The sequence below is a fragment of the Chrysoperla carnea genome, chromosome 5 (genome assembly GCF_905475395.1).
Source record: "Chrysoperla carnea chromosome 5, inChrCarn1.1, whole genome shotgun sequence".
Classification (NCBI taxonomy): Eukaryota; Metazoa; Arthropoda; class Insecta; order Neuroptera; family Chrysopidae; genus Chrysoperla; species Chrysoperla carnea.
Window position 1 is genome coordinate 33,732,093 of NC_058341.1, and position 72,089 is coordinate 33,804,181.

Below are 72,089 nucleotides of genomic sequence, written 5' to 3' on the forward strand. Positions count from 1 at the left end.
TTTGAACCCATTACCACTCAGTTCCAACCAAGCGCAAAGATGCTGATCGTACGTAAAGCTCCCTCTGTCGTGGCTGGTCGCTTTTTATCTTTACAATTTTTTACTTACATACCATTTTAATTGCAATCTTTCTATTTATAAGCGTAATTACAAGTATTCTATTCTTAGTAGACCTATAAAGTAAAACTTCGATTCCAAAGAAACCTAAACACCTCTTAATATCTACATTCTAACTCGACTGAATCAAAAGAAATAAAAATATGTAAATGTAATAATAACTGTTTCATCTTGTTGAAACGATTTATGATTTTAAATACATTCAATTATATTCAATCAATTTTAATTACCTTTTCCTGTACTTTTCATAATCTCTGTATTAAATGCGTGCGTGTATACTAAAAATATTGACACGGTTCACGGTCATATTTTATACTAAAGCATGTTCTTACCAATCAAGTTTCTTTCATCAAATAAAGATCAGTAAAAGTGGTATAAGAAGAAATAAATATTTGGTATGTCGATTTATTATTTTGCGATCTAATGTCTTATTATACCATGTATATGAAATATACCAAGGTATAGTAAGTTTAGTCCGAAGTTTGTAACGCTTAAAAATATTGATGTTATGAACCAAATTTAGGTATAGGTGTTCATAAAATCAAATAATTAGTCCATTTCCGGTTGCCTGTTTGTCTGCCTGTCTGTCTGTCGTCTGTCCGCCTGTCATTACGATAACTCAAAAACGAAAAGAGATATCAATTGGGTCTGTAGGACCCACTTTGTAAACCGTTAGAGATAGAACAAAAGTTTAAATGTAAAAAATGTTCCTTATAAAAAAATAAACAACTTTTGTTAGAAACATTTTTTTTGTAAACATCACGGCTTACACACGAGGGCGCAAATTAGGTGCAAATTTTATTGTATGTATTATATGAGAATATCAGTTATGAATGTGTGGCTATCTAAGAGTGGATATCTTTCTGTATTGACGTGACGTTAAAAAACTAACAATTGTGTCATCAGCACTGTCTATACATGGTATTTCAACAATTAACTCAGTCATTTTTTTTTTCACATGTTAAAGGTTTAGGTTATATACAACACCTTCTTTATTTGCCGATTGTTTGTTAAAACGGAAAATTTATAACGGGAAACGTAAGAATAAAGATTTATTATTATCTTTCGTTATATAGTTTCAACTAAAATACAAAATAAACATAAAAATACGTTGCTTTTTTCTGTTTTTAAACTCCACTGACAAAGCGAAGAGTGTCGGTGCTATTATCGTAGCTTCCCAATATATTGAAAGTCTTTTTTTTCACTAAAAGCTTTAGGCTTAATCGGAGTGATTGTTAAGTTGAATGGAAATCTGTTCATTCTTTTTTTATGGTTATGGCTAAGGATTTCATAATGGTGGGAGCGCAAATCAGTGTATTTAATATATCTATTTGTAACGGAAGTTTATTGTAAGCAGCGCTTCCACCATAATATTATAAGAAATTAAGCATTGAGAATTTTTGTTTATAAAAATTAAAATATTTTTATGAATTTATTCATTGTCTAGTTCGTACGTTATTAGCTGAATTTGAATAATTTCTATTTGATTTGTAACAAATAAATTAAGCTACAATATCAGTATTTTTGATTACCGTTTTTGAACTTTAGCTCATTTATAGGTGACAAATAGATACGTGTATATACTAGCCAATTAAAAAATATATTTAATATATACATAATATATATCTAAACAATTTTAATCGTTATTTTATGAAACATTTTGAAAATATGTGTTTTGAATATAGAGGGTGTTTTCTTAAAAAAGTTTGAATATTTACGTTGTTTTCTTGAATGTTATTATACGAGAAGTAAGAAAAGTATTTAAATGAGAGAAAATTTCAAATTCATCCCTATGCCAAGATTAATTTTGTGCATTGTTAATACGTATTTCGTTTACAATGTAGAAATCATCACTATGAATCAGCTAATCACAGCTATTTTCCTGAGAGATATTATTCTAATTTTGCTGATACAGTTGACTGTTGAAATACCAAATCAATGGCGAGTGGCTTTCTCTTTCAGGAGAATAATTATGACTAGTTAATTGATGATGACTATATTGTTTTTAAAACTCGCATTTGTAATACAAAAAATTTATCTGGGAATTTGAAATTTTATTTTAAATAAATATAGTTTTCATAAGAATTTTTACATAATAAAATAGGTCTATGTTTTTACAGAAAATTACATAATAATAATAACAATAATTATAATAATTAAAAAGTGATTATTAAAAATATATTTTTAAACATGTTTTACTGTAAAAATTAATAATAATATGTTTATCGAAAATAAAAATAATATAGATAACATAAAAACAGAATTATATCAAAGCAAAAATGAAGAATTATTTTTATCGAAAACAAAGTTCATTTCATTAAGAAATATTAATTTATTTTATTTTAATATTAATTAAGATTTCCAATGAAGAAAAAGTATCAAAATTTATTTGAATATAAAAAAGACAATACCTATAATAATTAATTTAATTTAAAAAAAAAAATGTTTTTAAAACAAATACTTAGTTTACTAATAACATTTGGACCACTAACATATGGTTTTGTGTTATTATCATCTTCGGTGGCAGCGGGTACTGGTAATCCAACAGCACGTGATAATGTTTTTCATTTAGGAAAATCATGGACGTATTCATTAGAAACAACTGTTTTATTAAATAATGTTAATCAAAGTGAAAAGAATGTGGGTTTTCAAATTGAAAGTGATATTATTGTTAGTAGTATATGGGAATCATCAGAAAATGTACATAAAAAATTACTTAAAATTGAGGTATGTAAATTTTACTAATTTGGTTTGTATGTTTGGATGTTTGTTACTCAATCACGCAAAAACTACTAAATGGATTTTGATGAAATTTAACTAGTTTACACATAGGATACTTTTTATCTCGGGAAAACGTAAGGTTCCCGTGCGTTTAGAAAAAATCCAACTATAGATGTCTTATGGAAAATTATTCCGGGATAATAAGGAATAATTTAGGATATTTATTTTAGAAACTGATTGAAGGTTTCGCACCAAAAAATTAAAATCTATGAAATTGTGAACAAAAGGAGGAACAAAGTTTACTCCGATCTCGGTCGCTATTTATATCTATACAAAACGTAAAAAATCTTATCTAAGAAAGACTTTTGTCTAATAGGCTGTCGCGCCCCAAAATATATGAAGATCATATTCGAATCAAAAAAACTTATCTAAAATATCTAAATCGTTATTTTTCGAAGTAAATATGAATGAAAATTATCGGAGTAGACTAGAAATGTGTTTTAATAGAATCCCAACAATTGATGTGAGTTGCATCAGGATTGGAATTTCGACCGATTTTTCCTAATGAATAGTTTAAGTTTTTCAACTCTAGCGCCAAAAAACCATCAATGTATTTAATAAACATGAGAAAATTGGAAACAATATTTAACTATAGATACGTTTAATTTCTGGGTATGAAAATAAATTTTGCCCCATTGAATGCGAACTCGGTTCTAATATTGAAACTCTTAGATAAGTACCTATTATGATTTGGTTCTGGTTCTATACTATCAAAGAAAATAAGTTTACAAGGCTTACTCAACTTATTGGAAATTTTTCTACTTCAAAATAGAAAATTAATTTTCGAAAATTAATACATGCGGTTAAAATTTCGTGCGGTAAATATGCAAATTGATGAAACATAATATGAATTCTCACCTAGCAAATCATAGGTCATTCATTTTTAAATAATTATTGATTGTAAAATACATTATATTATTAATTGCATTGATGAGTCAATATTTTTGATTGAATATAATTATCACGTGCTCAGCATTAAATTTACTCTTCAAATATAATAGCACGGATAATTAATTCTCTAATGGATTGTTTTAAATAAGCATGTTTGGCATTTAAGAAAAAGCGTTATAATCTAATACCTAATTTTTTTCAAGAAAATTACTTTTTTCACGAATTTATTTGACGATAAGAGAGATAAATTATAGCTGGTTTGAGAATTTATTTAAAATTGTCAGTTTAAAAATAGGACTGTATCAATGATTCGTATTTAAAAAGAATCGTCATGGTCATTCACATCATAAATGGTATAATTCGATTTAAAAGTAATAAAACAAAATTGACTTTCCTAATTATTTTAAAAAAAATTACTATTTTCAATTTATTTACCGATAAGAATGGTAAATTTTCTTTTATCTACAACTTTTCACTATCTCACCTTATTGAGAAATCCAAGGTAAAATTGCTAGGTTATTCAAAAAACTCCCTAGCTCTAATTAGACCAAATTCTCTGTCGCATTTTTTCAAACCGATAGCTTAAATTTAACGTTATCGTGCTCATATGAAAAGGTAGCACTTTCGAAAAAAGTCGTAGAGAGAAATTTTGGTAGGCTCTGGTTTCAAGTATGTATATTAATCATTTAACAATGCATCCTTTCTGTCCCACGGTCTAAGTATTTTTGGAAACAATAAATGAAAAGAAAATTTTGGTAAATTTTACTTTTTCTAACTTACAAGGAAACATTCATAACTACTTTAATTTAGGTAAACCATTCTTAACAAGGGTTTGCTTGGAAGTAATTTTTGAATTGGTTTGACTGCCGCATTTTTTCTACAGAATAATAATTCTTCAAATCTTTGATCATTTCTCAGTCATTTCCAGCATCCAAAAAGTTAAGGAATTTTTTCCATTACGAGGAATATTCTATTCTAGATTGAATAATTATGGTTCCCCAAAGCTACCTCTTCACAAGTACTTCGCATTCATTTTAATTTTGAAGTAAATATAGATCTCAAATCATAGCTCTAGGAATCACAATGTAGCTCTAGGAATCATTTTTCTTCATTGAATGAATAAAAATGAATAGAAGAGAAATATTTTTGGCACATGCCGCCATGCAATTATTACCTACGTTACAATATTTGAACTGTAAATTTTTGTATTATCATTTATACTTTATCTTAAAAAGGTTATCGTAAGTTCATTTGTCGTCATAAATTTATCGAATATATCCAAAAACAAAAATCCATTTCATTAAATGTGATAAACAGTAAGGCATTATTACAAAATTTGTTGTGGCTAATCAAATTATCTTAATAAAACGATATTTAAATAGAGTAAAACCTCGATAACTCAAATCTCGAAAACCTTGCCTGATGTGAATATTTTATGTTTGCCTTTTCCACAAGTCACGAAATCTTGTTTACTTAAAAATATGGAAACTCAACAACTTGAGTAGTTTGAGCATTGTACTTGGCCCCATAATTCAGCCGATGTAAAGAACTTCCCTTAAACTTTGTCCATTTAATTTATCACATTTTTAAACCTTAAAGGAAAATTTTAAAATAAGTTAAGGAAAATAAATTTCATGAGCGATAAAAGATGCCAAACTGTCAAGAAAAAATATTAAAGAATAAAGGACATCAAATATTTATGTACAACAAAGAGGCGGGTAAAAGCTAATATTTCATAATAAAGCCCGGTGTATGAAGCCACGGGTTGCTTCAGTTAATACTTGATAATAATAAACACTTAACTAATAATTTCTTTTTTACAATTACTCCACAAATGCATTGTTGTAGTTGTTATATTAAATAAAGTAAGTCTTTGAAAGTAGAACGGATGCATTTATCTAAAATGACAATTCAAAATAAATTATAAAAAATAATATAATTATTAATAATAATTCTTCTTTGATAATAAAGGTAAATTGAATTAATATACGAGTACATTTAGCTATTATACTTTTTAAGGCATTATTTATTTATGTATAATCAACTAGCTCGAGACTTATGGAAAAACAACAAGATAAAATTATATCCAAAGTACTTTCGTTACTAGATATCAACTGAACTTTGTACTAGTTACTAGATATTCATGAAAAATGTACCTGGTAGATTGTTTTCTTTAAATAGCCACTCAATTTTTTAGGAACAAGCAATTTTGAAAATATTTTATTTTTATTTTATCTCCTTTTACGTGAATTATTATTCAACAAATTTTTGATTATATGCATAATTACAACAAAGTTATTTAATATTTATTAGTTATTTAATATTTATTAGTTAAAAACCATCAAATACAACAATTTTCTTAAATATCCATTTGGGCTTGATAAAAAATTTCTTTCATGAGATATTTTTTTTCACAAAATTTTACCATCTCTAAGAAAAAGCAGTTCTTATACTGTAGTCTTTTTTTTAAATAATTATTGTAAAAATCGGTAAAAAGCTTTAGTTAAATCTTTTAATTTTGAATAACTCCCAATGTGACTTAACTTGTTTTAGGTTTAAATGCACAGAATTTAAATGCAAGTTCATTTAGGTTTCACCCAAATTTTAGGTTTGTCTCTGTTTGTTTTTCCATATTTTAATTTCGAGTTTTTAAGTGTCGAATTTGTTTTTATTTGGGCACCAAATAAGATATTTGGTTATAAGTACTTATAATAAGAAATATAATTTTTTCGATTTGTTTAATATGAAGACCTTGATACGAAAACTATTAGGTCTTAAACATTTAAGTATTTTTAAATCTAATGAAATTTATTCTTTTGCGGCGCCTATAAAATCGTACTAACCGAATTAATTATCGAGGAAATTTAAAATGAACAAAAATAATTTCTTGTAAATACATATTAGACTGATAAAGCACGTTTGATCGCTTTGTTAATTAATGATTATGAAAATTTATAAAATATACTCACTAATTAAAAGTCACACGTACTTGGTAATCAATGTCTACAATATTGTATAGAATACATTACTTGAAACAACTGCTGCTATCTGGGTACCCATATAGGAAATTACAAGAGGACCAATATTGGTTGAAGCCTCTCTGGAAATTGTTAAACATTAATTTTCTAGCTTGAAAACTAATACTGAAACAATCTCGTATCAGAATGGAAAGATATCATCATTTCAATGTAGGGTGTCAGGTATAAGCCCAAGACTCGTTTCTGACTTCCTTGAAGGCTTGGCAAACCAATGCTGTCCTTGGGTAACGACTGGCAAACCAAGCCTTCATTTATTAGTCTTGGACAATAATTGAACCAGGGCTTGCAAAAGGAACATGATAAGCCAATACTGACGCAGCCTCGATTCCATTGTCAACATTGCCTTATAATATAATATGGGTATTGCTCAAAAACAACATTAAATCAATTTTATGATTCTCAAGGAAAAATGTCGTATCCATAAAGGTAATACCAATTTTCTACGCTTGCCCAAATCATTCGCGCACATATAAATATTTAAAATAAAGAACTCATAAAAATTCATTAAGTTGATTTCAAATTGAATCCGTTCAATCGCAAAGAATGTAATATTATATTAGCTCAATATTCATAACAAAAAATTATGCTATTTAAATTTGTTTCAGGTAGTTACACCAAAATTGTATATAAAATCAAGAAAAGCACCTGCACCAGAAGGTTTTATTTATCACTCATCCAAATTAGATTCGTTACCAAATTTTCCATTTTATATATCATGGAGCGAAGGAATTGTAAATAAAATATACTACGATAAACGAGAACAATTATCGTTGATTAATTTAAAAAAAGGAATTTCCAGTTTGTTTCAGGTATAGTAAATTTTTTGAATTATATATACAAATAAAGTATTACATAGTGAACATTTCTAATCTAATAAATTTACGTAATTATGTGTTTTTCCATAGTTTTGTGCGTACCTACCTTTACTCTTTTCACCCTTTTTTATTAAAACCTTTGAAAATGAAAAAGTTTCAAGTCATTTGCACTAATATTAACGAAGTTATAATGAAAAGTAATAAGAAAAGAAATCGAAACTATAAGAAAGAAGTTAGAGGTTTAAGCCTCGTTTACTGGAGTATAATTACAACAACAAAATTTTATTCCCGATTAATAATAGGACATTTTTATATGTTTCTAGTTTCAACTATTAGATGGAAGTTCAGAAGAAACAGATGCATCTGGTCCATGTTCTGTAATATATTCATCTATAGGTCCACATTCCTTTTCCAAAACAAAAGTTCGGTGTACAAAACCAAATGATTTACCATATTTAAAACATTCCAATCATTTATTATCCAGTACGTTAGAATCCAAGCGTCAAGCAAATTACGAGCTAAATGTTGATAACAATGTAATTGAACGGATTACAACACAAGAATTTCATGATTTTAATGTGGTTATACGTAACGATGCTGGTAGTAATATTCATACGATCCAACAATTACGAAAGAAATCTGATGGAACTGCATCGATAATTCAAGCAAATAATATACAAAGTGTTTTACAAAAGTTGGAATCATCGATTGGTTCAAAATTGATTGATGATGTATTGTTAACTAAACGTGAAGTACAACCGTCAACCATAAGTTTAGCGAAATTAATTAAAGAGAATAAGGAATGGTTGAAAGATGATAAATTGGGAACGATTAAATCAGCAAATGCATTTGTCAAATTATTGAGTGGTGTTCGTGAGGCAAATCGTCAAGATATTGTTAAAGTTTTAAAACATAGTCGAAATAAAGATATTTTGTAAGTAATTTTATTTTTAGTAAAATAAGTGAAATTAGTGTTTCGTCGAGGAAAATGCTTCAAACGAAAAATGTTAGTTTCAAAAGCACACATCTTATATCGACATCGAATTCGATCTAAGTATTGAAGTTCAATTAAAACCTAACTCTTATTCATAATTGACAAAGATTAGATAAACGCTTTAAATTAGAAAGTTGTTCTTTATAAATACGCAAACATTTTTTTGTAAATCGAATAGTTTAAACAGTAATTTATAACAAAAATCTGGCTTTTTGTGGGTTTCTTCATTCGATTTGAACAAAAATGGTCTTTATAGAAAAACAAACCAATTTTATTGGATTTATTGGAAAATTTCTTTCGAAGAATGTCTGCATTTCGCAAAAATTTTGATAAGAAAAAACAGTTTTGGATAAAACTTTTCATTCCTTTTTTGCCTAAACTGTACGGTTTGCGGAAAAATATTTCGAACAAAAAAAATTACTTTTTTAATCAATAACAACTTTCTAATTTGAAGTGTTCATTTATCAATTACCAGTTATGGAGTAGAGTGAGCTTTTCATTGAGCTTGAAAACCTTGATCAAGTTTAATGTTTGCGTACGATGTGTGCCTACACACCCAACATTTTTCGCTTGAATCATTTTTGCCGATGAAAGTTATTTTTCGAGTTTCAAGTATATGTCAACTTGTAAGCCATTCTGTATATACTTTCGAGGATTTCCAGATAGCAAAAATTTGTTTTTCATAGTGTTTATAAATTTAAATGTCTGAATCCCGTGAAACATTTGGGGAGGAAAGTTACTTGATATAATTTTCTTTAATTTAAAAAGATCTGTCTGAAAACCTGTTTCTCAAAGACAAAGTATTTCTTTAGCATTTAACTTTTCTCATGTTTTACCTATTAGCAAATATTTTTTACTTACAAAAATTTTTCAATTCTCAATTACAATTTTAGGCTTCAATTATATGATATTGTTGGATTTGCACAAACTGAAGATGCACATGAAGCAGCAAAAAGTGTTCTAAATTTTGATGATGAAAATGATTTTGATGCAGTTGAACGTTATTTGGGTGCTTTATCAATGAGCTCACATTTATCATCCAATATATTAGAAGATATACTAAAAATATCAAAAAAAGAATTTCAAAATCCTAAGTTGGTTGAAACAATACTTTTAACTTTGGGAGCTATGGCCCATCAATATGAGAAAAATAATGACAACAAAGGGAAATTAAATGTAAGTATTCATTCAATTCAAAGTCCTCCAAATGTTTAAAAAGACTGTATTGATTCATTCAAATGATTCATTCCTTGATTCGGTAAATTACATTTTGCTATGGGTTTGGCAAGCTCTGGTGAAAGACGCATTTGAGACGACCTCTCTCGTGCAAACGATTCCGCTGCTTCATTCCCTTTAACGCCAGAGTGGCTTGGCACGTACCCATATCAGACTGTGTTATTCAGAGCTAGGCGGTTCATACCCACAACCGCGAAATTTATTTAAAAAATTTATATTGAAACTAATTTTTTTTAGATTGTACATAAAATTGAAGAATCGTTACTAAATGGATTAGATTTTTGTAAAGAACAGGAAGATTGTCTTTTAAATCATTTAAGAGCACTGCAAAATTTAAAACACTCAACCACAATTCCACATTTAATAAAATATGCAAGAAACGGAACACGAAAAGTAAATGTTGCAGCAATGAAAGCATTACGAAAGCTTCCAAAATCAGCATGGAATGCTGAAGTACTAAAAACATGTCATAAAATATTTTACATGTACGGAAAACCTTATGATTCGAGCGCACGTACTTTAGCTTTAGATATTATTTTGGAATCAAAACCAGACCAAACGGTTTTAAAAGACTTAATACATTTTTTGTTATCGAACGATCGAGCTTTTGAAGTCAAACAATATTTGGTTCAACAATTGCGTCTCATGTCTGAATCAGACAATGAATTTAGAGAAGTGATATTGGGTATAATTCGTAGCAATCCTAAAATCAATAATTATGCTATATTAGCACAAAAAGGTTTAAGCACTGCTTTTTCAAGATCATTTGTCAATAACCCATCAGTAAATGGTAGTTTAGTTACTGTACAAGAAATCCATGGTGGCATCTTGAAACGTGGCATTGTTGACGTAGTTTTGGAAAACAACGGTGTCTCACAAGAAATGTTTCGGGTAAGTTTAAATAATGATAGTTTCCAAAAAGTTTGTAAAAAGTTAGTTTTGTTTTTTTCGACTCGAGTTTCAGTTTTGTTTTTTGCCCGCGTTTATTGGAAAACCGGCATAACACTTGTCATGGCTTGTTTTATTTTTAATTTAATACTTTTGATTAGTTAGGATTATTTGCCGGTGGTTTAGGAAGTTTTGTTTCTTCTGATACTAATAATGACGTCGACCCAGCTAGTGATCCCGATGAATCAGCAAATGCTGGAATGGAATTATCTGTAATGGGTATTCAGCTAAGACCTTTTGTATTCTTTTCTGGTCAAGGTGAACTTATGGGCCATGTATGGTCGGGAACTGCTTCAGAAAAAACTCCAGCTTATCAGGTAATTTAAAATTGCAATAAAGGTTACTAAGACTAATTGAGAAAAAATAATAAAAAGGTATAAACTTTATAATTTTTAGGCCTTAATTCTATTACAAGATCATTTAGAATACTTGAGATTAGGTGTTGGAATGATTGCGGAATTACAAAATATTGGTGGAACTTCATTTGACTTATCAGGTCATATTCAAATATCGTTGTGGAATAGAAATGCTCAATCATGGGTGGAAAAAACGTAATATTTAAAAAAAAATTATATTATGAATAATTTGTATAGATTAAGGATATAAGATAAGATAATTATTGAATATATAAAAGTCTCTTTAGATGACGTTATGCATCAGCATAATTATCTTCGTTACTTAAAATTTTCTAAAATATAAGAGCATCTATAACGATGCTCTAATTCAAGCGTCCTCATGATGATTGGACGTGCTCATAAAAGACAATACCTTGTGAAATATTGACTTTGTTTTACATCAAATGGGTCTAGATTCCCCACATATAAATATATCCTCTTAGAAACTTGGATCAATGTGATAGTGGCAGATTTTAAAGCCGATAAAATTTTAGATTTAGAAGTGGCAAAGGGCACCACTATTAAATCACTCATATACACAATATGGGAGGCCTCTGTGCTTACCGGAATACCTTACTCAAGTCAATATAGCAAAAAATTATTTTCTTTTTTCCTCCATCATCTTTTCGAATTTATTTAAATTTTATATAGAATTTGGTTATTTAGCGTTTGAATGGTGATTTTCTGGGGTATCAATTCAAAGAAACGAATCTCAGAAGTGTCGACCAGTTGCTGAAGCCCCGCTCGTGTATGATTGATGTCACACAAGTCCCGTTTTTGTATGATTGATGACAATGAATTAATACTTTTATACAAAAATATGTGAGAAAAACGATCGATACCTTTTTAATTTTTCAGGAGTATTTTATTCATTGATTATTCATATCTTAACTTGAGGCTATTTTCCATAATAATTTTCCATTTAACATATTATTAATTGTGATTACCTTTAATTCTAGGGCTGGTATATTGTTAACTGGAATTGTTCGAATTGATACATTATTTGTAAATTCTAAAATAGAATATAGTTTGAGTATTGAGCCAAAATTGAATCTTGTATCCGATATTGAATTTTATTCTGGTGTATCTTTATGCATGCAATTGAAACAACCAGATACAGTAGTAAGGTAAGTTATCACTGAGGATCTACCACGAAATAGACAATGATTAAGAATCTGAGCAGGAACCTGCTCCATAATCCCCCTTTGTGACACATAGAATCGAATTCTTGTTGAAATAAGTAACAAAATATAATACATGTGATGCCATCTATTATTACTTATTGGTTCTATTATCAATAGTATGGTAATACATATGACGTAATTTTGTAAGATAGAATGTTCTTATATAGATATGTATGTACCAACAGAATAAAACATAGTTCGTTACAAAACATAGTTGTGTTCACTTCTAAGAGGTTATGGGCCCAGAAATCAGAATGTCTTTAAAAATTTTTCAATTCAATGGACCATTAGCCATATAACTTTCGTAAATTTTAATTAATAACTGCATAACACATCTGACTTTATGTGTGGTAACTTTTCCGTTTTCACCTAAATTTCTTGCAGTATTCTTGTGATAGATAAAAGAACCTCCGTTTGTGTATCACCTGTAGATTTTTGAAGCTATGCTTCTTTAAGCTCGTTATAAAAAATTGCGCTTATATAATAAGTACACACATACTTTTTAAAAGGAAAAACTCTTGAAAGAATTTTAAAAGGACTTGGAATTACAAATATTTGTGTAATTAAAATTAATAATAACTGAAATCATTAATAGTACAGTGAATCGAAAAATTATAAAAAAAATTTCTCTGTATAATCGTATTTTTTATCTATTAATTTTTTAAAATAAAATTCTATTTTATTTTTAGGCATAATATATATAAAATTGAACGGATACCAGGAAGTAAACATAAACTTCGAAAGTCAACATACAAAGTCAGTAAAGTACCCGGAAAAACGTATGCATTAAATCAAAAAAATAATGAAATGTGCAATGTTATATTTAAGGATAAATAAATAAATTTTTAATTTTTTGTTATGTTTCAATTATTTCAATTGAATGAATCTTACAAGACAACCCCTGAGCTGAAGATTCAAATATTAAAACATTATTTGTTGAAAATAAATACTAATTCGCATCCTTTTTTTTTATTCTATGCAAATTTTAAATAGATTAAAAAAAATTTCGTAGAATGGTAGAAAATTATAACAAAAAAAAGCCCCCTATATTTTAGTATTGCCACCCCAGATGTGTAAATATATAAAGAAAACTATCGAAGAGAAAAGTAATAACATTTATTATTTAACAGAAAATTCTTAAGGAACAAATCTGTTCAAAGCAAACCATGATTATAAATTGACAACTATAAAATAGTATATTACACATCTAGGGAGCAAATTTTTTATGGGTCTAATAACAGAGAGTCTATTTTAATGGAAGAATTCCTTTAGCTTCATAATTAACAAGAATAAAGTATCTACATAATTTTAAAACTTGTTTCACATGCAAATTTATGTTAAATATAAAATTAGCATGAGGTATACAAAAAAGAAATATATTTAGCAACAATAACATTAAAATAAAAAAAACATAATTCAAATAATTAAACTGGTATAAGACAAGCTTGTATTTTGCAAAATGTATGCCATCAAACACAGATACGTTTTCTACGGTTAACGACGACCTTTACCATTTTTTTACCTTCTGAATTTTTTAACTTGGACAATATCTTTTGAATGTAAATTATTTATAAATGAAAGTGGATTTCCTAGGAAAAAAGAGTAACATCAAAAATCTACTCAAATTAGTGCATCATGTATGGAGGAAGTAATATCAATGATGTTTGTTATACTGGATATATCATCTTATGTTTTTTTTTTCAAACTTCATGTTAGTACAGTTAAAGATGTTACAACCTGCTAAAACCTCATTAGTGTTTCTTGGGTGTCAAATATCATTAATAAGGCATAGAGTTAGTGGCCCAAATGTTTCTATTTGTTAATAAACAATAAATTGTTAATTAAATGAAACGGTCAATGCAAAAGTTTATTTAAAAAAATTAATAAATAGGCAACTTGTATTGCGTGTAAGTTATACATATATACATTTGTATAATACATTTCGATATATATGTAATACAAGTTGCCTATTTATTAATTTTTAAGTCAACTTTTTTATTGATATTTTCATTTAATTAACAATAAATTGTTTATTTACAAATATAAACATTTGCTCCATAACTCATGCATTTCTATTGATATTGTAACATTTTTACTGCAATATATAGATTGAAGACTATCTTCCCAACAATTAAAATTTTATACAACAAACAGTATTGAAACTAATGATTTTTTGAGATCGACAGTGTTATCAGTTATGGTATTGATTGAGTTTTTATGGTGAAAACACCCAATATCAGACTTTGTTGGCCCAATTCGACATTAGACAGTAAATGTTGTAATATATGGCGGGGCTCTTATCTTATTAGCTGATCATTCGATATTAGATAAGCAATGCTCCATTATTTTTAGGTATTTTTCGAGCTCTCACCGCTGTCGGAATATTGAGCATGTAGAACGGCGTGCCTTATAACTAGAGGTAAAAATCACCGAAGCACAGCTTGGTATTATCGCTGTTGTTTTCAAAATCGATTCCTGTTTGAATATAGGGCAGTATAATCTATTATCATTTGTGTGAGTGCCGCTGAAGAAGTTATGAGAAATGTCTAGGCTGACCGATCGGACTAAAATGAACGTCGCTCAAGTCACTTTACTTTATACTCACTTATATTTTGCTTAAACATATTATACATTCTTCTTAAAAGATTTATATTTTGATTATCGTTTTTCCGCTTTATACAATATCGAATTAATGGTTGTGGTGAGCAATGCCTACCACAACTTCCTTTTGTACATTTAACACATGTTTTTCTCATTGATGTATTATATTTTTCTTCACATGCTTTTTTTGATTTACAAGTATAATAAACTTGGCATTTTTTATTCTTGAGTATTGGCCTGTTGAATATGATAAACAAACAAAATATAAGCTTAACACCTTTAATTAAATATAAGCTTAACACCTTAATTTTAAATGAAAGCCTCGTGAGAATACTTCTGAAGCGAAAATGCAATTGTTTTACACGATAAGATATTCTTTTAATTAAAATACAAGAATGAACGTACCTTAACCTGGAGCTTGAGCGAGGATTTCTGAAAAAGAAAACATTGATATCAGTCGATTTATATTATGTATAGATACATCTGAATATTTTAATTTTTCGGGAAATTAGTGCCGAATATTCGTTTCGTTGAAGTTGTTTATTATGTAAATCGTCATTTTTAAAACAAATTGTTTTTTGAAATTTTCTTCATTTAAGTCTTGCTTTTAAGCGAAAAAAAAGTCATAAATTTGGTTCAAACCATGAGCTTTAATTTTTTTAGCCAGGAAGTTCATGATTTTTTTACCAAGTGAAGCAATTTGATAGGTGTGCTAGGTTTATGACGGTCCAAGCCTATTTTAGAAATAACGTTGTCAAAATTGATAAATGAACTAATTTATACTTATCCCGAAAAACAAAACAGTCTAGCAAAAAAACCTAAAATTAAAATTTTCTCTTGGGTCTAAATTTTTCGAATATTAAATGTTTACGTTATGTCATTTTCGAAAAGAACGTCACACGGATAGACAGAAGCAACAAATTACCTCGAAGTTGATTAAATCGGCATATGTGTATAATATTTGAACTTACTCAGTATTAATCCCTTTTTCAAGAATTTTACATATCGGTTTGCAAACCGGAGGGTTGAGTTCGGGTTCAGGCTTGGGTTTTGATTTATTTGGTTGGCATGGGCAGTGTGGTGGGCATTTTGGTATCGGTGGACACTGCGGGCAAGGTGGTATATCCTCATCTGGATCTATTAAAAATGATATCAAGGAATCTGTATCCGAAGTTTTTGTCTGGTTTTTATTTTCTGGTTGGGCTAATGTTTTTTGTTCCTGTGTTTGTTCTTTCTCTAGCTTATTAAACGAATTTTGATCTACAGGACGATCTGATGATGAATTATTCGGCAAATGTTTTGATGTCTCCGGTGATGACCTGATTGTTGGCTGATTTGGTGGTTTCTTTCCTAGTTATTTCAAATTTTATAGAAAGTAAATTCTGTAGAAAAATTTTCCTGAAAATTTCTTGGAATCATTCTAGAAGTTATAAGAATCGTAAAAGCCATCATCGTATAGAAAGGCATCGTTTACCAACTGGCCAAATGTTACCTTCGGCGTTTTGCTGTTAAATTTTATACGAAACAGTAGAAGTAAGTACTTGAATACAATGCATGAATTTTGGCAGCGCTAACTGAAACGATATTTTCGTTTTTCCAAAGCTAAATGTAAACGTATAAATAAATGTAAACTGCAGAGTCTTTCAAAGTAAGATGATGACTTTGGTGCTATCTTATGAATAACCTGATGATTTTTGTGACGGCGTTGGTGACGGTGACTTAAACATTGGTTGGGTTGGTTTATTATAGTTTGGTTCATTTTCTTTTTTTTCTTTTACTTCCTCCGGTGGTGGAACAGTAACTTTCTCGCATTGCTGTAGGGCTTCATCATATTTTCGTTCCAACCCAAGTACAGCTTTTCCACATATCTTTAGATATTGCATTTGAATTTGTGTATACTTGATTACCTCTTTCTTAATAGAAGTGCTAGAATGATTAAAATTTGTTTCTTGAAGCTCTAGATACAGGACGATATTGTCATCTTGGATTGTCATCCTGATCAATGGTCCAAATGAGTGGAGCCTTCTAAAACCATTTGTATCAGATTGAACAATTTTGTAATTTAACCGATTTTTAGTTCAATTTTGTACTTGCTCACCAGCCAAATATTTTTGGTGCGCTGTTAAAAATATTGTGATAAAATATGATTTTAAAATCGTAATAATTTTTTGAGCAATTAAGATTGTGGATTTGATTTTGGTTAGGTTAAAAGACGATAAAAAACCGTTTGTCGACATGCAGCAAATAAGAGCAAAGGAAATTTTTGAGACTTGGTATATATACTCAGTGTAATTAAAATTTTTTTTTAGGCTTGGCCCGTAGCATAATATTATTGAAATATTATTTATTTTATTTTATTTTATTTTCTTTTAATAATTTGTTGTGGTCTATTTTGTAATTGAATTTGGGAAAATTACCTTTTCTGTTGTAAATTTTATATCACGTACTGCTCTATTTTTTGGAAAATTAAGTCGCATTATAACTATGCAATCACATTAAATTTTTATATTTCTTAATTCATACACATTTAATTTTGATTAAGATAGATAAAAATGCTGAACTTTAAATTTTTATTAACACAATTAAAAATATCATTAAAAAATCTGTCAAACAAAATTAAAATATCATGGGCTACTGTCATAGGCATTGAAACACTTTTTACTTTCTTAATCAATTTTAAGGAATTATTATTTATTCGCTTATTATTAGCAATTCTTGGGTTATAAATATTTCATTAATTAATTATTTATTTTTTTCATTAATTCAATTGCAGACGCTTTTCCTCTTTAATTTTAAGTGCGGGTTTATTGATATCATTATGTAGATTTATATTTGAAAATTAATATTTTGTTTTGATTAGTAAACTTAATACTCTTCTGGGATAATTACAATATGATTTTTCATGAAAACTTTCTTTTTCTTGTTATAATTAAATAAAAATCGTTATATATTTTAAATTTTGTTTTATACTTTAAATTTTATATCCTATTTTTTCTTTCAGAACAAAATTATCAATTAATTAATTATTTAGCAATAGTATTAAGTTAATTATATTATTTTTAAGTAGCAGGATGGCTGTGTGGATATAGCAATTGCCTATGAAAGCAAGGTATGCTGGTTCGTATCCTGGTAGGGTCATAATTTTTACTTTTAAATTAAATTTTTTTTCTGATATTAAAAATTTTCCACTCTTTTTGTTGTTTAAATTATCTATATAACCCGCCCTCTTGCTATAAATAACTCCAGTTATATATATGTCATAAATCATTATTCTGTCAGGGGGTGGAATTTAAAATAATCATAAATATATCTCACTCTTTAAAATCATGTTTTCCTGTTACAAAATATTAAAAATATGTACAAAAATGGCTTGGTTATGCTATAATTTGAAACTTTTTAATAGGAGAACATGTCATATAGTTTATCTCACTCATATTCTCCTATTACAAAATATTAAAATTAGTATTTGTAATTAAAAAATCGCTCGTTAAGACTAAAATTTTAAATTTTGTAACAGAAGAACATGTTATATATTTTATCCCCTTTTTTAATAACATATTCGCCTATTACAAAATATTAAAAAATATTTTGCTAGCTTTTTTGTCGTACATGTGAAAATTTATTTATTCTTGTTTTAGCTCCGCGATCTTAGCACCTCATGTGCGGAATTTCGATTGACCAATTATACCATATGAAAGGTCAGAAATTGGTCATAAAAGGTCAGTTGGTCTCATTAATTGATCAGCATCAGAAAATTTTTTATTAAAGATTAAAGCTTTTCAAGGTCAATTAATAAGTTTAGCACCTCATTCGCAGAAAAAATAAAAAACTCCACCTATGCGCGATCGGGAAGCATTCGCTGATAATTGGTCAGCTAATATAAATAATTGGTCAGTTTAATTTAATATTAAAAAAAATTAAAAAAGTTGTCTCTGTCGTAACGCGCATGCTTTGAGCCGAATGGTTTTATCAGGGCAGTGAGTACTTACGCACAGCTCTTCACTATAAACCAGACAGAGTAGGGGAAATATTTTTTTTATAATTTATTACTTTTAAAAAAATGAATTTTTCCTTTTATTTAAATTTTTCACTCTTTTTATACCATGTATATATGAAATATACATAGTATATTAAGTTTAGTCCCAAGTTTGTAACGCTTAAAAATAATGATGTTAATATAAAAATTTTGTCATAGGTGTTCGTAAAATCACCTAATTAGTCCATTTCCGGTTGTCCGTCCGTCCATCCGTCCGTCTTTGGACACGATAACTCAAAAACGAAAAAAGATATCGAGCTGAAATTTTTACAGCGTACTCAGGACGTAAAAAGTGAGGTCAAGTTCGTAAATGAGCATCATAGGTGAATTGGGTCTTGGGTCCGTAGGACGCATCTTGTAAACCGTTAGAGATAGAACAAAAGTTTAAATGTAAATTTTTTTTTCATAAACATCACTGTTTACTCGTGAGGGCGCCAATTAGGCGGAAATTTTATAATAGGTACTATACTTGATTATCAGTTATGTATGTGTCACATGTTTGTATGTGTAATGTGATAAATAAATCAACACTGACTATGCATGGTATTTCAACAATTAACTCAGTCAATTGTTTGTTTTCACTTGTATTATATATATTTGTACATATGTCACCTATAAAAAATTTGAATGAATAATAATAATGGTTATTTTATATAGTAAAAAATCAATTTTCGGGATAACGTTTTCAAATTAATATAAATAAATAAATATCGTTATATATTTTAAATTTTGTTTTATTTTATTCTATCCCATTTTTCCTTTCAGAACAAAATTATTAATTAACTAATTAATTTTTTTTTTAGTAAAGGTACAAACAAATTCTTATAAAATATAGGTGAGATAAAGAAGTTGGATTGTAAATACGTAATATTCTTTTTGGATTTTCATTTTATTTTTGTGTGGTATTTGGTTTGTAAAAAAAAAGTTGATGCAAAAAAATTTTTTTAAGATGAAATTAATTATATGGAATTATGTGCAAGTAATTCGTAAATAGTTTTTATGTATTTTGATTTCATTTAAATAAAGTTGAAAACTCAAACCCTGTTTTTATTTTATTTTTCCCCATCTCTCTGTAGCTATACAATATTATTTCAGTTAAAAATAGGTAAGTATTTCGAACTTCACGATAGGTAAGTATTTCAAACTTCGTTTGCCATTTTTTTTTTTTGTAATAATACTACTCAAAATTTTCCGAAAATGAGTTTTACTTTTTGTTATAATTTAAGAAAGTCGAAAATATGAATATAATTATTTATTAATATGAATAACAGAGCCCTAATGGTATAATGGTTAGCGTATCTGACTTCGAATAAATAGTCCCTTGGTTCGAAACTAGGTGAGGACATATATTAAAAAAATTTTTATTTTAATTTTTTTCAAATTTCCACCACAGCATGTTTGCCTAGTAAATGATGAAAAAATTAGTTTTTTTTCGTTCAAAAACTTCAATTTTTTTCACATTTCTACTAGGAGAACATCAAGGACGGACGGAATAAGTAGTACCTGATAGCAAGGTAATTGTTGTCACCTTTTAAGTCAGAAAGTTAGTGGTCTGCACACCCGTGTTTGGTGAGTGTGACCTCTAGTGGGCAGACCAATAACTTTCTGCCAAAATAAAATTTTAGACTTTCGGGGTGAAAACACTTACTCACCTTTCTCCTTATCAGGAACTACTAATTCCCACTTATGTTCTCCTAGTACAAATGTTGAAAAAATTGAAAATTTTTTCGAAATTATATTATTTTTTGAATATAAAATTGAAGTTGGCTTACAAAATTAATAAATAAATAGGTATCTTGAATTTCGTATACTTATATATTATGTATAATAGTTTTCGATTATTAGACAAACACTTAGCATTTACGCCATACAAGTTGCCTATTGATAAATTTTTAAAATGAATAAAAAGTTTAGATTAAAATAAAATTAAATAGGCATCTTGAATTTCGATGTATAATAGTTTTCGATTATTAGACAAACACTTAGCATTTACGTCATACAAGTTGCCTATTTACAAATTTTTTAAATGAATCAAGTTTAGATTAAAATAAAATTAAATAGGCATCTTGAATTTCGTATACTTTTACATGTATAATAGTTTTCGAATATTAGACAAACACTTAGCATTTACGCCATACAAGTTGCCTATTTACAAATTTATTAAATGAATAAAAAGTTTAGATTAAAAAAAAATTAAATAGGCATCTTGAATTTCGTATACTTATACATGTATAATAGTTTTCGATTATTAAACAAACACTTAGCATTTGCGTCATACAAGTTGCCTATTTACAAATTTTTTAAATGAATAAAAAGTTTAGTTTAAAATAAAATTAAATAGGCATCTTGAATTTCGTATACTTATACATGTATAATAGTTTTCGATTATTAGACAAACACTTAGCATTTGCGTCATACAAGTTGCCTATTTACAAATTTTTTTAATTGAATAAAAAGTTTAAATTAAAAAAATTTTTTGCGAATTTTAACATGCATCGTTTTATTGAATTGAAATTTATTGTTTATTTTTTATTTAATAATGATATTTGCACCTAAGAACCACATTCCATAAGGTTTTAGCAAAATGCCAGCGGTTTCTTTCATTTTCCTTTATTAGCCGATTTTTGTAACATTTTTGCTGCTCTAATTAATTAATATAATATTTGCCTGATTTCAAAAAATTCACTAAAACTACGTAGTCCCCCACCTCGCGTGGCAAATTCTGTATACATTATATATATTAACATTTTACTTCATTTACAGAATATGCAAAAAATGCCAGATTATGCAAAAATGTTTCGTGGCCGTCCTTTAAGATTTGTTTTACCTTTGGGCACACACTGTAAAAATATAAAAGTCAATCCGTGCGATTCAAATGAAAACGATTTAAAAACAAACTTAATTAATGCGAATGGAAATATTTTTGTGGTTTCAGAATTATTATGTAATTTAGGCTGTGAAACACCACGAATTAATTATGAAAAATATTTAGGTAATATAAAATGATAAATCCATAAATAAAGCGGAAATGACATGAATTTATTATATAGTCAGCGAAAAATACAAAAATCGAATTCATTTAATGATTGGGGTGAAACAATTTTTGAAACATCACCTCAAATCTTGTTCGAAAAAGTTTTATTTCAGAGCGTTTATAGAGATATTACGAAAAATGTTAATCTAATCTTTTAAAATTAAGTAAACAAATGTTTGAAAATCGATTAAAACATGCTGGAACAAACTAGACCAGTAAACAAGGAAACTAAAAAGTTTTAGAAAAGTAATTACTTTCTAAAAAAATCTTATAATTTCCCATTCAACAAAACCGCATTTTCAGTCAATAACAATCTGTAAATATTTCAGGGCGAGAATATCAATATTTTTATGCCATCAGATCAGATGTAGATTGTGATAATCCAGGAACGGTAAGTTAATAATAATTGCAAATTAAACTTATTAGCAAAGACATTGCAAATTTTTCTGAATTTTATTATTTTATTCATATAAATTTATCCATAAATAAAGAATTGATCAAAATTCTCGAGAACGATTAATTTTAGGGCAATAAAAAAAATTTGACGCAGCATCGAATGCCCCTCTTGTTTACAAACGACATTTTTTTCCAACTACCACATGCACTTTTTGGGGGAAAACTAGAGTAAAACAAAAAAAAATCTCAACTCTGCAAAGATTGATGTATCGTTGTTACTTACCTATTTGGGGAGGGGGGGGTCTCATTACACAAATTTTCAAGGAAATTTCACAAGATTTTGGAATAGGAAATCCTGTTCGATTACCTCAAAAGATATTCATATTCCTGATAAATACATTAATGGCAAAATTATTTTTAGATAATAAAAGTAGATGTAAATAATAAAATAAAATATACTTGGTGCGAAGAAAATTGTTATCCAAGTGAACCAATATTCGTACCAAATCCAAATTCTCAATTTGAAGATGATGGAATTATATTGGCAGCAATGATTTGGGGACATAACAAAACCAATCATGTTGGATTACTAATATTGGATGCACATACATGGCAAGAAATTGGAAGATCAGAGTTTGAAACACCTGGTCCTACTCCAAAATGTTTACATGGTTGGTTTAGTGATAAACATGGAAGTTTTCGAGATAAAATTGGAAATGGCTCCAGCAAGTTTTAAGGGTGGTGCGAAATTATGACCCACAATATAAAATGATTTATTCATAAGATCGGCACCTTAATGAAACAATTCCAAAAAAAGATGTGAAACACGCATAATATTTTAAAACTGCAAAATTCGTTGGGTTTTCAGTGACTGTTTATGATAGTATCTGATGGATGCGCATCATTTGTACCACGCTAGGGCCGCCAGTGGATAAACAGAGTAGTTAATTTATTTATATCGTGATTATATATTTAATTTATTATACGAAAATAAATACTTTAAAAAATTTAAAGAGAGTATATTTTTTTAGTGCTATAGCTATTGTGTTTTTTGAATTTGTTCGCTGCGAGATAAAATGTATTTGCAAAGCCCTTGGGTAATCAAAATTTAATAAGTTTGCTATTAGAATTGCACTTAAATCTTTGAAATTTGTTAGTCTTTTGAGCAGTGTTGGCAGCCTGGCAAGATATGACCGTAAACTTAGAGTAAATTTTACAAAATTATCGTACAAAATTAAAATCTTGAATTTTTCGGTTGAAAAAGATATTAACTTCCATATATTTTTTATATTATTATTAATAACCCGGTGGTTCTGTGGATGTAGCACTTGCTGATAATGTCAAGGTACGCTGGTTCGTATCCTGGTGTGTTTAACATTTTTACTTTTAAATTAAATGAATTTTTTCTGGTATTAAAAATTTTACTCTTCTTTTGTAGTTTAATTTATCTATTTAAACCGCCCTCTTGCTATAAATAACTCCAGTTATACGTGCCATAAAGGTAAGTATAATAATTGATTAATAATAATTAAACCAGAAAAATTGATAAAAATGATATTTTGTTTTAAATATTTGTACATTTTTATTTATATTTGTACCTAAAATAAATATGAATTAATAATGGTTTTAATACAGTATAAAATCATTTTTCGAGGTAACGTTTTCATTTTTTCTAAATTTTCAACCATTTTAACATTGAATTTTTTTTATCAGTTCTTTGTTAAGTTTTATTTTGGATAAAAGTGAAATTAATTATATGGAATTATGTGCAAGTAATTCGTAAATAGTTTTTATGTATTTTGATTTCATTTAAATAAAGTTGAAAACTCAAACCCTGTTTTTATTTTATTTTTCCCCATCTCTCTGTAGCTATACAATATTATTTCAGTTAAAAATAGGTAAGTATTTCGAACTTCACGATAGGTAAGTATTTCAAACTTCGTTTCCCATTTTTTTTTGTAATAATACTACCGAAAATGAGTTTTACTTTTTGTTATAATTTAAGAAAGTCGAAAATATTAATATAATTATTTATTAATACGAATAACAGAGCCCTAATGGTATAGTGGTTAGCGTATCTGACTTCGAATAAATAATCCCTTGGTTCGAAACTAGGTAAGGACATATATTAAAAAAATTTTTATTTTCATTTTTTTTCAAATTTCCACCACAGCATGTTTGCCTAGTAAATGATGAAAAAATTAGTTTTTTTTCGTTCAAAAACTTCAATTTTTTTCACATTTCTACTAGGAGAACATCAAGGACGGACGGAATAAGTAGTACCTGATAGCAAGGTAATTGTTGTCACCTCGTAAGTCAGAAAGTTAGTGGTCTGCTCACCCGTGTTTGGTGAGTGTGACCTCTAGTGGGCAGACCAATAACTTTCTGCCAAAATAAAATTTTAGACTTTCGGGGTGAAAACACTTACTCACTTTTCTCCTTATCAGGAACTACTAATTCCCACTTATGTTCTCCTAGTACAAATGTTGAAAAAATTGAAAATTTTTTCGAAATTATATTATTTTTTGATTATAAAATTAAACTGACCAAATTATTTTATTAGCTGACCAATTATCAGCGAATGCTTCCCGATCGCGCATAGGTGGAGTTTTTTCAATCTTTAATAAAAAATTTTCTGATGCTGACCAATTAATGAGACCAACTGACTTTTTATGACCAATTTCTGACCTTTCAGATGGTATAATTGGTCAATCGAAATTCCGCACATGAGGTGCTAAGATCGCGGAGCTTCTTGTTTTAATGAAATTTTATAAGATTTTGTAAAAGGAGAACATGTTACTTCACAAAAAAAAAAACTAATTATGTTAGTTCCACTTTCCTACTTATGTCATAAATCACTCTTCTGTCAGAGAGGGAGAGAGAGAGGGTGGGAATTAAAATAAAATAAAATATACCCCCTCTCTTACTTATTTGTCTCTTTTGTTTCTAAAAATAATTATCTAAAAAAAACGACTTTATCTTGGCATAATAATGTTATTATCATTAATCGGTGCAATGCTTGTATACGAACCGAGGTACTCTGTAATCGGAGGCGGCTGGACTAGCCACTACTCCACCTTTGACATATTATATTTATCAATAATGTACATACCTTTAACTCACCTTTTTTTCAATAAACTTGTTTTCTTAAACTTAGCATTTATTTTAGTATTTATTATTTCGTTTTTTGCCCCAATTTCCTAGATCAGTCTTTTGTATTTTATAAATACGTATTTCGACTTCCAAGTAGTCATCATCAGTATGAATTAGCTAATTGTAATTACTCTTATTATGTTTGTTACTCGTTGCTAATTTGGTAGCAAACTGCACCAAAGTCAGCCAGAGATGGCTATAGATATCGAAAATCTATTAAAAAAAATGCTTAAAATTTTTCGCATTTTTAATTTTTAATTTTGTATTTGTATTCCTGATATGTTGAACTATGAGATTAAAAATTAGATTTTTGATTTAGAGCTTTATTTATAATATTCATAGTACAAATTTTTAAATTTATAAAAACACAAGATTTAAGATTTTTGATTCATTTCAACAAAAAATTTAAGATTTTTTATTTATTTCAACAAACAATTAGTAATGTTAAATGTGCTATTTGGTTAAAAAAGAAAATATTTTTTCGAAAATTCCTTGGTACCCAACTTCTTCTTCGTCATAATCACTTTCGATAGAATTGGCAAGATTCTCTCCAACATTTTCATGCCCACAACTCATGACATTGTTATTTCCATTTCCACTCGATATTTCGACACTGCTACTACTTCTGTGTAAGCTTGGTGTGGCGCTACGAAGTTCTGGAGTTGAAGCAGAACTTCCAATTTGTATGTGTGAACTATCTCTGCGATTTGTAAACTTTTTACATTTACATTCTACATCAGGCTCTTGAACTGTTCTATTACGTTTTAGACTTGTTGACGGCCGTGATTGGTTTTGAAATAGAAGAGAATTAGCTCTGTCTGAAATACTAACCAAGTCCGGTGTCTTGAAATGCCCTGTAGAAGTTTTTTTATCTGAATAGTAGCTGCATTTTGATTTATCCCTTTTATCCAAATATTTATTAAAATTGTCATTTGTTACTGACTTAACACTAGTTAAGTCAACACTTTCATTAACAGCCACGTTTGCAGATTGTCTTGGAACTTCAATACTTTTACGATGATGATCGCACTTTCGTTTACGTCTACAGTCTTTGCGAAGTCTTTTCACAGTTTTCTTTAGTTTTTCTTTTGATTTTTGTGAAAACCTAGGATTCTTTATTTCTTCTTCGACAATATTTTCATTGGGATACTCATTATTAACATTTTCTGAATTGAGGATATCTAAGTCAGATCTAAAGCTAATTTGATTTGATGAGCTTGTTCTAGGAATACTATCGTGGACAAGTGTACGATTATCTTGATTTTTTCGAAATCTTTTCACTAAATTATTCCGATTTTGACAAGTCACTGGCCTAGGTCGTTTAGTACATGAATGAATTGGTCTTACTATATTGTTATATGTCTTGCCAACACCATCATGCATAAGTCGTGCCATTTCTTTTTGACATTGTTTTTCTACGACAGTACCTCTTTGTTTCGATAGTGCACATAAAGTTGAATGCTCTTGATCATTTTCTGGAGGTTGACATGTGCTACATGGAGTTTTTTTTTTACAATTTTTTTGGTTTTCGTTACAATATGAATAAATTTAACATGTTTTGTAGTGATAACAGTTTCTTCCTCCATTTCTTACTCTTGATTTTGTTGATATTAATAATTTTAAAGTAATTTATATTTCAAGAATTCCAACATTTTAGATTTCATTTATAATTAAAATAATTTGTATTGACAAAAAACCCTTAGTAATTAAAAAACAAATAATTTTTTATTCCCCGTTCATGGTAATGTATCTATGAACAAAGCCATCTAATTTTGTAAATGCAAGTGTGTCGTCAATTTTTCGGTATTCCAATTTGGTCGAAAGTTTTCAGTCGCTTTCAATATGTGTTATTTGATTCGAATCTTAGATACTTCTAGGTTATTGGCGGCATTGTTCTTCTAGACTCACGACAAGAAGATTACATTGCCGTCGAGACTTTGTATATATGTGGTTTTATGTCCTCCTGGACACCTTCTTAAAAAGAAAATTCTCGGTAGTTGGGTGAATTATTTCATAGAGTCCGGAAAATGATTATACCTGCAAACTTGATCGGTATCCGTGTTGTTTTTCCGGCATTAAATAAAACGGGCTGTCCATTAACCGACAATCAGAAAATTGAAATTTTTTGTCCGCGGTCAAAGTATATCCCATTCGGTAAAAGGATTTATAATTCGATGATATTCCTGTTAGAATATTAAACAGGTAGTGGACCGCTTTTTCAGTAGTTCCAAAACCAGGGTAAGTGCCATGTTATAGTGAGCCATCAGGAATGATTGTATTTATGTTTGTAAAAAATATGTGCCATGGTTCCGTATGACCGCAAGAGAAGGTCAAGAAATTTTGTATTGCAAAATTCACAACACTTACTTGGTCCATATGTTATAGTGATCAAACATATGCAAAATTGTAGAGTTCAAGTTTTATTCAAAGGAAAAAATGATTGTCTGAATAAAAAATGATCCAATTTGAGGCAATCTCAAAGTAGAAGAATAAATAATAAAAAAAAAAACCCGACTGTGTGATGGGCCCCGACTGTTAAAGTAGCTATATAAACTATTGGACTTGTTTCTTTCTTTTCAGATTTTAACACAGTCGTATTTTTTATTTTTTTAAATTATTTTATTTTTTATTTTTTATTTTCAAATTTTTTATGTAAATTCGATAGCTATTTATTAACTCTGTTATGTAATTGTTCTGTTGAGATTATAAAACAATATATTTCATATTTTTAAATAAAATTTTCACATTTTTTCGTTTACGACAATTTACGTACACAAAATATAATAAATTTCAACATAAAAACCAATCAAAACAAAAAACTAAGAGAAAAACTACAATATATTCAAATGCTGATAATTCTGGTCATTTTTCTCATCAATTAATTTGCCGTCATCACAACAACAATAAAAATCATCATTTTCACTATCTTGGTCTTGACTATTTTCATCACAAGCGCAATACTCAATACCATCATCATTGGGATCATCGTAATTACTTCCGTCATCGGCGTTATCGCAATTACAGTAGTGCGTAGATGGTGCTTTTTCACATTCTTTATATTGACCTTTTTCATCCGTGCTATACGATGCTATTGTGTTAAAATTACATGCTTGGCGGACCGCTTTTTCATATTCTAACAAATCTTTTAATCGGCGGCGGTAAAAGAATGCTTTTTGATTGCTTGTTAAACTTACATTAGACATGTTAGATAATTGAAGGATGGCACAGTCTGTAGGAGGAGATATTTTAAACTGTTGTTGTTTATTCGTACGTTTTCTATGCTTTCGACGATCATTACTTCCTGATTTTTTAGCTTTATTACGATCTGAATTTACTCCTAATTTTGAGAATCTTGGAGGCATCTTTGATCTCCCACCCACTTCATTTAGAATTATTACAAAATAAATTTTATATTTCCCAAAAATAAGGTTAAATAAGCCCCCATTAATTGTCAATAATTTCTGTTTGAAATTTTGTTACTGTAGTTACATTAAAAACAATTTTAAAAAATCGGTTTAAAAATGAAGTATTGTTTGATTTTACATTCTACCATCCTGAATTATTGATCCTGAAAAATTAGAAATTATAATAAAGTTACGTTGTAAAGTGAAAAACCGTTAATGTGCAAATATTATGCATATCTTTAGTACATTTCCTGATATATTTTTTTGCGAAATCTTTTCGAGGCTATTCTTGGCAACCTCATTTTGTAGAACTTTTGTTGGAAACATTACATACGTTAAAGTATTGGACTAGATTGGAAAGTCTATCGAACTTATCGAAGATCTTTTATTTCATAAACAAGCAAATGTAAGTTTTTGCACATTAACGGTAACATAATTTATTTCTCTTACTCAGATTCGGGAGTTTGCCAAGTATTTGATATTGTATCAATAGGTGCTTCACACAGAGTCCTAAAAAATTTTCACAGAATAATAAATATTTGAGAGGAAATATTGTGACTATGTCAAGGCTGTCGCCAGTAAGAGGGGCAGGAGAGGGCAGAAAAGTGTATTGAGTGTATACGCAAAAGCAAAAAGTAGCAATTGATCTTTCGGGCGGTCATTATTAATCGGACCTTCAAAATCTGGCATTTGGTGTATATCTTCGAGTATTTAGTGTAAACTTGAGTCCCTTTGAGGGGCAGTTTCTGAGATATCGATAAAAATCCAATAGAAGGATAAGATTTCACAGTAATTTAGTTTATACCTCAGTAACTTGTCATTCATTCTATCGCAAAATTCAATCAGGTATACTTTATTTTTTTTTTCAAGCAAGCAAAAGGTTTAGTGTCAGCAGACAAAAAAACAAACTATAAAGTAAGGGGATGAGAATATAAAATTATTAATAACTCAAAAGTGCTCATAGAAGATTCTAAATTCACTTACATATGAGAATCGGTATGTTCCAAACTTTTCACAATTCTTTTGTAGCATTTACTTAGTTTGATTGATAATGGCGAAATGATCATTATAATTATTAGGCACCATAAAGAAAAAAACCAGTATCCATTCTAAAATGAAAATAAAAATATTTTTTAAGCAACGGGCACCTTAAAATGACCCGTTTAATACTTTTCAAATTTTTTTTTGTGAATCGTTAATATCGATCGATTTACGATCAGTTCACAGCATTTATCTAAAATTTACTATTTAATTTTATAAAAATACGACTAACTAATAAGTGCGCAGTATCTTTAGGAGTCTAAGTAGACTTTGTAATTAAATCTGTTGACTTGCTACAATATTTTGATAAACTACATGCCTTACCAATGGATCCATGATATGTTTGCATAAGTAAATTCTGGCAGAATCGAATATATTCCAAAGTGATAAACAACCGCCTAGATTATAGTTTAATTCACTTAAAACATTCTTTCTATATTGATCAAGATAACTTATTAATCGATTTGTAAATCCTCTGGTTCTCTGAAATGACGAAGAGTCTAAATTATATTAATTCTTAATATACTAATCTAGAGGGACGGAAGTAAATGATGAAAAATGTAGGAATTTGCATTTCGAGTGGTATTATATAGCCGTATGAAAGCGGAAAGAAATCTGTGAAAAGAATATTGGAAAAAATACCATAATTGAGCTAACTGCATAGGTTTTTTGCAGGCAAATGCAATTTTATGTCCGGTTCAAAGACAATTGTAATAGAAAGCTTGAATTCAAACCAGCAAATGTTTCTATTGGTTAATAAACAATAAATTGTTAAATAAATGGAACGGTCAATACAAAAGTTGACTTAAAAATTAATGAATAGGCAACTTTTATTACGTATAAGTTATATATGTATAATAGTTACTCGATTATATGACAAACAGTCACATATATGTAATACAAATTGCCTATTTATTAATTTTAAAGTCAACTTTTCCATTGACCGTTCTATTTAAGGTAGTCCTTTCTTTCACGCTGGAAGTTAAATGTGCATTTTTTAAAAAATGCAAAAAATAGGAAAAATTAATAGTGACAAAGATTCCGCGATTGAAACATAATGACAGCAACGATATTCCGATTGCAAAGTTATCGTCTATTATTGTAAAAATAATATGGTATTGAAGTAATAGTATAAACAAATTCAATATATGAATTTGTTTCGTATTTTTATGAATTATGAAACTTTTTTCACACTTAGTTTTGTAAATATATCTCGAAAACAGCGTATTGTCGGGCTTATCTAGACGTGGCTTTCACTGTTTACTTTGTGACACTCATTTAAAATTATAGTACAGTACATTTCATAAGGGACCGTTACATTAGGATAGGATACCTTACTATCAAAAATAAAAGTAAGAAGTGGAATACGTTCCCTATAAAAAAATTCTCAAATTCTAAAATTTATAATTATGTACTTAAAATAGTTTCCTATACCTGTTCAGAAATAATTGCTCCTCGATTTTGTATATAATATTGTATCGTTTTTAAATGTGCCAAACTTTGATTCGCTTGAATTTGTATTGGCAGTATTTGTATTTCCATCGCAGTTAAAATATATACAATAGTTTCACGATGTTTTTGTAAAGGCTGAACGTGTGTACCAATAAATTTCTGCGTACGTTTCGATAATGTTTCTATTCGTGATATTGTCATAAAATCTGTAATTCGTGTAGCAACACCATCTAATTGATTCGTAAAAGAATTTAAATCTTTGCCAATGATTGGGGTTGATAATTGTCGTCGATATTCTGTAAAATTGATTTGTGTTGCATGAATTAATTCTTGTAGGTATTGTTGTAGGTCAGGTGTTAATAATTGAACATTTTTGATATTTAATTGAATTTTATTAAATTCTTCATAAAGTTCCATCCACGAATGATGATTTATTAATGATTCGTAATCGTAAATACGATTTAATTGAAATGTTGGATATAATGCTTGATTATCTCGACATTTTCTATAAATCAGAAAAAATCTAATCTATACAATCAGTAACCAAGGAGGAAATGTTAAGCTTGATAATGGAAAGAAGGTTGGCTCACCCCTGGAAAATTCACCTTGTTATTTTATTTCTTGCCCAAGTCTCATCTTAATCTTATTAATCAAGCCTGAGTTGTTAATTCTTGGCCAAGGTTAATAAATCAATATTTGGTGTGCAAAGCTTGGTCCAAGTCATGGTCAGGGGTCAATGAACCTTTGTTATTATTTCATATTTATTGGTTTTTGTTGTTATGTTTTTCTTTTGCTGTAGTAGAGAAAATAGCTTTGATAGTAAAGGCCTCTCGTTTACAACAAACACTAGACCTGGTTCAAATCCCGGAAATAGATTAGCACGCGCAAGCTCATTAGACATGACTTCATACTATACAAAACAACTATTAAATTTCAAAGGGATGGATGGATTAAAATTAAATATGATACCATAAAAAAGCGCCCAGCGGTACCCATGGTTAAAATGATAATACCATTCTACGCTAATTCAATACCGTGCCAGTCAAATTCTATGTAAACAACATCACATTTTAATAGAACGATGCAGGTATTTGATTACAATGGCTTTTAACTTGCATACACAAAAATGATTGTTTGGTACGTCGTGTTGTCATTCAAGACGCTATGACACTCTACACTGTTTTCGAAGTAAATTTGAATTTGTTTTTGAAAATGTAAAATGCATATTGCAAATAGTGTTCTTTTTTTAATAATTTTTTTTTTTGGTGTAAATCAAATACTAATGTAACATATAAACCAATTTTTCCAATTTATGGCAAAAGCCTAGTTGCCTAGACAGCCTCAACGCAATAAGCAGTGGAAAAGCATTATTTGGGCAAATACTTAATTTTCAAACTTACCTCATAACATGACTAAAAGGTAGATCTAATGAATCATTTGCTTGCAAAATATTAGATAACCAGCCTCCTGATTGAAAAATTGCACTTGGTTTGTCTAAAATATTACTAAGAATTTCATAGTTTGGTTCATCGTATAATGGTTTACATATGAATATTTCCAAATGACCACCAATTATAAATACAATAATTGTGAATGCCCATAAACCAATTGAAAAAGTTGTTATTAAAAACAATACAAAATTTATACAATATGTGACTTTTCGTTCATTTCCACAACATCCACAACATAAAGATATCGTAATTAATGTCCATAAAAGGAGTAAAAAAATTGTTGTACCTAAAAATATAATTCATTGAAGCTGGAAGGTTTTGATAAGATAAGTGTTTTTAATTCAATGTATAAAAGTTTTTTTTTGATAATTTATCATTTGAAATAAAGAATGAAAATCCTTTCGAAAATTCTATTTCTCAGAAAATTTCTTTTTAATGTATTATGTTGTCAATAAGTTTTCTTTGAATATATAAAGAAAAAAAATCGTTGTAACAAAAACTTATAATAATTGGCTAGTTTGTTAAACCACTGTTAATATATAAAAAACTTGCCATTGTCAGGTGTGGGGTTCGAACCCACGCTCCCGTTTGGGAACCAGAGCTTAAATCTGGCGCCTTAGACCGCTCGGCCAACCTGACTTATTGATGTTGCATACAAATATAAAAACCATAGAGGCAATGATTGATTTGTTCATATAATGAATACAAAAAAATAATGAATACAGTAAATGACTATGAATACTGATGACACTAATAAAGTAAAAATGCTATGTATAAGTATACTTGTAATTTCCATGATGCAATTTTTTTTTAGCACTCTTACATTAGGTATACGGAGTGGCTTATTCGTAGTTCAGGCTCCCTATTAAAAAAATTTTTTTTGAGTTATACAGTTCGTGACTATGGCGGGTGGGCTCGAAATCAAAACAAAAATCCAAAAAGTTACACTTTTCTGGGTTTTTTGGAAAAATATTGATTTACGCTGATATCATTAAAGAGGAAAGTTGAAGATAATTCAAAAATACGTATTTTGAGCCAAGGCTGGATCTTTATTCGTTCTCTAGTTATAAGCAATTGAAGTTTTGTAATAACAGTAAGAAAAGGTACCGCTTTTTATGTACCTGCTATTAATGCTATTTTTTTTCTAATTCGTATTAATAATAGAAACGGGCTTATTCTTGTTTGTTTGTGAAAATTAATGTACCGCCGCTGACAATTCAGGGGGATAGCGACCAAATTGAACCCCCTCAGGTCGAAGTATGACTAAATATCTGCCTTATATTAAAAGATAAAATTTTTTTATTAACTTGTCTGGCAGTTATTGCATAATTAACATTTTGGGCGTTATCTTCAACTTTTGAATTATCTTCAACTTTCCCATTTAATGTTATCAACAAAAAACAGTTGTTTTCCCAAAAACCGCCTTTTTTTCAAAATATTTAAGAAAACTCGCCAATAAAGATCGTTTAGGGTCAAATTTTTGTGCCATTAGCCAAGTAATTGTTACCTAATACTTAATTTACTCCATTTTTTTCGATTAAAAGAATCGATTGTGCTTGAAGAGTTACAAGTCCTGACAGTGGAGGAACAAGTCCTTAAAATCTTTTTATGACCTAATGTAAGAAAAAATCTTCAAGCCCTAAATTTACGTATTCTTTAATATCTTAATTACAGTTTACCAAATTAATAGATACCTACAAAAACCGATAATCCAATACCAAAACTCAAAATCCGAGGCTAATTGAATATATTTTAATGTGTTATTTCGTCCTATATTTATAGCGGATGTTATGTCATATGTAATTTTATTTAATATTTGTACGGATTCAAATATTAATTTCTGATGTTTTTTCAAAATTTTTGTAATATCTGCAAGCAAATAATTCACTTTACAATCTTACAAGAATGTGAATTTTAAAATATTTTTTATTAGGTACCTTCACGAATTTTTTGAATATCTTCAACAATAATTCGTGGAATGTTTTCAAATTCTATACGTGAATTTTTAATGACCGCCGTTAAATTTCCATTTGATAAGAATTCCAAATGTGACAAATTGGGGTCAGCTAATAACTGCAAAAGTTAAAGTATATTAAATTACATGCAAAAATTCCAGTAGGTAACTTCCAAAATATTGTCATTGCCTATGGAAAAATAATCTTTTTAGACATAAAATTTTTGACCTATAACTTTCATGATATTTGGAAATTGTAATAAATTTCTTAGCATAAAAATTAAACGATAATGATTTAAGGTACGCATTCCCACCCTTGCTCCTTACTATATGTTACGCCAATGCAAGTAAAATTTACAAAAATCATAAATTTCTGTCTGATAGTTGGAAAATAGTTAAACAAACCGAAACATGTCGTGCAATATTGCAAAAAATTAGAGTCGACCTTGAAAATTAATCTCTCTGCAGTAAATTACATCTATAATAGCTAAGAAAGTGCTAATAATCTTTAAATGGCTAACTAAATTTGCATGGAACATAGAATAACAGTCTCGATTTTTGCTCTCAAATGAACGAGCTACATTGAAAGACAATCGCAATAAAATTATAGCCTGTGTTTTTGTCGGGACTAAACCAATCAAAATAGAGAACTTACCGAATCAACCTTGAGGATTATTTCTAAGTTGGTCGAATCTAATGTTCCACATAATGGTTTGTCTTGTATGGTACATTGCCTTATTGTTGATTCGATGTGACGTCTTAATTCACGCAAACGGACTTGGCCATCTCTTGTTATTTCCAACGCTTTTTGACATTCATCTAATAAATTTGCTACCTTTATCGAAATTTCTTGTGAAGCTGAAAAATTATTGGATAGAATGTAATATAATGTAATGACCCAAACCACTTTTTCTAAATTGGCTGGGATATAAAAAATCAAAGTTGTTACAGCCTTTTTTACAATTTTACCTTGATTAACAAGCATTAAAGAATCATGAACCGCATCAATACCAGTTTCTTCGGCAATGATTTGTTGTATTGGTCGTCCCAAAAGTCTTTCCACGTCTAAATATAAAATAAAAATTCGTTAGACATATATGTCTGAGTTAAAGTTTCTTCGAAATAGCTAAGTGATAATTTAATGGTATGTTTTAAAAGATTAAATGTCATTTCTATTTACCGTTTAAATCGCTTTGAACGGTATCAACTGTCTGATCAATCGCTGAAGCTAATAAAAAATTTATTTGCATATGTGAATTTTTAACGTATCTATTCATGTCACCAAAAGCAGCATTAACGAATTTTGTAGACTTTTGCATTGATGTCGCAAAATGGTTATTTGTGATAAAAATTCCAGTTATACCGAGTCTAAAACACACTTAGCTTTAATTTAGTAAACAAATTAATTTGTAGCTGTCCATAAAATATACCAAGCCCCCAATTTTTAAAACCACACATTTCCTACAACATTACAATTTTGAGTTCTAGAAATTTGAGTCTTTAAATCGAGCTTCACTGAAGATTTTTAATTTTTGGTGTTTAGTATACATCCAAAAAGATGTTGCATTTTTCATTGAAATTATGCATATTCCATTAACTTCATATTTTATGGGCAGCGACTTTCAATCAGGTACTTACAATAAAAATATTAGTAAAATTTCCATTGTAAAGAGATAAAAACGTCGTCGGCAATTTTCTGTCCATGATATATCGTGATCATACGGCAAAGTTGGTATAGTAAGATCATCATTTTTGTGCTTTAATCGGTTCGAGAAATTTTTATCAAAAAGTTCACAGCATCCATAAACAATTAAACAAAATGGTAATAGTAATGCTAAAGTAAAACCAACCATAATGCAGGACAGAAATCCGGATTCAATTTGAATTAACTGTAATGTTATAAAGTTTAATAAATTGTTGAGATTATTCAAAATTTAACTATATCAAAACATACTTGAATTATCAATTGATACATTGGCGATATTTTTTGCAAATATCCTTTTATTAATTCTGAAAAATTCAAAAATTGGGTGACCAAAATTCGACACTGATAATGAAAAAATACACTTCTATTACCAAATCGAATATTCAAAAATTTATTTAATAAAACTGCGCTGAAATGGTTTTTTGAACATTAACAAAGCCCAAAAGTGGCGAAATAAACAAGAGAGGAAACGGAGTAAGCCAGTGGATATGAAATCATGAAAGGACCCCGCATGGGTAGATAGGAAAATGACTTTCTATGAAACTTTTCCAAATTGCTTCTAAAACGTATTTTGGATCGTTCTGATCAAAAGCTCTCACGCCCACAAAATTTTTTAACGAGTAGTTTTCGATCTACGAGTAATCAAAGTTACACATATATTAGAGTTATAATATATGACTACCGTGTGTGATATGTGAGTTGAGTGTGTTTGTGTATAGTGGGGGCGGTTTGAAAGAATTTCACAGAAACCTATTTTCCTATCTAGGCGTGCGGGGTCCTTTTGAACAAAATTTAAAATAGTTCTGGTGCAAAGTTCTTCCCCAGGCCAAGTAATGGCCAACATTATTATAGTAGTATTAGATTCATTGTATTTTTTCTTTTCTTTTTTTTGACCTTTTGAGCACAATTTTTTTTAATCCTTAGAAACTAGCAATAATTTGCAGCGAAAAATAAATACTGGGCGAAAGAATCATAAGAGTACTTTAAAGTGAGTACTAATTAGTGAGTTACTTACCTATTGGATATTCATTTGGTTCTAAATATGACAATAATTGACTTAAATATATGAATAATGATCGATCAGCATTTAAATGAAATTCAGGCAACCTCATTGGATCTCCTTTGGGTAAATTTTCAAAGCTTAATAAATATGTTTCCTCATATTGTGATATTGTATTTGATTTTTGATCATGTTTAAAATTTATTTTCTGATCTTGATTGTAATAATTATCATCCGTAGCTAAAATAGTTGTTATAATATTTTTGCTCCCATCATTAAAAACATCATTGGTTTGTGATATTTCTACAATATTTGTGCTAGATTCAACAATTGTAGGTTTCATTTTCGTTCTTGGTAAGGTCAATACTGGATATTCATTAGTTTCATTATTACTTTCATTAAAAGTAATTTCAAAATATTTTGATTTTTTCTGTCGTTTTGAATCATTGTTTTGTAATAATTTGTTCTTTAGAAGTAATTTTTTATTTTTATGTGATTGAGGAATTTCTGTAAAAAATTATTTTTCTTTAATCGTGTATGCAACCATCATTATGGGTTTGTAATACAAGTTGCAAAATCCAAACAAATAGAGGCATATTTCTTTTTGGCAACAAGCTATTTATGTAAGTGCGACACTTATTAGATCTGGCAAAATTCGTCATTGCGCATTATTAATTTTCCTATGGGAAATTTTTTCAGGATTCCGTTTAAAACATGCTCCTGAATGTAAAAGTTGCCGGTGGATAGCCTGGAAGTTATGTTTAAACTAATTTTTTTCAAACAAATAAGTAATATTGACCGAATCTCTTCGGAAAATTTTGTCATATATTTGAGGTCAAAATTAACAAAAAATGTACTTAGACATTTGTCTCTAAACCCTCCAGTTTTGGAATAAAAAATTCGTAAAATTTGAAAAAACGCGATTTTTACGATTTTCATTTCTCAAAAAGTGTATGAAACAATTAGATTTTTAATATGTATAAAATTTTTATTTGTAGTTTAAAGCTTACTCAAAAACATCTCGCAAATATTTGTGGTCTAATTGCGGTTTTAGTGCTTGATTGTTAATTATTAAGAGAGCGCGCTAAAAACCATAGAACAATAACGATTTTCTGTTCTATACATGCTAGAAGGATGGGATTTTCATCCATAGACTCGAAATAAAGTCAAATTAACACAAAATTTCAAAAATTTTCCACAATGTAACCCCTCGGAAAATTGGACAAACGGTTTTTGCGCAATTGAATAAAAATTCACAATTGGTAAATTAACGACTTAAATCAGTGATTAAAAATGTATGTTTCGATAGCTTTTGTGAATCTCAGATGCTCTGTTTTTAGGATATTTTTGAAGTACAATGAATAGTACAATATATAGTTCACTTATCTTGGCTCCGCTTTAAAATTTCTAATTATAATAACAGAATTTAAAATTATATATAAAATCTTCACAAACCTGACATTGTTTGATTTTCATAAGAATCATTGTCAATATTTTTCCAATATGGAATTTGTAGTAAAACATCATTTTGTTCTGGCAGTGTTGTAGATATTTCATCAAATTCTTTATTATTTTCAAAATTTACATTATCAGAAAATAATTGACTATTTTCAAGTAGTGATGTTGACGAATCAATAAAATGTATATTATTAATTATATTATTTGTATTATTATATAAATGATTATGAATCAATTCTAATTTACAATATTTTATAATTGATATTAAAATTAAATAAGTTATAATATACATTTTCACTAATATTTTTACATAATATTATTTTAAACTAAAAACCAACTTGATTTTATTTTCTTTTACATAATCGTATCACAATAAATTGTAAACTGGAACTGGATTATTCTATAAAAATACTTGTAAAGTTTCTTATTGTGTTTTATTTCAAAGCACAGAAAATGTTTCGTAATTTTTGTTACACTTCTTAGGTTTCTTTTTGTGTGTGTGGTGAAAAAAAAAAGTGTAATTAAATTTAATATTTCGACATACCTATATACTTTTTTTTATTCATAATTATTTTCTGTGAAAAAATATCTAATAAATTTTAATTTTTGTAGCGGAAGTCAATTCATATATCTTGGTTTCGAATTTCTTCTTCATGGACTTCGAGGTTTTTGTCTAAAAGTATTCAATATTATACCATGTATATGAAATATATACAAGGTATATTAAGTTTAGTCCCAAGTTTGTAACGCTTGAAAATATTTCTGCTACCAACAAAGGTTTGGTAGAGGTGTTCATAAAATCATCGAATTAGTCCGTTTTCGGTTTTCTGCCCGTCTGTCTGTCAACACGATAACTCAAAAACGAAAAGAGATATCAAGTTAAAATTTTTATAGCGTGCTTAGGACGTAAAGAGTAAGGTTGAGTTCGCAAATAAGCAACATAGGTCGATTGGGTCTTAATTGTAGGACCCATCTTGTAAACCGTTAGAGATAGAACAAAATATTAAATGCAAAAATATTCCATATAAAAATATAAACAACTTTTGTTCGAAACATTTTTTTGTAATCATCATTGTTTACCCGCGACGGCGCCAATTAGGTGCAAATTTTGTAGCATGTATTATATGGGAATATCAGGTACATGTGTGTGGCTATATAAGAGTGGATATCTTTCTTTATTTATTGATTGGGTCATCAACACTATCTATACATGGTATTTCAACAATTAACTCAGTCCATTGTGTTCACTTGTTTCTGTATTGAATTTCCCATTCACATTTCCGTTTGTCTGACCATCGACACAATGACTAGAAAACGAAGAGATATTGAGCTGAAATTTTCATATCTTGCACAGGACCCAACAAGTGAGTTTAAGTTCAAAAATTTTGTTTGAAACATTTTTTCGTAAATAACTTTGTTTTCCCGTAATGGTCTAAATTGAGAGCTTTATTGATCCTAATTTCATACTAAATCCATTCGATAATATTAAAGAGGTCAAAGTAGTCAACTTTCGAGGGAAAATTGATTGTTGAAAAATTCATGGATGCTTTGAACCATTTTTCTGAATATCTAGAGGGGGTAAATGCCCCTACGAGGCCCCCTCTGACGTCGCCCATGTCAACAACGACGCTAATATTCTATATGTATGTTAAAAGCGAAAAGATGAATTTTGAGGTAAAGAAAACAAACACAACAGTTTAAATTGATCTTATAGGTACATATAATATTTATTATTTAATATAATTAAAGCAAATTTTTTATACAAATATTAATTATGAAAAATATATATCAAAATAAATAATAATAATATTATTCGCAAGTACATAATACTATGGTTAAATATTGCAACATCATTAAAAACTAACAATTTTAATTATTTTTATATTCATTATTCATTTACATATCGAAATTGAATTCAGTTGTCCATTTAATCTTTTAAGTATAAAGTCAATTGAAAAATCGATTAAAATTTAAAAATGCCTCAAGTACTTCTCTTGAAGTCGGTTTTCTTTTTGTTAATAGTTTTATTTATTTTGTGAGTTTTAGTGAATCTCAAGTACACTAGCTAATTTGTCATTAAAAAAAGAATAATCGATATCGGTTGGCGTGATATTGAGTTAATCCCCCTCTTGTCGTGCATACTTAATGCAAATTTAAGGCTTTTATGGTTTTCTCATGGATGCCGTTGTCAAAACTAGACCAAAAAGAAATGGGACCACACAGGAAGCACCAGTTTTCAATCATCAAAATCGGTTCACCCAGTCGAAAGTTTTGAGGTAACACACATAAAAAAAAAATACGGTCGAATTGACAACCTCCTCCTTTTTTGTTTGAAATCGGTTAAAAACAAAAATTACCGTGTGGTAAATTAGGAGTTTTTTAAAAATTTGATTTCTTGGATTTAAATTTGACTTTGAGATGTATTTGTCACAGCTGTGAGAGTATGAATCATTGTGAAAATTTTTTCTTCTCTAAATCTAGATGATGAATTATGAAATTTCTCTCTGTATATGGTATCTTGTTTTAATCAAATCAACACATTTATAAAATTATAACGGAAATAGTAAACTGAATGCGTTTTATGCAAAAGATGACTAAACGTGAAACATTTCTTAGAATAAAAATATAAAATGACGATAAATTATATTTTTACCACTTTTGATAAAATTCCCATATATTCGTTATATAAATTGAAAAATGAATATAAAATAAAAAATTAAAATTGAGTTATTCATAAAAAATTTCCGATTATATTAATATTAGATTATTTTTTTTCTATAAAAAATCATCAAAAAAAATTCATTATTTAAGAAATCTCTTTTAAAACAATATAAAAATATATTGATAAGAAATTTCTATTTTTTCTAAATAAAATATAGGTACATTAATAATGGTTGTTTTTTAGGTTTAATGGAATTAAAGAAAGGGTTAACTTCTAAACCCAGAAAATTTTCACCATCTATGAATATGCCAGTCAAGTTAGAAAAAGGGTTTTGACAACTAAATTTAATTTTTTTCAAGACCGAAATAAATTGTTTTCTAAATTATCCTTATTGGATTTTTCAGCTAAGAAATACTCTATTTAGCGTTTTTAATAAGAATCCACATTGTCGATAAACAATCTATTGTTAATTTTGATTTCCAAGGAGTCAAGATTGTATCATTTTTTTAATTTTCAAAATTTTGGTCCAAAAGTCCCTAGAATCCAATTAAGAATATTTTCCGATAATTATTTAATTTAGTAACTATGTTTCTATGGCATATATCTTATTTTGTTTCTATGGTATTAAAAATATATTTTGAAAAAAGTTCTATTTGATATTAAATCAAATGGATTCGATAAAAAAAATTTTTGCTCCAGAAGCAAAACCTTTTGATAAATGAAAAACCGCTGTATTATTTGTCATTGTGGCGCTGAAATCGTAGTTTCAATTCTACTTAACATCCAATAATTGGTTAAATTCTGAGCAAAAAATATTCGTTTTTGGTAACTTAAAATGTAAGATAACATCGAGATGATTTTTGAAAAATTTTCTCCGGAAATTCCGGAAACTCCGGAATTTGGTAAACGGAGTGACAAATCAAAATACTGTGAAAACACATATCTGCTCATTTTTAGGGAGAGTAAAAATAAAATATTAAGTTTTTCTTAGGTTGCATATCAAGAATATAGATTAAAAAAAATGAAAAATTATGTATTTAAATGACTCAAAGATGATGAAATATAATTTCTTGGTGTAGGAGTAAAGCTTTCATAGAATCGTTTTCTTTAAACTAAAAAAGCATTCATTATTTTTTATTAAATATGTACAGTTTATTAAAACTGTTTTCATTAAGAAAATGGGTCAATAAAATGTTCTAGTACAAATCTATTTTACATGCTTAGTCAAAAATAAAATATTTATTTATGTCACGTTCTTCCGTTTTATGAGGTTTAATTCAATCATGATTACTCTCAATTAAAAATTCGACCAAATTTTTAACTTTCAAGGACGATAACTGAATAAGTCAATGTCACAGTATCGTTGACAGGAAAATTAATAAAAAAGGGGACAACTTGTTTTGAACATAAATTTTTATTATTTATCTTTCTAAAAGGACATTTAATTTGAGAAGTAATTATATTAAAAATATTAATAATTGAATAAACCTCAAAATACTGCAGATAATTCAGAGAAATGAAACAATATGATTGATTTTTATTACGTTAATATGACTATAATATAAATCACAATAAATATTTTTTATACAAGTATTTTCTTGGAAGGTATTGGAAAATACGAAAAAAAAGTGCTCGCAATTTAAGATTGTTCTCTTTGTAGTAAAATTTTTCCAGCGAAACACAATATAAATACGTTTAAATGTAAAATTATATTTATTAAATTGTCAAAGATATAATAATTCTTTTTAAAGATTTCTAGTGAATAAAGCTTCAATCGCTTTAATTTTAAATTTGGCTACTTAAATAATTAGTTTTATAGATTGTTTGATCGTTTGATAAGATGTCTTACAGGAAAACTCAGTTTTTAGCACCAATTACGGTAAACTAATTATAAAAAGCCTAGAACATATATATATACTATAAGGACGTTAAAACTTCTATGTCGAATTATAAGCACCTGTGCTTTCTGTCGATGCGTACTTTGTACTGCGCATCAGGCTGTCTAAGTAATTGAAACAATTGAAATTGGTTTCAATCGCTTTCAATTGATTGAAAACAAAAAATAAAAAAGACATCCTGATGCGTATTACAAAGTACGCAAAGACCGAGGACATGATCTCGCCCAGACAGGCGCCTTTTTCCTGCTACCCTCTTCATTCGAGTTTTACGTCCCTATATATATATGCCTACGGAAATGTAGATATGGGCTGTTCAAATTTTTTCTAGTAATTTTAACGGCCCTCAAACTTCATAATGGTGGGAGCGCATGTCACTGCAATTTAACATATCTGTTTGTTGCAAAGTTGCATGAACCCAGTACTCCCATCAGAAATTCATAATATTAGATACATTATTAATTATCTGTTTATCCAATCAAAATTTTATAATCGTGATTATTCTTTAAATATAAAATACAGCTACATGTTTGTTCGTTTACGTCGGAGAGTTTATAAATTTCACAAATAAACGTATTTATATCAAACGAAATTTCATTCATTTTTAAAAAAAATTTTCGTATATTTATAAAACTATATGATGGATGTTTTTATTAAGAAAATACACTTTGTTTGATAAAGAAATTAAAATTAAAAAAACAACAAAAAGAGAATAATAAAATAATAAAGCGAAAATGATTATGTACACTCTTGAATATTAAGCTACTAATAATAATTAAATTATATAATTCTGAACAAAGCTAAAGAAATAATACTTTTTTTTCTCTATTTAAATATAGGCATTTTAACTTAGCTATTATTTTATAAAAAAAATCTTGATAATATTTTTAATATCTGGAAAATGGATTGTAAACAACGTGATGTGGATTACTATGTATAGACCTGTAAAATAAAATCATTAAAAAAACTTAATTTTGTATAAAAAATTTAAACTTAAAAAAATTAATGTCTTGTGTGTATTTCATATTGCTACCAAAATTATTTAATATCGAAAATATTAGGTTAAAAATCATACAACTTTGAATGAGTAATAGTGACCTTAAAAGGTACTGAGTGAAGAAGATATTTTTTTACCTGTTTAAAAAAAAATCATAAATTGTTTTTAAAACAGGTTTTACTAAGTCTACCGATCTACCGATATTAAATAAACTTGGTTTGTAACTGAAATCGTTCACATGTAGCGACAATATGTGGACAGTAGCCAAACTTCAATTATCAACTAAAAAAGGTTTGCGTCTCTGCTAACATAATGCTACATGAACAATTCCTCATGAAGGGGTAACAATGATGATAAAAAAAGCCAATAATGACATGATATTTTATGCATGAAAATGTTAAAAAGCAAAAATTTATTAATCGAGTTTGAATTTAGATTAAATTAAAATTAAATTTTCGATATAATTTTCGTCTAAATTCACACAACAATTAAACTTAAAATAATGTAAATAAGAAATTAAATGAGATAGAAAATTTTCTTACACTGTTATTAGAGCGTGTATATGTTTTTTTTCGTAGACAGCGTCCGGCCCCCTTCACCGCCAAATACACTGACTACATCTACAAATCACACAAGACAAAATTTCATATTTAGAAATTATATAATAATATTTACAAATTGTGCAATTTAGTGTCATAATTTTGTTAAAAAAATAATATAAAAAATATCAAGTAAAAATGAAATCTTCCAATATAAAAAAAAGCATGCATTTCCAATTTAGTAAGTTTTATTCCCAAAGGAGGTAGCTTAAATTCCAATGTTTATCGAATGTTAAAATATTGTAAAGAGTTCGTTCAGTCCATATTTGTTTTTTATTTTCTCTCAAATTACATTAATTCAATAAATCTAAAATAATTCTAAACTTTAAACTCGGAGAAAAAGCACAAATCAAAATTTAGCTTAAATCAACGTTTTTTTATTTTATTTTAGGTAAAGAACAATTCAATTTTATCCGACTCCTTTCAATTTTTACCATATTTGTATCTCTATTGATAAAGAAACGAACTGATATTCTAGGCAATAAATGCCTTATAACAGTTATATACATTGCCTATACTTTCAAAATAAACATAATTTTTATTACAACAATTCATGAGTTTTTCTATGAAATTTTTTATTAATTTGATAAATTTTGTATTTAAATCATTTAAAAGATTAAAGATTATTTATTTTTACTGTGACCTCATATAATTTACCGACAACATTAATTAATTAGTTACAGATAATTTATTACAGAAAATGTTGTTTGAAATTCTTAATTAAAGTCATTACACGGTGACAAATGATTTATTAGAAAAAATGATTTATTTAAAATATAAAATAATATTTTATGGAATAAACATATGGATAATATGTGTCGATTTCAATATTAACTGGAGATCGATTTCAAATAATCTATATAAATATACCCGCCGGTAATTTGGTTTGGTTAAATCAATTAAAAATTACAAGGAATCAAGTTTATGAAGAGGAGATTGCAGTCCAGAAATGCCAGAAGTCGTGGATACTTAATTGATTAAAAATTCGATATGCCAGGAAGAAGGCAAGAATGTCAACATTTTTTAATTTTTGATAAAAGTTCAAACTAATAAATCGTCTTTTAGAAACTAAATTTATGAAAAATTTCAAATTGATCCTGAGAAGGGAGGTTTTGAAACTTTATTAAACGTATTTAAAATAAAATTAAATATTCACCGATATTAAATGCGGAGCGCATCAAAGAATTTTTCACCATAAAAAAGTGCAAAAATAAGTATTAAATAACAGTAATTTTCTTATCTTAAAATAATTAATATAATAAGTAATCTCTTCTCTTTGATGTTGATTATAAAAAATATAAATTGATAAATGAAGTACCTGTGATAATATTGCATATAAAAATATAAAATACCGTATTTATGAAAAATTCACATCTGCTTTTTACAAAATTTAAGTTTAAATACAAAGAGTTATTTTTATATGAAAGCATATTAAATAAAAATCGAAAATTTCTGTTATTTATTAAATTAGGTGCTATTTTGTTATATAAATTTTCCAAAATTTATTTAAAAAAAAAAAAATACAAATTATTAAGTAAATATAAATATTTTCCCAATATAATTGTAATTATTCTCGAGAATTCTTAAAAAAATAAAATTTTTATATGTATCGAATCAATGAAGTTTAACTTCTTATAGATCGTGAAATTAAATCAATTTTGCTGATTTATGAAATATTTTTGTAAAAATTTTCAGCAAAATCGATTCTGTTTACGGTAATAAGAAGTGAATGCTTCATAGATATATTAAGATGGTTTCAGCTTAAAATAACTAGCTAGATCAAAAACAGTTTTTCTAAAAATACTAATTTCGAACATTAAATTGAACTTTTTTGCTTCAATTTGTCCAGAGGACAAGGATTGGAAAATCCAAATTATTAAAATATAATGTGAAAAATGCATAAAAAAATAATAATTTTAGCGTTTAAAAATGAAAAACTTTTTTTTTTTCAGTTATAAAAGTTATAATTATAAAAAAAGCTTGTTCTTATCTGATTGTCATTTATTTCTAAGGTGGATAGAAATTTTATATTCCAGAGCATATATTGTACATAGACATTTAACTAGAAAAATGAGCAGTAGAAAAATTAAAGTAAATTTTTTTAAATTTATCATAAAAATCAATCAATTCTTTTAATATAAATCAAGAAATTACCAAATTTAAAACTAAAATTATGCATTGAACAGATGAAAATTGGTAAAGACCATAAGACCATTTTTACAATAATATTCACTTGTGTTACTCCTGAATTTTGGGCAACTCATTCCAACTCTCCATCTAGAAAGTTGAGCTTAACGAATAAATTTTTGTTATTGCCAGTTTCTGACTTGGTTATTTTAATACTAGTTATTTCAACTGAACACCAATAAATGATAAAAAACTAATAATTAATTAAATTAAAATAAAAATAAAAATTTGAATATTTACCTGTGTTGTTTTAAATTATCCTGTCGTTTAAATGATTTACCACAAACTTCACATGTAAATGTAATATCTGGTGATTTATGTGTACGTTCATGTATCATTAAATTATATGGTTTTGTAAAACGTCGTTGACAATATTTACAAATAAATTCACATTTGGCACGCATTTTACGTCTGAACTCCCTACCACGATCTTCGTTTTCAATTTGCATTATAGCAAACATGATTTATTTGATTTTAACACAATTTTATCACGTAGCGTAAAAATTTTGTAATAATTAATTACAAATCCAAAAAATCCAAAGAGTTGTAACCACTATAATTAATTTATCTTGTAAAATTAATTACAAGACATAACTTTTTTCCAAAATAATAAAAAAAACACTTAATTTTTTTTCGTAATTGATACAACAATCAAAATTAATCGGTATTTTTATGTATGTGATTATTTATAATCTTTTTTTTTGTAAGATTTGTGTGAAAATTGAAGAGATGCAGCACGAATGATGTTCTGTAAAACAGTGAAAGGTACAAATATTAAAAACACTCAATATAACATGACATTATGATTGGTTAATATACATAAAATATTGTTATATACACACATGTATAGGTATACAATATACATTATTATACAGTATATAATCGTTTTGTTAGTTAATACATTATTAGTCAGAAGTTGAAATAATGAAACGCATCATTTTTATTCATTCAATAAATTATTTTTATACAGTAGTTTCATTCAATATTGATACCTGAGGTGAAATTTTTACTACACATGGTACAATTAACATGGTGCCAAAACATATAGAAATACATAATTTTTTACAGAATGAAATAAAATTCTGAGTAGAAGATCACTGCCCCCTTGAGAATTGCTAAATTGAAAATTTCATGTCAGTTAATTAAGGATATACGATCGCCAGGGCAATTTTGGATAAAAAGCTTGATTTTTTTATATGAAGTTGGATCAAGTATAAATCAGTTCTGAAGATTTTAGAAGGGTTGCCCGATTATTAAAATAAATAAATGACTTCAAAAGTAGGTATATTTAAGATTAATAAGTAGGTATAAACGACTTTACGATTGCATTTATTAATAATGTGATTAATAATAATATGAACGCAACTAAATAAGGTTTCAATTTATTATCTCCTTAATTTCCATGCGCCACCACCATATTTTTTGCTGCAATAATATTTGATTCGTATTTTTAGGTCCAAGCAAATGTAAGATCAGTGAGATTTAGAATTGTGTCAAAATTGATAATCGATATACTCTGCATAATTCGAGTAAGGAAATTTTAAGCTGAATGCCCACATTGTTCCATTTAAGTAGAAGCATAATATTTAATTTCCGATATACAAAATTTTGTTTAAGTTGTTCCCACGCATAGTTCAACATTAAGTGAAATTGCTATATATATCAAATGAAGTCATTGCGTATAAAACTTATATTTCTTTACCTTTTTTACTTAAATAACTAATACCCATACATTGTACTCTATTTGAAATAATATTCGTGCTAATAATCATTGAATACATCTCATCGCACCATGTATTACTAAATAATGTTGTTTTTTTAAAAGTTTATGATAGAAAGTAATCATCTTGATTCTCGTAAATCGACAGTAAAAATAGCTTTACTTTTTAACGTGTCTGTAATGTTAAGTTACCAAAAAATGTATGGATGTGTGCCTTTTTGTCTGTCGGTATGTACGACTAAGGTACATTTTTTGCTGAACCAGGAGAGGAAGGTTGTCTAAAATGACCCCCCTAAGAAAAAATGTAATTTATAACCAAATTATTCGACGTATGTACAACGTCGAAGTATTGTCCACTTCTTTTTTTTAATTGTTTCAATATGGTATGTAAATTTTTTTGATCTGTTCAAATTTTTATAACTATTCAATATTTCTCAAAAGGGGTCGTTTTGACCGACCTTGCAAGGATAGTGGGTAAAATAATCCCATTGTATTTTTTATCAGATCACATAAAATATTAACTGTTCTTTTCCATTGCATCAACACATTCAAGACCCATTACATGATGAGGGATCATTTTATCTATTATATTTTACACACAAAATAAGGATCATTTTAGCCTATATAAAGGGGATCATTTTACCCGTAACGACATATTTGAATTTTGTCATAAAAACTGACTTTAAAATTTATTATACGCCTATGAAAATGTGTTATAATATAATTAAAAGTCAACAAAAGCCAAGAGTAAGAACAGCCAGCCGGTCAATGTTAGTATAATTTTGTTTATGTCGCTGAGAAATACTACTATTACAACTACTTTGAGTGAGACTCATCGGCAAGAAAAACCTTAATATAATTGGTCTGACCGCTAAGGTACATATCCATCATAGCTTGTTTTTTTCTTGTTTTTGATGAATACTTTCTTGTTACGGTAGTTAATAAGTAACTTCGTTTTGTTTTGTTTTTTAAAACTTATTTCACTTGGTAAATAATATTTACTAAGAGATGTGAAAAAACTACCATATTTTATGAAAAGTAGCACATTTATTAAATTTACGCATGTGTTGTAATAACAATAATAATAATGTCAGAGAGTCCACAAGCGTGATCTGTACATTATTATCCGCATCTTCAGAGGGCATTTCATGTGTACATGATTGTTTTTATTTTTTTTTTTTTTGTAGAATTGTAGGTTGTTTTAAATATTTTTGTTGCGTATTGCATTTTTAACATATTTATTTGTAAGAGATATTGTTTTTTATTCGTGTTTTATTATTAATTAGCTAAAAGTATTTAACATGCCAGGGAAAATATTTGCTTGGAAATTTTATTTGAAAAAAAAATCCATATACAGGAGCCGCATATTTTCGAAAGTACACGAATATTAAATTACTTTGTTTCGCCAGGTTTGTTCATGACAATAAAGGCATATATAAAAACATGGTAAAAATATGCTTGCAAAGGAATGTCTTGCGCAGTCCCAGAAAAGCAGTTGTAGTTGTATTCTTACAACAAACAAAATTGCATTGCTCCCTTACATAGCTCGGGGTATCTAATGAAGTAGAGATATGACTCATCAATAAAATAATTTTGATCTTTTCCAAAGGTCTTTAAATATGTTTTGGAAGGGACAACAAATAAAATTTATTCTTATCAAATTAGATTTTCATTTTGTCATACCCGGAGAACGTAGGAAGAGTACCGTTTTCTTCGTGAGTGATTGCTTCACATTCATGTGAAAAATATTTGATGTATTTTCATGTTTGGCTAGCAAAAGCGATGGGTTTTAATTAAAAACTTCTGTAGCCACGTTGAGCGATTTTTGATAGGGGTAAAACGTATGATTTTGCATCACCTCGGAAGCGATATGCATACCACGAGAAATACATACCAAGTCGAAAGCATTCGTTTACGCCGGATCACTAAAGTTAGGCAATATTACACACAGTCAGTATTTAAATGGGAGACGATTTTGGAGCACTGTGTGCTGTTGTCTTTTTATTATCTATAATAGTTTTTTTTACCCATTAATTATTCACACTACAATTAACGTTTTCATTCAACCGATAGAATAGTAGATAGGTGAAAAATCGAACAAGGTGGGTGTCATTGTACAGTTTTTTCTAGTAATTTTTACATTCACAATTAAACGATTATAAATTCTTCAATGTAGTTAAATTTAATTGTACCATACTGTATACATCAACCAACGCATTATATAAAAATAAAATAAAAAATATATTTATTTTATAGAGAAAATATGTTTGAAGATTACTCATACAACTGACAATAATACGGGGCGTTACATTATACAAAAAATTTATATGAATGAATTGAACGTGAATTATATTATTTTATAAAATACTCATTTCTAACCAAATATTACTAGCTTAGGCTGTGTGTGTGCATGTATCATCCGCATAGTGGAGTATGTATGAATCTTTTAAAGAAATTGTATTTAAAATATAAATTAGCATATTATATAAGAAGGTGCAGTTTTATATTATTATTATATACTTATACGTGTTGGGTTATTATAGAGAATATATCATTTATCGATTGACAGACGGACAAATGGACGAACATACTGATCAATACAGAGTGTTCCAACCCTAAAGTCTATGATATTATTTAGCGAGTTGATATCTCTCGACTGAGTAAAAAAAATCTTACTGATTGAAGTTTACTTGGCAGTTGATGGTCTAATATGAAGTAAATATTTCCGAGTCTCAAAGTTTAATTCAAGAAAATAAGTGTTGGGTAAAATACTTATTTGCAACCAAACTAAGAACATATTTCCTTGCGACAAGTGCTTTTTTCCTGTGTAGGGAACATAGTCAAATATATGTGTACAGTTTAAAGCTTCAAAATTTTCTAGCTAATAAAATTATTCTGGTTATATCAAGTGAAAAGGTTTATCCCTGAAGAAAAGTTTATCCTTACAAAATAAGTATCTGAATAATAGAAATTAAATAAGTATCTGAATAATAAACACTCACAACAGCTGATTTTGATCATATTTTGCTAGATCTTCATATTATATAGTATGTTGTATATACAAATTTAGAATATTAAATAAATATTCTAAATTGAATGATGTCCAGCGAAATAAGCCATATGATTGGTTCCCTCAAAGAAAAGCAGGTTCATATTTCAACACTTCCTTCACTGACAACCCCAGCGCCAATTATTTTCCAATATAATGATTGTCGTCATAATTATTCTGAGCTTCGAAGACTTTGGTATTTTTACTCATTCTAGTCAAAACTAATATGTTTTTCTATTACCAATAAAGCATAAGCAAAAATAAACACACTTCGACGTTTTTAAATGCATCTACAACACATAAATTTTGAATTCATTATGGAATAAGTAATGGCAGCGCCACGAAAAAAATGAATATTAGACGGTTAAATTTTGGATATTTATTTTCTGATTGAATTTCACTTGGCATCTGAGAGCGGTTACGATAATTTCATCTAATAGTGCTTATTCCAGACAAAAACTGCACTAGATATTATTTTAGAAATTAAAAAAAAAAACCAAGTAAAATCATATTTGTGTTTGTTACGCGTTAAGCGGAATCATCGATGGTTTTTTTTTGCTATAATAAAATCTCATTTATGTAAAAACACAGCAGAGAAAAATCATTTTTCGAATAACTAAAAAAACAATCTAAAAAAGCCATCAAAGATTTGTATCTTTTTCTAGCAAAACAGAATTTGGCAGGGAAACATATATATGACGTCAAATACTATGTCAGATGTCTTTGCCTAATATTTGTCTAGTACAGAAGGTTCTTATAATGTTTCAATTTTAATAATTTAATAATATTAGATACACTCTGTATGCAGTATGGTATACACATTATAGATTCATACTTATTTATTATTAAATATTGTGAAGATGAATCCCAGCCTACAATTTTATTGTTATACATACATATAATATAAAATAGTTAATATTATATATTCTATATTATATTATTGTTATACGCGAGAAGTGTGGTTTATAGTAACATCAATTTTTAACGCCCCTTTTATTCACACACCACAGAATCAGAATCGGAATTATAAATATTTGTATTTTATTATATTTATTTATATTTTATTTTTTAAGAAGTTAGAGAATGTGAACTTTACGTTTTTTGAAATATGGGGTTCAACTTATTTGAATGAAAAATTTTTAAATGATTTTAAGGATGTATGTATGGGTATGAAAACTATATTCGAATTATTGGCTCGGAATTTTTCTGAAATGCTTATAAATGATATATGAATATTTTTACCATTAGAACTTAGAAATTTTAGCTCGCTTTTAAAATTGGATCAGTTTGTGAGCTCCCGAAAAAGGTTTTTTTTCCATCAAGTCAAATCTTCATCAGTAGATCAGTAGAAAAACTTTTTGGAGGGATAAGCTTTTATTGTACTAAAAAGTAGAAAATAAATCTTTCTATGAGTCACTCAAGATTCCATCGGAACAAACATAGTTTCACACATACATTGTTTGCATCATTGTTGATTTTTTATATTGAGCGCCTCAAGCTTTTACTCATAGTCATGTATCAATATTCTCTACTTTTAAGATCAATAAAAGCTTGTGTTCTAAAATGTTTTTTTTATTTAAATTTTTTTCAGTTATGTTTATTATACCATGTATATGAAATATATCAAGGTATACTAAGTTTAGTCCCAAGTTTGAAACGTTTAAAAATATTGATACTATGAACAAAATTTTGGTATAGGTGTTCATAAAATCCCCTAATTAGTCCATTTCCGGTCTGCCTGTCTGTCGTCGTCTGTCTGTCCGTCTGTCGTCACAATTACTCAAAAACAAAAAGAGATATCAAGCTGAAATTTTTATAGCGTGCTTAGGACCTAAAAAGTGAGGTCGAGTTCGTAAATGAGCAACATGGTTCAATTGGGTCTTGGATCCGTAGGACCCATCTTGTAAACCATTAGAGATAGTGTATCAGTGAATATTTTCTACTTTTAAGATCAATAAAAGCTTGTGTTGTGTGCTAAAATGTATTTTTAGTTAAAATTTTTTTCAATTGTGTTTATTTGAACATTATTTCAACTTATTTTTTAAGGATACACCGTTGACCTCACATTTTCTATTCAAAATTGATTTATATCAAAATGATTATAATCAAAATTAAAGAACATTCTACATGATTTGTTCAAATCTTATTATATTAAAAAAAAAGAACACTCTAGCTAATTTGCATAAAATTGAAAGATGTATAATATAAAATAATAATAATAATACATTCATAGGTGGAGTTAAACAAATTATTATTAATGGTATTGGATGTGAGTTTATTTATTTATTCAGGGCGAGGAACATAAAAAACGCATCGTCAGTTTTCTTAACAAATGACAATCTATATAAAAATATGTTTCTTTTATATCTGTGTATGTATAACAATGCGTTTCAATGACATTGCAACAAGGTAAAAATTTTTACTTTCATAAATAAAACAAGCTTAATGTACCTACAGTCAAACCTGATTCAAGAACATAGCAATAATTATTGTAATAATAATTTTTATGGGTTAGGTCTTGAACAATATAATTATTGTGAAAATAAATCGAAAGAAATCGAGTAAACTACTTCCTAGATGTATCTATTGTACCTCGCAACTTCGTCTACGTCACTTAAAAGCGAGGGAGAGAGAAAGAGAAAAGAAAGAAAAAAGAAGGGGGAAGGTTAGAAAGGGTGAAGCGTAGGCACCTAAAATACTATTGTATAGGAAAAAATTTGAAGTAGATTGGACCAAGGAATCACGTTGTCCCATACAAATTTTGCCACCCCACCCTCTTAGGGGTAGAATTTCAGAAAATTCTTTTTTATCGGATGTCATACAAAGAACACACCCTAAAAGTGTCAGGTCTCTACGATTAACGGTTTATAATGTGCGTTGATCCGTCAGTCAGTCATTCAGGACAATTCATTTTATATAAGTATATAGGATACTGAGATTGAAATCCCATAATTTTTTTTTTAAAGTTATTCAAATTCATAACACTCATAAAAAATTATCAGGGGATAAATTATTGTTTAAGTGATTTTCTACAACTTTACTTATTATAAAAATTTCTAATTTCTTAATATTAACAGAAAAATTTATATTTTTCACGAATCAAGAAATCGATATGTTGTATTGAAAGAAGAACAATGTTTTTTTTTATAAGGATACCTTCATTTGATTTGCACGACTTAACAGTATGGCCTACAAAAATGATAAATACTCTCTTAAAATAAAATATAAATAGACTTTTTTCAAATATTTTCAAGTTAAGGTGGTTTGAATAAAAAGAATGATATGTGTCATCGAACACTCGGCATGAACTATGATTTCCTTATAAATTATGTATTATTTAATAACAAGCACCAGTAGAATAACTACCAGGACAGAATGAAAAGTTATTTTGCAAAGTAGAATTTACGTGGGTGGATTTCTACTTCGCGACTTTCTGAAGGAGGGGCGGGCACCGTAACCACAAGACTATGACCTTGAGAATACTATTAATATTTTAAGATAACAAACTATAAAAAAGGTGTCAGTCGATCGATCGGTCTGAGATAAGCAACATAGTTCCAAAAATAATTGACATTGAATCAATTTCATGTCAGTTCGATAAATATACATTAAAGTTTTTATGGACCACTGGGTACAAATATAACGTACATACAAGTAATGACTAATTTTTTTTGCAATTGTCTTGTAAAAAAAAGTTCACTTTTAATTAATTTATAAAGTCGTGACTTTTATTCAAATAAAAGATATATTAAATATTATATCTTTACCTATAATAATATCATATATACAAAAATATCATAGATACTCCATAGTTAGTTAGTCATTTAGAGGTGTATCATAAAATTGATAAATGGAATCTATTTAATTATATTGAAAGATTTACGATTAAAATATCTTTAAAGAAGCATAATAAAAATTAATTGAAAGCAATCATTCTATAAATAAATATGTATGTATGTATTTCTATTCAAATTTGATTTATAAATCGAAGTTGAACCTGGTTTTAATATTTTTAGCGATTTTTTAATTATTTGATTGAATGTTTTGACTTTTAAATAACAATGGGACTTAAAATAAGTCATTGCATGCCTATAGTATCTGTTAAAAGCATTCAAGTTCTCGCACGGATTATCCGTAAGCAATGTGTTTTTCAAGTTTGTTTGAAGGGAAGGTCATTGCTGTGTTTGTCATTTAAATATCATCTGCCTAGTGTTGTTTGAATCCCTATTATAATCATGCCTATTACTTTTATCATAATCAAAAGAGCTTAGCTATGTTCTAAGAAAATAAGCAGTTAAAGTCACCAGCTTAACTCCTCCTAAACGGATGTGCCGATTTTGATGAAATTTTGTGTGTGTGTTCAAGTGACTGGGAGGATGGGTTAGATTTACCATCAATTCGGTCCACTACAAAATGTTTTTGAGGGTTCCGCGTCAAAAAATTAAAATTCTTGAAAAAAAAATGGTGGAAACGCATATAAATGATATATTACATTAGAGCTTACTATTCAAATGTATTTAATTGCGCTCCCACCATATTTGCCTAGAATTATGAACTGAATTATTATGTATACTGTGTATATATGTGTATTTATATAATTCACAAGTTTCTTAGTTATCACTTCTATCGGCTGTACTCAATGACTTCCTCGCATGATTTTAGATCTAGTTTGCCAAGAAATGGATAATAGATTTAGTGAAAGTATAAAAATAAGTGACGTAAGTCCATAAAGTTAAGTAACATGAGTACAACTACATTTTAAATTCCGAATTTTCATAAATCTGTACCAATGTATAAGCTTTCAACAATCGATGGGCAGAGTTTTTTTTCCAATTTAGTATTCTCCGTAATTAAGCACACAAAGCCTCAAATTTTGAGTTGGTGTTAAAATTTTCTTTCCTGGCTTATAAAAAATAAAATAAAATAATAGAAAGTTAAATTAGATTACCGTTTCAGTCAGATACTTTAAATATTTGACTATTTTATCACATTGTAAGGAATAAAAACTGAATGGGAACAAATATGTACATTCTCGACTTGAAAAATGTATACATTACTCTTCAAACTATAATGAACAATACAATAAAAAATCATAAGTATGCTTTCATAAAAATATTCAATTACTCAAAACCGTGAATGAACACACAACTCTCAGAGTTTTTTCTTCTTCTCTATATTAATGACCAAAAACATTCCAAAGTATTTTATTGGTTTATTCCATTATTGTATAAGAAGTACATTTCATGAAGAATCATTACATTAGAGTTCGTTTTTTTTTTTTTTGAATGTAAAGAAAGACTTCAACCTACATAAATATACTTAATATGAGATGCCGGCTTTAAACAGCATTAAATACAACAAAAAAGATTCTATTTAACCATCTTTTGTAAATCATAATGTAATTTGTGTCTGCAATATTATATATAAAGGGAAAGTTGGTAAGGTAGGTCCAAAATATAAGTTGACCTCTCACTTTTTGAAAAACAAGGTAAACTTTTGTTGACATTTAAAATTTGATGAATAAAAATCAATAAAGTAAGCTTACATCTCTAACTTGAGTCCAACTTATTTGAGACATTTCTTGCAAGAAAAACTTTGATTACAAATATATACAAAATTAATTGAAATTAAAAAGAAATTTTTGTGTTACTATGTTAAAGAACGCGAAATTATCTATAAAAAGTCACTTTTTGCATGTTTAAGGCGGGTATCTTTAAATTTATAAAAATAATGTGAGATCATTATTTACAAAAACGCTCATATCTTACATGAACGAAAATTTCCTTGAGAATGAAATTTAAGCATATGGTGGTGAATTGAATCACAGATTATAAAAAACTATGCAAATAAAAATTAAAATATTTTATGTCTCAAGTTTAAAACAGTTTTCATTACGCACAAATAAAATTTTATAGTGTTATTAATCAAGTTTCATTGTGTTTTTAATCAAAAAGTTCAAGAATATTTTATCGATGGAAATTAATTTTAACTTATTTGTATAACAGATAATTACCTTAAAACATGTTAACTATATGCCATATCAAATGTCAAATACATGTCAACATGATAATAATGGGTAAACATAATTAAAATAAGCATACTATTATCTTTAAATTAAACTTAACAACATCCATCCATCGACAGAAAAATATCATTGACGTTAAGTAGGCTAAAATTAATCATGCGCTGGTTTAACACAATTTAGTGACTATTATATCTTTTTTTGTATCTAATGTTAAATGATCATTAATTTTTAATGTTTAGTTTCCTGAAAAAGTCTTAATTAAATAACGACGAAACGTTACATTCATTAAACTAAAGTTTAATTCCTTCGTGTTTTTTGCCCAAATACATACATTATTAAGATTATTATTATACATTATATACATTATTGATAATTCCAGACTTTTTTCTCCGTCTTCTTCAGACGGAAAATTATAAAATTATTAGTCAAAAATATGGAACACCTTTACAACCATCCGATACACATTTTTTATTTATTTTATTTTTTTGTTAATTCAAAATTTATTAACAGTAACAGAACATAGAATGAGAGTCAGTCGATTTAAGAGTTCCTTTATTGTTGTCATTTGGCGTGTTATGAGCAGAGAGAAGTGTTAACGCGCGTTATTACTGTATATTATAAAAAAGAAACCTTTTTTCAAAAGAAATTGATATACGAAAAATAAAAAAAATATAAACAGCCTATTAGTTATTTGGTTGTCAGCACATGTTTCTATAATAAGGTCTGAATTATTTGCCTATTCTTAAAAGTTGTAAGTACTATATGCGATATTTTATATAGATTTGAAACGCTTGTCCACTGTTTCAATGATCTATACGCTCCATACAAGGTGGCGCAAAAGTTGGCAATTTATTTTGGAAGTCGGTAACTATTGTAAAAAAGAAAACCAGAAATGGTATTGGATAGAATCTGGTTCAGTTTTTCAAAATGAAAAAATTAAAGAATAAATTGTTGGGGTCTTGAGGGTGTGCGGTTACGAGCATTTGTGTCTACATCCCAACCTGGTTAATCTTAGTTTATTCACAATAATACGAAAATTATTTATTTTGTCTAGGGAAAAAAATTTTCAGATTATTTGGTTAATTTAGAAAAAAAGGTCTTGACGTTTTTACAAGTAAAAACCAAAAATGAGATATATTGAAACTGATATGTATTGATATATTGAAATATATTGATATGTTCACTTCAGGTACTCTTTATATTAAAAAGGACTTGGAACAGAACTATAAAATGACAAATTTTCTTACCAAACGTCTTTTGACAAAAAGCTTTTCTTAACTTTTTCAGTCTTTTATGATAAATCGGTTTTTCTATATACGTTAACCTTATACAGCAGGATTTTCATTAAATAAAAGACAACGTTAAAATAATGAAAATTTCTCATTACACTTATAATCGGAAAATCGCCCTCTTTTAGTTAGAATAAAAGAATAATATTAGGAGTTATGGCCACTAATTAGGAAACATGGTTTCCGTAATTTGTCACCATATCTCTACCACTAGTTTCAGTAATTTATCTTTATCCTAAGTTCATATTGTCAAACTTTTTTTTTTCTAAGCATCTTAGTAATGTTCATAAAATATTCTTTTCTTCTAAAATTTTTCATCCTGTAACAAGAAAATAACGACTTCCCGGCTAAGATTTTGTCAATATTTTAACGTAATTTACCATTGGATAAAACACTGAATCGAAAATTATTGTACAGAAAAATGGTGGAGGGACTGGGAACATCAAAAAAGTTTTTTCTGTTTCAATTCAAAAAAGGTTTTTTTTTTTTTTTATAACAAATGATTCTATTTATATTTATACGTCGCTAGTTTAACCATTATTATCCCAATAGATCCAAATTTCGTGTGATTATATACATAATATATTATAGCGAATAATAGTTAAAAATATACAAAATAAAATATGCTAATTGTTTAACAAAAAAGAATTCTAATAGTTATTATTAAAATCTTAGATATTGTAGAACAACTTTACACACATACCAATTTTCTAGAACAATATGGGGAATTTTAGTGTTGTTTGATATAATAAACATGTAATCATATGATGTAGGTTTTTAAATATTATTTTGTGTAAAACACACACACATACTGCCATAGCAAACGAATCCATATAATCTTAGGACAATAGAATTTTATGTTTAGTTATTTTTTTGTTTTTAAATATAAATAAATATCCACTTAAAAGTTTATATAATAAAAAAAAGTGCTCATATATTATTATAGACTGTATACTATTTAAAATATATGTAATCTGGATGAGGCTCCAATGTGCGATGTATGGCGATTCGATATCGAAGTCAACGAAGAAGTAGAAAGTATGCATAGAAGTATGCATAATTTTTAGCTTAAAAGAGCAAAGTTGATTAACCAAATCAAGACGAGAAAGAAAACTATATAAGTGCCGTCATTTAGCCCATTGATTGAGTCAACAAGTGAAAAATAGAAACAACTACGGGTGATTTATTTTTTCACGTTTAGATCTCTAAAAGTAGCACTGTTTCACTGCAAAAACTAACGACACCTTCAGCTGCCTCCCCTGCAAACTTCAAACCTCCTGAATCCTGAATTCATCTTTAAAGGGCCTTATAGACGTATAAAATATTTTGGGGAAAATCAGAAAATACAACATGAATTACCAAAGTAAGATGAATATAATATTACTCTGTGGTTTTAATTACAACATTCAAATTGCGAATTTTGTGAAAACTTGAATTTTTAAACCCAGCCTTAAAAATTATAGTTTCTTGCGAGAACACAATTCATTTAACTTTTTCTTAAACTTTGTTCTATCTGTCATATTTTAAAAAAAAGTAAAATTCGACCTGCTTAAAATATTATTTTTAGAGATGATAGATTAGGCTAGGCTCGGTTATATTGGCTGTCCATAAAGGACAGCTACACTTAGGCTATAAAGTCCATTAAAGCCATGATTGTACATAGAAAAATTATTGAGAATATCAGTGCATCACGTGATTACATTGATTGTAAAACGTCAGATGATGACATTTCCTGATGTTACAAATTTTCGCTTTTCTCTATAAGCTAAGCCTAAAAAGCATATCCGTTTTCTTTAGAATACGGTAACATTTTTGAGGTTTATGCTTGGCTATTATAATAAAAATTAATTTTCTATTTTTCGAACCTTCAATTTTGTCAGCTATGTCACTAATAAATTCTTTGATAAGACTGAGGTACCATGGTATTATTTCCAAATTTCTCCTCGTTTGTATCAACAATAGAACACTGAGGCAGAATATATTAAATGAGGCACCGAAAAGCATCTCTATCTTACCTTCTATCTTCTCCATTCTTCTACCAAAAATTAATATGTTTGTAATAGTTCAGTTATTTTCTCTATGTGAATTTTTGGCATCGATCGTAGGCTATAAATAGTTAGACTTAGACAATTTTACCAATTGTTGATTGCAAATCTGTACACTTGTTATAATAAAATTCGATAATTTCTCAACGTGTTTTCCGATTATTTTAAAATATTTTAATAATCATGTAGATGTGTCTACATATAATATTTATATACATAGATGTGTGTGTGTGTGTGTGTGTGTGTGTGTGTGTGTGTGTGTCTACATTACATTATTCAATTGTTTATTTAAGTTATCATTGTTTTGTGCAGTATTGAAGGCGTGGTATATAAATATTGTTTTATTTTCTTTTTTTTTTTAAAGTTTTTCAATTCAGAATATTGTTATTATTTTAATATTTACACATATAATATTATATTTATTAAATAGTTACAATGTAATTAAATTGAAATCATTTGTATGAGTATATGTTCTTATTTTATATTATGAGGCGTGTTTTGTGGCTGTACTTTTAGAATAATAATATTTTGTTAAATTATAATGTACAGAGTATTGACATTCAAAGGTGTACTGTGCCATTTTTTTTATAAATATTTAATTATAAATTTGAATATAATTAAATATGACTTGTAAGTATATTAATTGTGACAGTTGTTTCAAAATGAGCGCAGATTTCAAACTGAGTTCTTTTAGGTTCGAGTTTCTAAACGAAATGAAATTACAAATAAAATGGAAACAAGTTTTTTATTGAAAATACATTTCTGTAAGAAAAATAACGTTTCTCAAATGTCGATGACTTTTATTGGACCAAAACTCTATTGAATATAGATTCAAAAAAGTAAGAAAATGAGCTTTATAAAAGCGTTGATTAAAAAATTATAGTTAATTTTTACGAAAGTTAAAATTCATCGTTATGCTATTAAATAGGCACGCAGATACTTAAAATTTATGGAAAAAGCGCCGATCTCGTTAGTTAATTATATATATTCCCGGAATTCCTTTATGACACAAATGGTACCATATTCTTCTGTTAAATCTGATTTGAAATATCCCATTAAATTCACACATACATGCCTAGATCTTTAAAATTACGCATCGGATCTTGATGCAGTATTTTCTAATAAATAGAGCGATTTAAGAGGAAGGTTTTTATGCATAATAAATGTACAAAAAAGTAGAGTAAGGGGTTGAAATAGGGTTGAAAAGGCATGTGCTTCAAAAACCTAAAAAGTTGTTCATCGATTAAGCTAAAATATTGACAAGATATACAACCAGCTTCAAGGATTGTTTTTATCTATTTTTAACCTTCCAGGGGGGTGGATAGGTGGATCGAGAGAGTGGGGATAAATAATCGAATAGTTTCAAATATACCCAGGCGGGATATCAATTGAAAGAGCATGACGTGTACATTACCAAAACTGCAACCCCTAAGCAAGTGGAGCTTTTCCCCAGTATAGCAGGTAGTTCACAGCTAGTTAGTAAATAAAAGCGTGTTACACATCATTCAGAGGAAATTAAGTTCATTTCTATACAAAACCATTAAATTACGTCTAATTGCCACAATTATTAATATTTCACAATTAATTGTCTCACAACATAAATGTTAGATGGCTCGGCGGAAATAAATCTAAGTTTCTGTCAACATAAGCCAAAATTAAGAGAAAAATTTCTATATTCCTCACATCTAAGGATATTTATATATGTCCTATGTACAACATTCACAATTTATGCGCGAATAGTCGTGGTTTTTTTCTGATCGTTTTTGATTCGGTGAAGAAAACCTTTTTATAATTATTATATCAGAATATTAGATAATCTTTATATGATAGGTGATTAATTAAAACCTTATTCATCGGTAATAAATGATTCTTATTAAAATTTTATATTAATTCCTCATCATATAAGAAACAATGCTTTGTGCTAACAAAAAAGCAGTATAAAATGTATAAAAAGCATTTATAAAAAAATTTGAATAATTTATGAGAATTAAATGACAATGTGTACATACATTTATGACTTTTAGCATAAAGGTTATTAATGAACTTAATGATGTGTGTGGCTATTATTCGTTAAGTACTTATGTGTATATTATGAGTGTTTTACACTTAGATTATTATCGAAACATAAAAATATAGTAAGAACGCCACATAACCTCTATATATAGACTTAAAATCTGCATGAAAGTTTGTTTGGTCAATCATATGTTTTTGATGTAGCTTTCTTTCTCCACTTCCTCCTAGTTTTTCTTTTCTATCTTCTAATCCATAGAAGATGGAGCAAATATAAAAAATGTATCCATTCATTCAACATATGCTATTCACAACATGTTAAAATTCTAATTTTTAATGAATAATTTCATGAAAGCTCTTCGTCAGATTTTTTTCAAAATGCTTTATCTGCTTCAATTTCTCTATGATTAGACACCTTTTATGAGAAGAATTTACAATCATAATATAAGAGCCTGCTTATAGGGACTAAAATATTCTGCAAACTTTATCGTTTGTTAGACATTGGGCTATGTAAGAGAGTTATGTGAACTATGCAACTTAAACAAAGATTTTTCTACTGGACAGGCATAAACTCTGATTAATCTGGTATCGAAATAACGATTCGGAATTTTGTAAGAAACTTATATGAGAGAAAAAACACTTAATGGTTCTTGAGATGAAAAATATCATATCAAATTAGGATAAGAATGTCATCTAAGCACTGGCATTTTCACTTTTGAGTCAACAATTGATGATTTGAATTTGTTCAAAATCCAAATAAAAGACTTGTATTAAAAAAATCACATTCACATCGGAATTTTCTGGTCTAACAATAGAATCATCAGATGGACTTTAGATTACAAGAAAAATTTAGTTAATTTAGCAAAAATTTTGTTAGTATTAAATATTCTCTTTGTAAAATATTTACTAGTCTAGTCATAAGTTCTCTAGCTTAAAATATTTTTGCCTTCCATGTTTATAATTACATTTACGAGATAATTATGCAAATTCACTGTTTTTTTTTCTTTGCAAAAATCTTTCAAATATGTAAAATAGAATTTAATATTAACTATATAACGTTTTTTTTTCAAGTATTTTAAGTACATTAAGTACCAAGTATTTTGTTGAAGCATGTAGGAAGCAATTTACCAAGCCATTAATGTTTTTTTTTCTGTGGATACATGTTATAAAAAGTTATTAAAATGTTAATAAAGTTATTTTGTTAATCATAAACTTCAATGCGATTGTATTCATAGATTTTGTATAACATAAAATTTTTGGTTTGTGTCATAAAAAAGTTTTGAAAATGTTTGAGTAAAGCATCAATAAAATCAGAAGATTTTAAGAAATTTAAACTATTTCTATAAATATGTAGGTTTAAATACATGAAACAAGAATATTTATGTATATTATTCAATCGTTATAATAAATGAAATACTTTATGAACCAAAAAATAAAATTCATTAATCATCCAAAAACTGATTTGAAACAAACAAACAAAACCAAAAATAGAAAAAGAATCCATTGACATTCAAAAAGAAACAATATATTAACAATATTTTAAACAAAAGTTAAATATTTGTTTAAATAATAGAATATTTACAATAATAATTAAGTAATCTTAATGTGTGCCCTTCAGATTCAGTACAAATTTTTTTTTGTGGATATAATATACTTTGGAGGTTAGTTAAAATGTGATTTGTGAATTCACTAAATGATAATACAAAATACAAAAAAAAAAAAGAAACACTTTATTTGAAATATGCCGCCCCCTTTTTTTCAACTTGTTTTATTTTTTACGCAACTAACCCTAATATATGATTAATGAAACCCCCCTTTGTGTTACCTATAAAAACCTAAATGTCACATCAGGTGGGCTATCAAAGAAAAAAAAAGTTTTTTAAACACTGTGTCCACTGTTTTTCATATGCACGTTTTTATTGTTTCATCTTCCATTTATTTCTCTGTTCGGATGTTAAAATCTGTCATTGCGTTTTTTTTTGTTGGTCTCTTTATATAATGATTCATTTTTCATATTTTTTTGTGTTTGGGTATTGTCAGGTTTTCGGTGCCTTTTTAATATATTTAATACTTAAAATATAACGCTATATATATAATTTTTTTTTCGTATAAAATATGAATTTAATAATATTTTGAAGAAAAATAAACACCATTTGAAATATGATTTATCCAAAATCATTTTTTGATCGTTTTTATATATAATAGTACTACAGTAGAGTCTTAGTAATCTTACATTCGATAATCAAAACGTTGAGTAATCTGAAGTCTTTTCATCTATCCATACTACATCGCTCCCTAGGCTCATCGATCGCTCCTTATAACTGTATTTTTCTATAAAGTCCGGGCAATCCGAACAACTCCAATAATCCACCCCCCTTTATGCTCGTGGTTTAAGCAATATAAGTTAAAGCGTCTAAGATTTATAGTAACTATTTTTACTGATAATATATTTTTACTGATTTTATAGGATTCATTAAAACTAATGTATATGTAGTGAATGTGAATTTCAAATTTGCAATTTTCTGCAACATTTTGGGTTTTTGTTTGTTAGACGAGTGTTGAACAAACAGTTGAAAAACAACAGTTATTTGTTAATTTTTAGTTTCATGAACGTGTAGTTAAAAAATTTTCGCGTAACTATCCGCATAATAAAGCCTCGAAATTATTCTAGCTGTATTTATGAAGGACAATACATGATGATTTCTCCGCTCTACGACAAACACACGAGATAGGGTTCTTATTAATTATCAAAAACGTGAAAAAGTTTTTTATCGATAAATATCAAATTTGATGAAAATTTGCTAACGCATATTCATTTAAATTTTATCCTTAAAAATGTTTTTGAACCACTTGAAAATCTTATAAGCTTTTATTGAAATTGTTGTATATTGAAAAATGGAGTAACTTGTAATTTTAGTGGTTTTTTATTATGTCGAGCTTTACTTTCTGGAGTCGATTTTGTATCAAGTTTTTCTTAGCAAGTGATTATTATTCTTAGGACTGATTATTTTGATTTTTATATACCTATCTATGTCTAAAAATATTCTTATACTCGATTCTAGAACGTTCTATAATTATTTCTCATCATTAAGTATTATTCATTTTGGATGTAAATCAATCGAAAATTTACGTTGCTATAAGGGTTAATTTTGAAGTCACTATTTCACAGATTTTCGACTCTAACTGCTTAATATCGTAGCATCGAAGAAAGGAGGATGCACAAATCTTATGAGAATCGACTTACGACACACAAATCTTATGAGAAGCATTGTAATATCGCCAACCAGGCTTGACGCCCATACTACATGGACTCGTTTGCCATAACTCAATGGTCTAATCAGTATGGCGTTCATACCGATACTGACATAGTGATATTCACAAAAAATTGTTTAACGTGTACTAATTGCTAACTTTAAAATATCGTCAACCAGTGCTTAAGTAAGAAGAAAAATATTTTAATGACAAAAATGCTTAGCTGTTATCTATATCAAAAATTTAGATAATTTAGCTGGGAGCCACTTCCCATAAAGTTTGTTATCCCATGAAGTCGTTTTTGCAAAATATCAAAATATTATTTAGCGAAATTTGCAAAAAATCTGAGATAAAAACTAATAGAGCCTCTATATTCAAATCATTAAAGACTTTGTTAAGTCTGTTTTCACACTAGATATTATACAAAAAAATATTAAAAAATATGAGATGTAATATAAACAACTATATACCTCTAATAGTCATCATAATAATAATCAACTATATAATTTGTAGTTTGTTTTTGGCCGCAAGGGTTCCTACCTTGCTCCGCATTCCATTGGCCATTATCATAAATTTAGTGTGTTCCCACACTCACAATAATTAGGTGTAGAAGTTTATAGTTTTAAAAATAATACACTTTGCTTGCACAAGCCATAGATATATATTATATAGATATTATTATTATCCACACACTAATCTGATATATTAACTAAATCTTAATGCTTGTCTGTTTAAGGTAGAATGTCCGTAAACAAACTTTTTTACAGAATCAAATCAAATTTTGAATAGTTGTTAAGAATCGTGTCTCCCTGAGAATTGCTAAATTCATAAATTTTTGACCGTCAATTAAAAAAGATGTTTGGTATCAAAGTTTAAAGTTTTTACATGGGTTTAATGTACCAGTTGACAAAAATTGACTCATTTTAAAGCATATTTAAAACTTTTCAACAGACCTTGTTCAAAAACAACTTAATAATATTTTTATTTATGGGGAATTTTTGGGTACCGTCTTGTAAAAAAAAATAAATACAAAAAACAATTTTTAAATATGTAGCTTTGTGTGTATAATTTGTACATATTTGCAGTCCCTATGCTTACTGAACATCGGGATCAAGTCAGCTTTTTCTTGCTCTACGCGATATTTCCGTCCTCGTTGAGCTGGCCTTAAGACATCTGCGTTATTATTTGGCATATGTGCCTTCCTAGTCAGACTCCCCATTTGGCAATGTCCTAATACATAAGATATATAAGTATTATGTATAGTTACACGTCTGTTATCACAAATAGTATACGACTACATGAGCATGTTTTATAAACATATGAATATAACGTACATTATACCTTAAGCAAAACATTTTTTTAAATTCTTTAATGGACGCCTACACTATTTTTATTGTTTTAAAATTTCTAAATTAATTTTTTTGTGCTTAATAATTTTTGCATTGTATTTAATTGACTATTATTTTTATGGAATTTATGATTAATTATATTTGTCACGTAATGACCTAATTTGGAGAATACAGTAATAAAGAGTGTCTCAAATTTGACTCAATTTTTAAATTATCCATTGCTATTTGTATTGTTGACACAGATAATTAACGAGATATGACATCAGACAGCATTTGTATTTTACGATTAACTTAACTAAAGTGCAATCCGAAAGCAAATTTTGTTTTCGATGTTGAAAATCTGTGCAATTTTTGTGATCGAAAGAGTGATGCAACTCCACCAGCTGTTAAAAGTTAATAAAATTTACTTTTGGAACACTAATTCCACCGCGTTTTTGGAAAATAGTTTTTAGAAAACAGTTTTAGGAAGTTTTTGGAAAAACTATTCATATACGTCAGCAAAACAATACTTCAATACACTTTTTTGAGAAGGAAATTTTAAACCGAAAACCTTTGGAAGGTCTTATATTTGATAGTCGGTTGAAGTCTATCTACAGTTTAATGCTTTTTAAGCAAATTTTACTAGAATTTTAACTAACATAAAAGGCACAGGAAAACAACCAAATTTTTTAAAATAATTCTACTTAATGGGATATGATAAATTGATGGTAAATTCTCATTGCCTTAGTTCCCTGTTATTCTTGCCGTTTTAAAGGTTATATTGATTGTCGTTGGGACTTTTAATGAATAAAATTAGTAGATTTTATATAGGGTCAGATTTTTAGGCACTACATTTTAAAATTCAATTCCTACCTGCCGAAAATACTGAGTAGATTGTTAATCCGCCCAAAGTGCGTTATGGACGGCTTTATTTTGTACGGCTTTTGCTTTATGTATTTTTTCGGAATTTGTTTTTTCAAAACTAATTATTTATCAATTATTACGATAGAAGGCTTAAACTGAGTTTTCGTAAGCATTGAATAAATGTGAAGGATGTTAAGTTACCATAGTAGCTTACCATAATACTGCTCAAATATATGAGAGAACTGTCTGATAAAAAAGTAGCTTAGACCTTTTTAATGGTCTAAGCAGTTCATAGAGCTTTGCTGTTTTTTAAGATTTAAGTTTGCTTATGACTGCCACATTGACTGCTTGACGTCATCAGTAATTTTCTCAATAATACCTACCTACTTTTAAGAATATTTTAAGATAATCGAATTCTCATATCTAGTCAAACATGAAAATAATTAAATACAAAAACAGTCTTGACCTATTCCAACAGAATCAAAATTATCAAAATGAAGAAAAAAAACTAGTAAGACAAGTAGTTAATAATAAAAAAAAAAAAACAAACGCACCATTCAATTTGAATTCATTCAACGGAAGTAATAAAAAAAAAACAAAATTAGAACAATAATAAAAGTAAGAGTATACTAACACATAAGTAAAAAGAGTTAAAGTTAAGTAACGTGGTAGTCATTCTCAAGCTAAGTAACGTTGGCTCGGTACATGTGCATAATATGAGATGATTGGTGGTACAGTAATATCTCATTGGTGGAACACCAGTAGCTACAAACATTGGTAACCCTTTTTATTACAGGCTACTGGAATTGAACATATACAGCGAATACACAACAACGGACCTATACTAAATTCAACCGTGTTACACGTTATGATTGGCTTATAAATACAGTTTATTTTTTTATTTTACACGCGCGCAGTGAATTGCTTTGCTTCTTGCTTGCTATATACTTTGTATACAGTGTTCACAGAGAATAGAAAGTTTTAACTACTTATTATTATATGCGATGGATGTGATGTGTTTACATTATTCGTTTACATGAGTATAGCGTAATATAAATATGGGATGGGTTTTTTTAAGTTTTTGAAAAATGTGTAATTTCTTTATTTACTTTGTGTTTTTTTAACCTCCGTATTCTAGTTATTCCTATAGAAAGTTCCCGAATTAAAAAAAAAAACCGATCGAAACCAGGGGAGATGGAACTTATATAACTTATTCCTATTCCATTAATTTTTTTCTCAAAACCCTTTGATGAGGTAAGAATTAAATAATTTTTCATCAGCCATGGAAAAGTTAACATAATTTATCTCAATAAAAACATAATTTATATCAATAGATCCAGGATTTGGGAGCTTTTAACGAAGAAAAATGGATCCACCAATAAGTAGTCTAATAACTGTAGAATTGTGAATCGACAGTAGCCTAATAATAAAAAAAAAAACCGGTTTTTGTTTATGGAAGTCAAATCACAATACCAGAAGTTCTGTCTTTGACGTTAAAATTAAAATAGGTCAAAATGATAATGAGATATGCAGTTTTGTCTGACCTTTGTCATGTTACAGAGGTAACGATATTTATATGGGGAAAGAAAACTTGGATATCAACATATAAGAACATTTTGAATCGTTATTTGCAGTGGATAATTTACGATGAATATTTTTCTAAATATAAAATATGCAGAAAAAACGCAATTTTGGAATTATATATACATGTTAAATTTTTATCTTATTTGCAAATGAGCAATTTTTTCCATTTTACCAAACGGGGAATTTATAATTTAGTATTTTCTTTGTATTTTCCTTTATTGTCAAACTCCGCCATACTCTAACTCACCAGAACAACGAAGAACAACTTTACAATGGGACTTTCAGTAAGTAATATACTAACTTTTTTGGTGGAAGCGACTGGAAATCGTTGTAAAGGGTATGTTTGTTCATATGATAAGAGAGAGAATTTATGACATGTATTAAAGCCTAAATATATGAATTCGTACGAAAGAGTGAATTGTATTACAGAGGAATATATTCTATGGTGAAATGTATTACGGAAAAGAAAATGACTTATACTATACTCTATAAGCCACATAACTTTTAATTATGACTAACCATATAGCTTGAGACTGAGTTAAAGACATAAACTGAGTTTTAAGTAATAACTAGTTGTAAAAAAATTACTAGTTGCAAAAAGATATGTCACAACATAGTAACAAGTAAATATTCCTTATTTCAAGAAATATTTACTTATTCTAAAAACAACAACAGTCAAATAAACAAATTTCCTTAAGTTTATTTCGGGTAGGTAATTTATTTTTCGAATATAATTTGAACCTGTATATAGAAGTCACGTGATGTTTACATTCAAATATAATTTTTATTATGTATTAAAAATTATTATATTTTGAAGAACATGTTCGCTGTAATGATGGTGGTATATGTTGAAATATTTTTATGATTGTAATTTTGTTTTTGGTTTTTTAATAATTTTTTTTTTGTAGTTTGAGTATACATTTTATTAAAAATTATGATGAAATTTACTTGTCATAATTATAATAATTCAAGTAAACATTTTATGATTTAATTGATTATTAAAACGTAAATAAATTATTTATATAGGCTCTTTCAGTAAGAAAATTATCTACATTTTAAAATTTTAATAAAACATTTAAGTAACTAAGATATTGAAGATATTTAAGTAACTAAGATACAGAAACAACAAAAAAATTGAGTCCTATCAAAGGATTTATAGTTGATATTATCAAGATATCATGTTCAAAGTAAAATTTTATGTTTAAGCTTCGAAATATAGCATAATCTACTTTGAAAGAGTTAGTAATTATTAACTAATTAAATTGTCCTGAATATACGAATCTCAAAAGGAAATTAAAATTTTAGTTATCATGATATTCAAATTACCAAGTGACCTGTCATACAGGTCTGGAATATTCTACTTCCAAGTAAAGACGTCCCAAGTCATCAATCAAATGTGTAGCATACCGCATGCTCTCAATAAGAGGAAAATTCTTTAGATCTGTTGACGACGTTAGACTTAAACGTGATTGAGGGAATGTAATCAAAGCTTAGATATA

General features: G+C 28.0%; 4 protein-coding genes and 1 non-coding gene across 5 annotated transcripts; 1 reads left to right on the forward strand and 4 right to left on the reverse strand.

Moving 5' to 3' along the window:
* The first annotated feature begins 2,525 nt into the window (after positions 1 to 2,525).
* Positions 2,526 to 13,253, forward strand: LOC123299563 (microsomal triglyceride transfer protein large subunit). Its single transcript, XM_044881794.1, has 9 exons — positions 2,526 to 2,844; positions 7,433 to 7,636; positions 7,966 to 8,576; positions 9,530 to 9,812; positions 10,110 to 10,763; positions 10,922 to 11,137; positions 11,217 to 11,371; positions 12,175 to 12,342; positions 13,089 to 13,253. Exons 1-9 carry the CDS (start codon positions 2,560 to 2,562, stop codon positions 13,234 to 13,236), a joined length of 2,724 nt encoding a protein of 907 aa, XP_044737729.1. The 5' UTR covers positions 2,526 to 2,559; the 3' UTR covers positions 13,237 to 13,253.
* Positions 13,254 to 15,718: 2,465 nt separating this feature from the next.
* On the reverse strand, positions 15,719 to 17,530 carry LOC123301124 (delphilin-like). Its single transcript, XM_044883857.1, has 4 exons — positions 17,418 to 17,530; positions 16,685 to 16,926; positions 15,972 to 16,350; positions 15,719 to 15,734 (listed from the first exon to the last, which is right to left on the reverse strand). The coding sequence occupies exons 2-4, from the start codon at positions 16,881 to 16,883 to the stop codon at positions 15,719 to 15,721; spliced, it is 594 nt and encodes a 197-aa protein (XP_044739792.1). The 5' UTR covers positions 16,884 to 16,926; positions 17,418 to 17,530.
* Positions 17,531 to 30,340: 12,810 nt separating this feature from the next.
* Positions 30,341 to 36,774, reverse strand: LOC123301125. Its single transcript, XM_044883858.1, has 8 exons — positions 36,560 to 36,774; positions 36,102 to 36,289; positions 35,891 to 35,986; positions 35,577 to 35,779; positions 34,905 to 35,040; positions 32,917 to 33,253; positions 31,499 to 32,021; positions 30,341 to 30,547 (listed from the first exon to the last, which is right to left on the reverse strand). Exons 1-8 carry the CDS (start codon positions 36,772 to 36,774, stop codon positions 30,341 to 30,343), a joined length of 1,905 nt encoding a protein of 634 aa, XP_044739793.1.
* Positions 33,523 to 33,606, reverse strand: Trnal-uaa. Its single transcript has one exon. It is a non-coding gene; the product is annotated as a tRNA-Leu (tRNA).
* A 7,608-nt stretch (positions 36,775 to 44,382) lies between the features above and the next one.
* Positions 44,383 to 47,959, reverse strand: LOC123300817 (protein drumstick). The gene is made up of 3 exons (XM_044883462.1): positions 47,665 to 47,959; positions 45,181 to 45,258; positions 44,383 to 44,583 (listed from the first exon to the last, which is right to left on the reverse strand). The coding sequence occupies exons 1-2, from the start codon at positions 47,883 to 47,885 to the stop codon at positions 45,234 to 45,236; spliced, it is 246 nt and encodes an 81-aa protein (XP_044739397.1). The 5' UTR covers positions 47,886 to 47,959; the 3' UTR covers positions 44,383 to 44,583; positions 45,181 to 45,233.
* Between the last annotated feature and the right edge of the window lie 24,130 nt (positions 47,960 to 72,089).

Excerpts from the sequence above, each read along its gene's own strand:
- LOC123299563 (XM_044881794.1), top strand. The coding sequence starts at position 2,560 with ATGTTTTTAAAACAAATACTTAGTTTACTAATAACATTTGGACCACTA. Across the intron at positions 10,764-10,921 it reads TCTCACAAGAAATGTTTCGG|TTAGGATTATTTGCCGGTGG; the intron begins GTAAGTTTAAAT and ends ACTTTTGATTAG. Across the intron at positions 12,343-13,088 it reads CAACCAGATACAGTAGTAAG|GCATAATATATATAAAATTG; the intron begins GTAAGTTATCAC and ends TTTTATTTTTAG.
- LOC123301124 (XM_044883857.1), bottom strand. The coding sequence starts at position 16,883 with ATGCAATATCTAAAGATATGTGGAAAAGCTGTACTTGGGTTGGAACGA. Across the intron at positions 16,351-16,684 it reads GCCGTCACAAAAATCATCAG|GAAAGAAACCACCAAATCAG; the intron begins GTTATTCATAAG and ends TGAAATAACTAG.
- LOC123301125 (XM_044883858.1), bottom strand. The coding sequence starts at position 36,774 with ATGGTTGGTTTTACTTTAGCATTACTATTACCATTTTGTTTAATTGTT. Across the intron at positions 35,041-35,576 it reads TAATCCTCAAGGTTGATTCG|TTATTAGCTGACCCCAATTT; the intron begins GTAAGTTCTCTA and ends TAACTTTTGCAG. Across the intron at positions 32,022-32,916 it reads CCTTTTAGTCATGTTATGAG|AAAATGTCGAGATAATCAAG; the intron begins GTAAGTTTGAAA and ends TCTGATTTATAG.
- LOC123300817 (XM_044883462.1), bottom strand. The coding sequence starts at position 47,885 with ATGTTTGCTATAATGCAAATTGAAAACGAAGATCGTGGTAGGGAGTTC. Across the intron at positions 45,259-47,664 it reads GATAATTTAAAACAACACAG|ATGTAGTCAGTGTATTTGGC; the intron begins GTAAATATTCAA and ends TGTGATTTGTAG.